At 42.6% G+C, this 59330-nt stretch overlaps 5 protein-coding genes across 11 annotated transcripts; 3 read left to right on the plus strand and 2 right to left on the minus strand.

Annotated features, from left to right (window-relative positions):
* Positions 1-4185: 4185 nt before the first annotated feature.
* steap3 (STEAP family member 3, metalloreductase) lies at positions 4186-18953 on the plus strand. Of its 2 annotated transcripts, none has more exons than XM_014174020.3 (5): positions 4186-4311; positions 9967-10473; positions 12208-12735; positions 15066-15230; positions 15322-18953. In XM_014174020.3, the coding sequence occupies exons 2-5, from the start codon at positions 9982-9984 to the stop codon at positions 15613-15615; spliced, it is 1479 nt and encodes a 492-aa protein (XP_014029495.1). In that variant the 5' UTR covers positions 4186-4311; positions 9967-9981; the 3' UTR covers positions 15616-18953. The 2 variants fall into 2 exon arrangements, with proteins under 2 accessions (XP_014029495.1, XP_014029496.1); XM_014174021.3 differs by having other exon boundaries at positions 15378-18953.
* Positions 18954-21837: 2884 nt separating this feature from the next.
* On the minus strand, positions 21838-25856 carry c25h2orf76 (chromosome 25 C2orf76 homolog). 2 transcript variants are annotated; one of them, XM_082969101.1, is made up of 5 exons: positions 25478-25856; positions 24633-24778; positions 23749-23786; positions 23541-23622; positions 21838-22252 (listed from the first exon to the last, which is right to left on the minus strand). In XM_082969101.1, exons 2-5 carry the CDS (start codon positions 24754-24756, stop codon positions 22173-22175), a joined length of 324 nt encoding a protein of 107 aa, XP_082825227.1. In that variant the 5' UTR covers positions 24757-24778; positions 25478-25856; the 3' UTR covers positions 21838-22172. The 2 variants fall into 2 exon arrangements, with proteins under 2 accessions (XP_082825227.1, XP_014029498.1); XM_014174023.3 differs by having other exon boundaries at positions 24633-24683; positions 25478-25854.
* A 7878-nt stretch (positions 25857-33734) lies between these two features.
* On the plus strand, positions 33735-39799 carry LOC106586586 (acyl-CoA-binding protein). Its single transcript, XM_014174024.3, has 4 exons — positions 33735-34402; positions 37544-37661; positions 37764-37826; positions 39266-39799. The coding sequence occupies exons 1-4, from the start codon at positions 34394-34396 to the stop codon at positions 39337-39339; spliced, it is 264 nt and encodes an 87-aa protein (XP_014029499.1). The 5' UTR covers positions 33735-34393; the 3' UTR covers positions 39340-39799.
* Positions 39800-43356: 3557 nt separating this feature from the next.
* tmem37 (transmembrane protein 37) lies at positions 43357-46387 on the plus strand. 4 transcript variants are annotated; one of them, XM_014174030.3, is made up of 3 exons: positions 43357-43508; positions 44176-44228; positions 45015-46387. In XM_014174030.3, exons 2-3 carry the CDS (start codon positions 44208-44210, stop codon positions 45603-45605), a joined length of 612 nt encoding a protein of 203 aa, XP_014029505.1. In that variant the 5' UTR covers positions 43357-43508; positions 44176-44207; the 3' UTR covers positions 45606-46387. The 4 variants fall into 4 exon arrangements, with proteins under 4 accessions (XP_014029505.1, XP_014029503.1, XP_014029502.3 ...); XM_014174028.3 differs by having other exon boundaries at positions 43408-43508; positions 44119-44228; XM_014174027.3 differs by having other exon boundaries at positions 43430-43563.
* sctr (secretin receptor) lies at positions 46122-53747 on the minus strand. 2 transcript variants are annotated; one of them, XM_014174025.3, is made up of 13 exons: positions 52640-53747; positions 51323-52346; positions 51031-51126; positions 50657-50760; positions 49099-49208; positions 48718-48850; positions 48241-48394; positions 47995-48055; positions 47829-47898; positions 47649-47740; positions 47414-47540; positions 47023-47064; positions 46122-46919 (listed from the first exon to the last, which is right to left on the minus strand). In XM_014174025.3, exons 2-13 carry the CDS (start codon positions 51357-51359, stop codon positions 46755-46757), a joined length of 1191 nt encoding a protein of 396 aa, XP_014029500.1. In that variant the 5' UTR covers positions 51360-52346; positions 52640-53747; the 3' UTR covers positions 46122-46754. The 2 variants fall into 2 exon arrangements, with proteins under 2 accessions (XP_014029500.1, XP_045563529.1); XM_045707573.2 differs by lacking the exon at positions 52640-53747 and having other exon boundaries at positions 51323-52620.
* Positions 53748-59330: the final 5583 nt, after the last annotated feature.

Below are 59330 nucleotides of genomic sequence, written 5' to 3' on the forward strand. Positions count from 1 at the left end.
AGCTCATCCAGGATGGCACATCAATGCGAGCTGTGGCAAGAATGTTTGCTGTGTCTGTCAGCGTAGTGTCCAGAGCATGGAGGTGCTACCAGGAGACAGGCCAGTACATCAGGAGACGTGGAGGAGGCCGTAGGAGGGCAACAACCCAGCAGCAGGACCGCTACCTCCGCCTTTGTGCAAGGAGGAGCAGGAGAAGCACTGCCAGAGCCATGCAAAATGACCTCCAGCAGGCCACAAATGTGCATGTGTCTGCTCAAACGGTCAGAAACAGACTCCATGAGGGTGGTATGAGGGCCCGACGTCCACAGGTGGGGGTTGTGCTGACAGCCTAACACCGTGCAGGACGTTTGGCATTTGCCAGAGAACACCAAGATTGGCAAATTCGCCACTGGCGCCCTGTGCTCTTCACAGATGAAAGCAGGTTCACACTGAGCACGTGACAGACGTGACAGAGTCTGGAGACGCCGTGGAGAACGTTCTGCTGCCTGCAACATCCTCCAGCATGACCGATTTGGCGGTGGGTCAGTCATGGTGTGGGGTGGCATTTCTTTGGGGGGGCCGCACAGCCCTCCATGTGCTCGCCAGAGGTAGCCTGACTGCCATTAGGTACCGAGATGAGATCCTCAGACCCCTTGTGAGACCATATGCTGGTGCGGTTGGCCCTGGGTTCCTCCTAATGCAAGACAATGCTAGACCTCATGTGGCTGGAGTGTGTCAGCAGTTCCTGCAAGAGGAAGGCATTGATGCTATGGACTGGCTCGCCCGTTCCCCAGACCTGAATCCAATTGAGCACATCTGGGACATCATGTCTCGCTTCATCCACCAACGCCACGTTGCACCACAGCCTGTCCAGGAGTTGGCGGATGCTTTAGTCCAGGTCTGGGAGGAGATCCTTCAGGAGACCATCCACCACCTCATCAGGAGCATGCCCAGGCATTGTAGGGAGGTCATACAGGCACGTGGAGGCCACACACACTACTGAGCCTCATTTTGACTTGTTTTAAGGACATTACATCAAAGTTGGATCAGCCTGTAGTGTGGTTTTCGACTTTAATTTTCAGTGTGACTCCAAATCCAGAAATCCATGGGTTGATAAATTGGATTTCCATTGATTATTTTTGTGTGATTTTGTTGTCAGCACATTCAACTATGAACCAAGAGAATGGCAAGCATCCAATCAGTATTTGCCATGGTACAAGGCCTATTGTAATTTTTAGAAGACAAAATAACATAACATACACTATACATACAAAAGTATGTGGACAACCCTTCAAATTGGTGGATTCGGCTATTTCGGCCACACCCGTTGCTGACAGGTGTATAAAATCGAGCACACAGCCATGCAATCTCCATAGATAAACATTGGCAGTAGAATGGCCTTACTTAAGGGCTCAATGACTTTCAATGTGGCACTCCCTACCGAGTTCCAAACTGGAGCATCATTAAATGGGTTTCCATGGCCGAGCAGCCGCACACAACACTAAGTTCATCATGGGCAATGCCAAGCGTCGGCTGGAGTGATGTAAAGTTTGCCACCATTGGACTCTGGACCAATGGAAGAGCGTTCTCTGGAGTGATACATCACACTTCACCATCTAAAAGTCTATCGGACTAATCTTGGTTTGGCGGATTCCAGGAGAACGCTACCTGCCGAATGCATAGTGTCAACTGTAAAGTTTGGTGGAGGTGGAATAATGGTCTGGGACTGTTTTTCATGGTTCGGGCTAGGCCCCTTACTTCCAGGGAAGGGAAATCCTAACACTACAGCATACAATGACAATGACAATTCTGTGCTTACAACTTTGTGGCAACAGTTTGGGGAAAGCCCTTTCCTGTTTCAGCATGACAATGCCCTCGTGCACAAAGCAAGGTATTTACAGAAATGGTTTGTTGAGATCGGTGTGGAAAAACTTGACTGGCCTGCACAGAGCCCTGACCTCAACCCCATTAAACACCTTTGGGTTGAATTGAAACGCTGACTGCAAGCCAGGCCTAATCGTCCAACATCAGTGTCCAACCTCACTAATGCTCATGGCTGAATGGAAGCCAGTCCCCGCAGCAATGTTCCAACGTCTAGTGGAAAGCCTTCCCAGAAGGGAAGGCTTTCATATAAGCATCTTATAGCGATGACTATCTCAGATGACCATGAAAGTCAGAAAGCTCCAATACATGTATGTAGGTCAAAATCAAATCAAATCAAATGTATTTGTCACATACACATGGTTAGCAGGTGTTAATGCAAGTGTAGCGAAATGCTTGTGCTTCTAGTTCCGACCATGCAGTAATATCTAACAAGTAATCTAACAATTCCACAACAACTACCTTGTACACACAAGTGTAAGGAATGAATACGAATATGTACATAAAAATATATAAATGAGTGATGGCCGAACGGCGTAGGCAAGATGTAATAGATGGTATGGAGTACAGTATATACATATGAGATGAGTATTGTAGGGTATGAAAACATATAAAGCAGCATTGTTTAAGGTGGCTAGTGATACATTACATCAGGATGGCAAGATGCAGTAGATGGTATAGAGTACAGTATATACATATGAGATGAATAATGTAGGTTCTGTAAACATGACCTAATATAAATAATATAAAGTGGCAAGTGATAAATTGATTACATCAATTTTCCCATTATTAAAGTGGCTTGATGTGTGTTGGCAGCAGCCACTCGATGTTAGTGATGGCTGTTTAACATTCTGATGGCCTTGAGATAGAAGCTGTTTTTCAGTCTCTCGGTTCCAGCTTTGATGCACCTGTACTGACCTCACCTTCTGGATGATAGCGGGGTGAACAGGCAGTGGCTTGGGTGGTTGCTGTCCATGATGATCTTTTTGGCCTTCCTGTGACATCAGGTGGTGTAGATGTCCTGGAGGGCAGGTACTTTTCCCCCGGTGATGCGTTGTGCAGACCTCACTACCCTCTAGAGAGCCTTACGGTTGTGGGCGGAGCAGCTGCCGTACCAGGCGGTGATACAGCCCGACAGGATGCTCTCAATTGTGCATCTGTAAAAGTTTGTGAGTGTTTTTGGTGACAAGCCGAATTTCTTCAGCCTCCTGAGGTTGAAGAGGTGCTGCTGCGCCTTCTTCACCACGCTGTCTGTGTGGGTGGACCATTTCAGTTTGTCCGTGATGTGTACGCCGAGGAACTTAAAACTCTCCACCCTCTCCACTACTGTCCCGTCAATGTAGATAGGTGTGTGTGTGTGTGTGTGTGTGTGTGTGTGTGTGTGTGTGTGTGTGTGTGTGTGTGTGTGTGTGTGTGTGTGTGTGTGTGTGTGTGTGTGTGTGTGTGTGTGTGTGTGTGTATTGGCATGCTTAAACTGCAAAGTGATATTGTAGATGATGCCTAATTAGATAGTTAGGTGTCAGAGCTGTGACCTGAGTTCTGAGAGGGAGTCTTCTCTGCCCTCCTCGGGGTGACTTTGGCACCTCTACTCCACAGAGCCCACAATGCTCAGCAGAGTGACAGGTGACCCGCCTGACCCCAACACACACACCCCAACACGTTTTCTTTCTGACCTTAAAGTTATCTTATGTCGTGATGAATTCACATCCCATGTCATTGGTATGGTATGTCTGCCTAAACCTCAAATGAATAGAAAAGATAAGCGCTGAATAAAATCCTGAATTTGCACTGCTTATCTTTACCATTCTCTTTGGATTGAATCATATGGATCTACATAACAGGTTGCCTGGGACATGGACTTATTTCATAAGTACACTCCAGTTTTGAGGTTGAAAACATCTCAAAGTGAGCAGCACCTCCAACGTGTTTGGTAAGACACCTCAGTCACCTCTCTGACTCTGTCCAAGCACAGTACAACAGTGACACCTGTCGGGAAAAGTCTGTAATCTGTTGCCCAGAAATAGTGTTTTTTCTTTCCTGCGTTAGTAAGTGCGCACAATTGTACAAACCGCATATGTAACAACTTCATGACAAAATATTATTACATCTAAATCTAATATAATATATATTTGTAAAAAATAATGAATTATGCGACTGAAAGTCCAATAAAGCTACAGCAACCTTCATATCATATACCAGTGTGTTTTTACATGGCACATTTTACACAACAGCTAATTTCATAATATACTATGAAACCACTTAGCTATTATTATCATCTGTGTATATTATATGTCTAATCGGATCAGAAGGAACTGTAAGATTGCCCGGGTGTTCTGCACGGCCATAGTTATCTTCCGTACACAGACGAGCCGAGCGATGTGGGCAGTCTTGTTGTAACGCAGTTCGGCATCTGCAAGGCATATGACGGATTCTGCTTCATAAACAACACACGTAAGTGCAATGAATATGCGCCTCGAATAACAAACTAGTGGCATAAAATACATATGATATTATTCCCTTGTCGTCAGTGGCGATTTTAGCATGGAAATCTTGTTGGGGCAAAAAAACATGTGGGATGCATGCCAGCAAAGCCACTACACAACCCAAAACAACACTAAACAATACATGAATTGCACTATAATGGTGACAAATGTTGCCCACAAACTGTTAGGGCCTACATAAAGCTGTCCCAACATCTTACCACTGCTCCACCTGGCTATCAGCGGAGCCTTGTCTGGCAGCGAAACAGTTCATTCTGTCTCATTTACGGTCTTTAAAAAAAACATAGCTGATATGGCTGACTTCCCTTAACCCTCCTGTTGTGTTCGTTTCATGTTAATTAATTCTGTGTTCCCGGTCCAAAATGCCGCCCCATTGTAGCTGATAATAAATCCATAATAATACATATATGATCACCTAATGTTGTGTTAGATATTTTTATCAACTTAAGTTCTTGTGAAAATGTCAAGTTTACAAGAACATTACAACTTGTATTTGCTATTTATGGCCCGTAGGTACAACTCAGATGAAACATATTGTGCTATTTATCACAGACTACTTTGTGTCCAAGTTTATCAAGGACTCTCTCCTCCTCACCAGTGTCATGATCAAAGATATGATCAAGAGCCTCACATACAGTGTATCGTTTGGTCATTGTGCTGCCACAGAATGAATTGTGAGCAAGACCTCAAAAAAAACTTTATATACCAGAGCTGCAAGAAAAGTTCTATATATTATTGAAACAATGTTGCGATTGTTTGTGAGAATGCCACAGGTGTGATTCCAGTGGGGGGGAAAGATTCTATTGGGGAAAGGTTCCCGTGGGGGTTGCCATGGAAGCCAAGAAGGGGTGTGTGTGTGTGTGTGTGTGTGTGTGTGTGTGTGTGTGTGTGTGTGTGTGTGTGTGTGTGTGTGTGTGTGTGTGTGTGTGTGTGTGTGCGCTCAAACACATGCATGTGGGGGTCTGGGAGGAGAAGTGTGTCCATCTGATGAATGGGCATGTGCCTGAACTCAATTTTATACACTAATTGTAGTCTCACCCATCTAATGACTGGGAACATCACAGGTGTACAAAAGTTAAATAAAACACCCCAAATTTAATGAAAATCATAAAAATGTGTTTTGTGTGTTTAGATGCCCTGTGTGGACAAAGTCATGGAACCTTATGACAATCAGATTAAATGAACTACATTTTTCAGAGAGAAAACTTGTAAATCGGTCTAATTCGACCGGAACACAGCAGGAGGGTTAAACAAATGTGGTTTCTACTGACAATTGATGTACAAACTATGGCATAAGGGGACGACAAGTGGATAAGAGGCAATCTGTAATTTCGATTAAGACATTAATGAGCGAGCTAGGATGGACATAGTCATTACAACTATTTGTTTAGCACTTTTGAAATGTACAGCAACAGAATTCAGAACATGGGCCGTTCTTACAGTGTTCTCCCTGTACACCAAGTCAGAACCATAGAATAAATAAAGGGGGCATATAAACAATGAAAGCTCTTACAATATTCAATGATTACATTTCTCAAAAACAGTTTATAGGCTACATGTGCACCACCAAGTCAGAACAGTAGGCGAAATTAAGAGGTGAAAAGACCAAATTATTAGGGTGAGGCACATGGGCTACTAACAGCTTACTACAAAACATACACTTAGTATTACTTTCTTAGCTACAGTATACATATCTCCCTGGCATATTACATCATTTATGCAGCAGCATACAATACATTAGACTCACCTTGTTGTGCTGTGCCATTTGAAAAGGAAGGTGGCGTGGCAGTCCTTCGTGGGCAAATTTTATCATCAATGTCAGGCATTCTCTGGATTTATGCTGCTTTCAAGACAACTGGGAACTCGGGGGGGGGGGTAGAATCATAATGACGGCAGTGATCTTCAGGTCGTAGCTCTAGAAAGAGGCCCGAGTTCCAAATGTACAATACCGAGTTGGATGAAAGTTCAAAAAGTATTTACCCAATTTTCCAGTTGTCTTGAACTCACTAAAGTCAGATTTTGCAGTTCAGAGTTAACAGTTGTTTTGAGTGCGGCACAAATCATGCTTCATTGACAGCATAGCCAATGTTGAATGTTTATCATTTTAAACTAGGAAGAGAGCCACTCCACCACACAGCCACTCCACTGAATAGCAGGCTAATGATTGCTTTGCAATAATTGCAGTTAGCCACTGATTCCTTCCAAACCACTCATTGTTGAATTTGCGATTTCCAACGTTTCCAATGTTTATGTCCAATGGTCAATGAGCACTGATACGTTTTATCTATAATTTCTCTTCATTATTTCTCTTCATATGACAAGGTTTAAAACGGATTTGCCAGTAGATTGTCGACTTGATTCATGATGATGACTGCTAGCTAAGACTTTTAAAGTATGACGTTGACATGATCAGTCCAATCAAAGCTACTGTACATATAACGTGATTTGACATAATTTTATTTGTGGCCAATGACATTGAGCCTTCTTGGATGAGCACTTCTAATGTAACTCTATGCCATCACCCAAGGGGCTAGAATTTGAGGTGTCCCCTTAGACTTGGCGGTGATGTAGTGTCCCCATGAGTGACAGAACACTGAGCCAATGACTTCGCAAACGCTCCGTATTTTCTGCTGGCTCGCCCCACCACCACAAAAAGAACTGAGCTAGGCTGAAACACCTGCATTTTGGAGCTGCCTTACTCAATAAAACAAAAAAAATACCATGTTTATATGCTGCGTTATTAACTCAATGATGTATACATCTTTTTTTACATTGTTTGCAAACTGATATGTGACACGTTTAATGACAAAATAGCATGCAAAACAGGAAGGGCCCCCTCAATCATAAAACATGCTAAAAATGTCGGGCTCAAAACAGGTGCGGCTCTGCCCCACCTGCCCTGAATGACGAATCGCCACTGCTTGTCGTGCTGTTTGGCAGTGTTAAGTAAATGCATTTCTTACACTACATGGACATAAGTATGTGGACACCTTCAAATAAGTGGATTCGGCTATTTCAGCCACACCTGTTGCTGACAGGCATATAAAATCAAGCACATAGCCATGCAATCTCTATCGACAAACATTGGCAGTAGAATGGCCTTACTGAAGAGCTCCATGACTTTCAACGTGGCACCGTCGATGCCACCTTTCCAACAGGTCAGTTCGTTGAATTTCTGCCCCGCAAGAGCTGCCCTCAACTGTCAACTGTAAGTGCTGTTATTGTGAAGTAGAAAAGTCTAGGAACAACAACGGCTCAGCCGTGAAGTGGTAGGCCACACAAGCTTGGTGGAGGAGGAATAATGGTCTGAGGCTGATTTTCATGGTTCGGGCGAAGCCCCTTATTTCCTGTGAAGGAAAATTGTAACGCTACAGCACACAATGACAGTTTGGCGAAGGCCCTTTCCTGTTTCAGCATGACAATGCACCCGTGCACAAAGCGAGGTCCATACAGAAATGTTTTGTCTAGATCGGTGTGGAAGGACTTGACTGGCCTGCACAGAGCCCTGACCTCAACCCCATCAAACACCTTTGAGATGAATTGGAACGCCGACTGAGCCAGGCCTAATCGCCCAACATCAGTGCCCAACCTCACGAATGCTCTTGTGGCTGAATGGAAGCAAGTCCCTGCAGCAATGTTCCAACATCTAGTGGAAAGCCTTCCCAGAAGAGTGGAGACTGTTATCAGGGGCGAAAATCTGATATCAACTTTGGAGGGGACAATTACATTACATTTTCTCAAGAGCAATTCCTGAGGTGGACACCAAAAGTAGTGCTGTAACACACAGCCTACGTTTAATATGGTAAATGTATATGCCGTACTCCTAACTACCGGTACCCAAAACTACACAACTAATCACAACAGCAATACCATTGCCTTTAACAAATCTTAGTTCAGTCACCAGTTTAAGTTGAGAGTGGGGGTATCCATGGCATTTTCCAATTATGTTCCTATTTTACAAGTAAAAAAAATTGAGAACCTTTCATAATGTTACCAAACAAAGACTCAACAAACTTACCTGAGACTCCCTGTCTCTGCCAGTCTGTCCCTGCATATCTGTCCCCAACTCTGCTGTCTGTGTGCCATCTGTTTGCTGCTCTGCCTAATGACATCATTGTGAAACATTTCCATTAGAATTTCATTTCTTTCTTATGAACATTTTATCAACTAGTCTTTGAGATATTAGGCTACTAGGGTTCTTACTTTGCGTTTTGGTGTACTGAAAAATACTCTGATGTCCGTCTTTTTTCTGCCATTTTTCTACCTGGTTGGCTACACACACAGTATGTAGGTTATTTACAGTAGGAGATGGGCTTCTATCATCTTATCTTCTATCATTCTATATGGGCTTCGATCTAAAAGGTAGCTAGCAAATGTGAAACGGATTGCAGTGACAAGAGTTGACAGCTGTATGAGTTCACCATTTACACAACATATGCTGCAACCTTTTGTAATTTTAATCGTTTGTTTCATATTGGCTGGCTTCTAACAATAGCTGAATTTGCAAAGCTAGCGAGCACCAATTCAGTGGTGTTTGCTATAATCTTTGCTACCCGGGTTAAATAAAGGTGAAATAAAATATATAAATAAAAGTTCCCTTGCGACAATTTAGCTTTTGCAACGAGACCATTAAATATATTTAAAACAATGGTAGAAGAGAGTGTAGTTCTGTTCAGTTTATCGCTAACCTTATCACAGGGACTTTGAAGCACTAACTTACATGCATGCTGATCTTGGAATAAATTGACGATAGCAAAGATTCCATCTTTGACGACGCCACATAAATGGAATAGGTACTAGCTAGCTTAATAGTTAATATTTGCGCGCTAGCTCTGCATATTCAGCTAGTGTGTGTGCGCGATTGACTGGATTAACCTCACGTCAGTTACGTGCATTGAGTGCCTTTCAGACAGTAGATACGACCTCTACGTTACCTAGCAAGCTAAGGAACTGGCAGTGGATCAAACCATTGTGAGGCAAAGGGTGGGGGGGTTGCAATCTTTTGAAACTTAAAAACGCGCTATTAAGTGTCTATAATCAGCACAATTGCTTTCATTGCGTATTATTAATATTATTTAAATTACATAGTTATGTTTCAGTGATATATTGGAGGGGACAAATCATATTTTTCCCAGGATGGGGGGGTCGTGTCCCCCCCATCCCCCCCGGGATTTCCGCCCCTGACTGTTATAGCAGCAAAGGGGGGACCAACTCCATATTAATGGCCATGATTTTAGAATGAGATGTTCGACAAGTGCCATGTTGTGTAGTTGGCACACTACATCATTTTATATTTGGACAGGAAAAAGGACATGTGATATTTGAATGGTTTCATGGCGAAAATGTAAGGCCATTTCAGAATTTAGTGGCAGTATAACAGCAGAGATGTAGGCTACAAGTAGTACTCATATTTTTCAATTTGTCCAAGAATGATATGGCTATTTCATGTGGATAGGGCTCTTGTTTGCATTATAGTGCCATAGTTGAACTTAATATAGTTACTATGAATATATGAAAATACTATGAATATATGAATATATGAAAAAACTATGTAATTACAATGTGTAGTATTAGTATGTAATAACAGCCTCAACGCCTCTTCCAGCTCTAAAGGTCTAGCATGCCTCTGGGCGACATGAGGACACCCCTGCTGTCCAACTCATTTGACGTCCCAGAGGAACCCCTGCCCTGTGACCCGGGAAACCCCACAGTGGGCATCCTAGGCTCAGGTGATTACTCCCGCTCCCTGGCTGTGCGATTAGTTGCCTGTGGTTATAGGGTAGTGGTCGGCAGCCGTAACCCAAAGCATATAGCCATCGGACAGTTTCCTGATGGGGTTCAGCTTCTCACACAGCGGGAGGCGATGGTTGGCACAGAGAAGGTTGTCTTTGCTGCTCTCTACCCTGAACACTACCACACCCTGGTGGGGTTGAGGGATGTGCTGGCTGGGAAGGTGCTGGTGGATGTGAGCAACGCCACCAAGCTTAACAGTGGAGAGCCGTCTAACGCTGAGAGGCTGGCAGAGCTGTTCCCAGAGAGCAGAGTGGTGAAGGGCTTCAATGTGGTCTCGGCCTGGGCCCTGCAGACTGGAGCTCATGACGGCAGCAGGCAGGTAAGAGAGTAATCATGTATATACTGTACATACAACTCCACACATTGTATACAGTGGCAAGAAAAAGTATGTGAACCCTTTGGAAATACGTGGATTTCTGCATAAATTAGTAATAAAATTTGATCTGAACTTCCATCTAGGTAACAATAATAGACAAACACGGTCTGCTTAAACTAATAACACACAAACAATTATACATGTTCATGTCTTTATTGAACCCGCCGTGTAAACATTCACAGTGCAGGGTGGGGAAAGTATTTGAACCCTTAATAACTGTTTGACCCTCCTTTGGCAGCAATAACCTCAACCAAATGTTTTCTGTAGTTGCGGATCAGATCTGCACGGTCAGGAGAAATTTTGGACCGTTCCTCTTTACAAAACTATTTCAGTTCAGCAATATTCTTGGGATGTCTGGTGTGAACTGTTCTCTTTAGGTCATGCCACAGCATCTCAATCGGGTTGAGGTCAGGACTGACTGGGCCACTCCAGAAGCGTATTTTCTTCTGTTGAAGCCATTCTGTTGATTTACTTCTGTGTTTTGGGTCGTTGTCCTGTTGCATCACCCAACTTCTGTTGAGCTTCAATTGGCAGACAGATAGCCTAACATTCTCCTGCAAAATGTCTTGATAAACTTGGGAATCAATTTTTCTGTCGAAGATATCAAGCTCTCCAGGGCCTCAGGCAGCAAAGCAGGCCCAAACCGTGATGCTCCATCCACCATACTTTACAGTTGGGATGAGATTTTGATGTTGGTGTGCTGTGCCTTTTTTTCTCCACACATAGTATTGTGTGTTCCTTCCAAACAACTCAACTGTAGTTTCATCTGTCCACAGAATATTTTGCCAGTAGCGCTGTGGAACATCCAGGTGCTCTTTTGCAAACTTCAGACGTGCAGCAATGGGTTTTTTTGGACAGCAGTGGCTTCTTCCGTAGTGTCCTCCCATGAACACCATTCTTGTTTAGTGTTTTACGTATTGTAGACTCGTCAACAGAAATGTTAGCATGTTCCAGTCTTTAGCTGACACTCTAGGATTCTTCTTAACCTCATTGAGCATTCTGCGCTGTGCTCTTGCAGTCATCTTTGCAGGACGGCCACTCCTAGGGAGAGTAGCTACAGAGCTGAACTTTCTCCATTTATAGACAATTTGTCTTATCGTGGACTGATGAACATCAAGGCTTTTAGAAATACTTTTGTAACCCTTTCCAGCTTTATGCAAGTCAACAATTCTTAATCTTAGGTCTTCTGAGATCTGTTTTGTTCGAGACATGGTTCACATCAGGCAATGCTTCTTGGGAATAGCAAACTCAAATTTTGTGAGTGTTTTTTTTTATAGGGCAAGGCAGCTCTAACAACATTTCCAATCTCATCTCATTGATTGGACTCCAGGTTAGCTGACTCCTAGCTTTTGGAGAAGTCATTAGCCTAGGGGTTCAAATACTTTTTCCAACCTACACTGTGAATGTTTAAATTATGTATTCAATATAGACAAGAAAAATACAATAATTTGTGTGTTATTCGTTTGAGCACACTGTTTGTCAATTGTTGTGACTTAGATGAAGATCAGATCAAATTTGATGACCAATTTATGCAGAAATCCAGGTCATTCAAAAGGGTTCACATACTTTTTATTGCCACTGTATGTAGTTATAGATGTTGCACACCGACAGGCACTCACCCACACAATGTGAGCCTCAATTTCTCCTAATCAGTTCTCTTCCCTTTGCCCCTCCCAGGTCCTGATCAGCAGTGACTATCCTGAGGCCAAGAGAACTGTGATCCAGCTGGCTCGCTGCATGAGTTTCCTGGCCGTGGACATGGGAGGCCTTGCTAGCTCTAGGCACATTGAGGACGCCCCCCTGCGCCTCTTCCCATCCTGGGGCGGCCCCCTAATGGTCACTTTCCTCCTCATCCTCTTCTTCTACGGCTACAACTTCCTGCGTGGCGTTCTCATGCCCTACCTGTCCCGGGGGCAAAACAACTTCTACCAGCTGCCCCTGGAGACGGTGAACGAGACGCTGCCAGCAGTGGCCCTGGTGATCCTGGCGCTGGTCTACCTCCCGGGACTGTGGGCTGCCGCACTGCAGCTGGTCCGGGGAACCAAGTACAGCCGCTTTCCCGGCTGGTTGGACCACTGGATGGGGAGACGCAAACAGCTAGGCCTGCTGAGCTTCCTGTGTGCCGGGCTGCATGCGGTCTACAGTATGTGTCTGACCCTGCGCAAGGCTTCTCAATACAGGCTGCTGGATGCAGCGTACAGACAGGTGAGTGGTTGGAGTCAGTTGAACAGGTTGAACTCATAGCAGGTTGAACAGGTTGAACTCATAGCAGGTTGAACAGGTTGAACTCATAGCTAGTTGAACAGGTTGAACTCATAGTCAGTTGAACAGGTTGAACTCATAGTCAGTTGAACAGGTTGAACTCATAGTCAGTTGAACAGGTTGAACTCATAGCTAGTTGAACAGGTTGAACTCATAGCTAGTTGAACAGGTTGAACTCATAGCTAGTTGAACAGGTTGAACTCATAGCTAGTTGAACAGGTTGAACTCATAGCTAGTTGAACAGGTTGAACTCATAGCTAGTTGAACAGGTTGAACTCATAGCTAGTTGAACAGGTTGAACTCATAGCTAGTTGAACAGGTTGAACTCATAGCAGGTTGAACAGGTTGAACTCATAGCTAGTTGAACAGGTTGAACTCATAGCTAGTTGAACAGGTTGAACTCATAGCAGGTTGAACAGGTTGAACTCACAGCTAGTTGAACAGGTTGAACTCACAGCTAGTTGAACAGGTTGAACTCACAGCTAGTTGAACAGGTTGAACTCATAGCTAGTTGAACAGGTTGAACTCATAGCTAGTTGAACAGGTTGAACTCATAGCAGGTTGAACAGGTTGAACTCATAGCAGGTTGAACAGGTTGAACTCATAGCAGGTTGAACAGGTTGAACTCACAGCTAGTTGAACAGGTTGAACTCATAGCTAGTTGAACAGGTTGAACTCATAGCAGGTTGAACAGGTTGAACTCATAGCAGGTTGAACAGGTTGAACTCATAGCAGGTTGAACATGTTGAACTCATAGCAGGTTGAACAGGTTGAACTCATAGCTAGTTGAACAGGTTGAACTCATAGCAGGTTGAACAGGTTGAACTCATAGCAGGTTGAACAGGTTGAACTCATAGCTAGTTGAACAGGTTGAACTCATAGCTGGTTGAACAGGTTGAACTCATAATCAGTTGAACAAGTTGAACTCATAGCTAGTTGAACAGGTTGAACTCATAGTCAGTTGAACAGGTTGAACTCATAGTCAGTTGAACAGGTTGAACTCATAGTCAGTTGAACAGGTTGAACTCATAGTCAGTTGAACAAGTTGAACTCATAGCTAGTTGAACAGGTTGAACTCATAGCAGGTTGAACAGGTTGAACTCATAGCAGGTTGAACAGGTTGAACTCATAGCTAGTTGAACAGGTTGAACTCATAGTCAGTTGAACAGGTTGAACTCATAGTCAGTTGAACAGGTTGAACTCATAGCTAGTTGAACAGGTTGAATCATAGTCAGTTGAACAGGTTGAACTCATAGCTAGTTGAACAGGTTGAACTCATAGCTAGTTGAACAGGTTGAACTCATAGCTAGTTGAACAGGTTGAACTCATAGTTGAACAGGTTGAACTCATAGTTGAACAGGTTGAACTCATAGCCAGTTGAACAGGTTGAACTCATAGCTAGTTGAACAGGTTGAACTCATAGCTAGTTGAACAGGTTGAACTCATAGCTAGTTGAACAGGTTGAACTCATAGCTAGTTGAACAGGTTGAACTCATAGTCAGTTGAACAGGTTGAACTCATAGTCAGTTGAACATGTTGAACTCATAGCTAGTTGAACAAGTTGAACTCATAGCTAGTTGAACGGGTTGAACTCATAGCTAGTTGAACATGTTGAACTCATAGCTAGTTGAACAGGTTGAACTCATAGCTAGTTGAACAGGTTGAACTCATAGCTAGTTGAACAGGTTGAACTCATAGCTAGTTGAACAGGTTGAACTCATAGCTAGTTGAACAGGTTGAACTCATAGCTAGTTGAACAGGTTGAACTCATAGCTAGTTGAACAGGTTGAACTCATAGCTAGTTGAACAGGTTGAACTCATAGCTAGTTGAACAGGTTGAACTCATAGCTAGTTGAACAGGTTGAACAGGTTGAACTCATAGCTAGCTGAACATCTATAATCCATCAGTAGGGGACTATCCAAATAAAATGTTAGCAGCCGTGGTTGGTGATGTCACTGCTGTGGAGCAGTAGGCTGGGGCTGCATTTTGAACTCTCTATGAGTGTGAACATGACGTGACAGAGTGTGGCTGAGGCCTAATTAACAGACTGACTCCGTTAAGAGCTGCTTCTTGGGGGCAGGATGCTCTCACGCATCCAGCTCTCCGATGGAGTGTTGTTCACAAGTGGGAGAAGGCAGTGTGTGATCATTAGTTGATCCACAGATTAAGTGTTCCTCCCACACTTATCTCCCAGTCTCCCAGTGTTTTAATGCTTTTAACTGCATCAGTGAATCATTTGGTTTTCCACTAACCGGTCTTTGTGCCCCTTCAGGTGAAGGCGGGAGTGGAGCATTCCTGGGAGGAGACTCAGGTGTGGAGATCGGACCTTTATCTGTCCTCTGGCATTCTGGGACTTGGTGTTCTGACTCTTCTGGCCATCACATCTCTACCCTCGGTGGGTAACGCTCTCAGTTGGAGAGAGTTCACTTTTGTACAGGTGAGTAGCTAACAGCACGATACTTCACACTTTTGTATGCACCCGTAGTTTATTGCAACATTTTGAGCGGTTTTCTATCATCTGTCTCCAGTCAGGGTTGGGATACGTTGCCTTGACTCTCTCCATCATGCACACCCTCTTCTTCAGCTGGGACTTTGCTTTCTTCTCATTTGCTTACCCTTACTACATGCCCCCCACATACCTGCTGGCACTGATCCTGCCCTGTCTGGTCCTGGTGGGTCGGCTCTTCCTGGCGCTGCCCTGCCTGGCGTTCAGACTGGCAAAGATACGTCGAGGCTGGGAGAGTCCATGCCACCACCCTCCTCAGACCCAAGAGGACACAGCCAATGGCGTGCTGCCCAGGGACTTGAGTGGTGATGTGTGATGATCCAATCAAGTAGAGACTCAGTGCAAATCCATTTTCTAGCTCTGATGAAAGGGATGGTTCATTGTACATATTTTGTCTGACACACACTATGGCACTTTTTAATGCCACTTCATTTTTTCATCCAAATAAGAAACAAACTCAAGAAAATTGTTACTATTTTTCTAGAAACTGAAATACTGAAAGGTTACCTCACAAGTCCAATATACAACTACCTTCTGTTATGATAAATTACAGTGGGGGAAAAAAGTATTTGATCCCCTGCTGATTTTGTACGTTTGCCCACTTAAAGAAATGATCAGTCTATAATTTTAATAGTAGGTTTATTTGAACAGTGAGATACAGAATAACAACAAAGAAATCCAGAAAAATGCAAAAATGTTATCAAATGATTTGCATTTTAATGAGGGAAATAAGTATTTGACCCCTCTGCAAAACATGACTTAGTACTTGGTGGCAAAACCCTTGTTGGCAATCACAGAGGTCAGACGTTTCTTGTAGTTGTCCACCAGGTTTGCACACATCTCAGGAGGGATTTTGTCCCACTGCTCTTTGCAGATCTTCTCCAAGTCATTAAGGTTGAGGCTGACGTTTGGCAACTCGAACCTTCAGCTCCCTCCACAGATTTTCTATGGGGTTAAGGTCTGGAGACTGGCTAGGCCACTCCAGGACCTTAATGTGCTTCTTCTTGAGCCACTGCTTTGTTGCCTTGGCCGTGTGTTTTGGGTCATTGTCATGCTGGAATACCCATCCACGACCCATTTTCAATGCCCTGGCTGAGGGAAGGAGGTTGTCACCCAAGATTTGACGGTACATGGCCCCGTCCATCGTCCCTTTGATGCGGTGAAGTTGTCCTGTCCCCTTAGCAGAAAAACACCCCCAAAGCATAATGTTTCCACCTCCATGTTTGACGGTGGAGATGGTGTTCTTGGGGTCATAGGCAGCATTCCTCCTCCTCCAAACACGGCGAGTTGAGTTGATGTCAAAGAGCTCCATTTTGGTCTCATCTGACCACAACACTTTCACCAGTTGTCCTCTGAATCATTCAGATGTTCATTGGCAAACCTCAGACGTACATGTATATGTATTCTTGAGCAGGGGGACCTTGCGGGCGCTGCAGGATTTCAGTCCTTCACGGCGTTGTGTGTTACCAATTGTTTTCTTGGTGACTATGGTCCCAGCTGCCTTGAGATCATTGACAGATCCTCCCGTGTAGTTCTGGGCTGATTCCTCACCGTTCTCATGATCATTGCAACTCCACGTGGTGAGATCTTGTATGGAGCCCCAGGCCGAGGGAGATTGACAGTTATTTTTTGTTTCTTCCATTTGCAAATAATCGCACCAAATGTTGTCACCTTCTCACCAAGCTGCTTGGCGATGGTCTTGTAGCCCATTCCAGCCTTGTGTAGGTCTACAATCTTGTACCTGACATCCTTGGAGAGCTCTTTGGTCTTGGCCATGGTGGAGAGTTTGGAATCTGATTGATTGATTGCTTCTGTGGACAGGTGTCTTTTTTACAGGTAACAAGCTGCAGTTAGGAGCACTCCCTTTAAGAGTGTGTTCCTAATCTCAGCTCGTTACCTGTATAAAAGACACCTGGGAGCCAGAAATCTTTCTGATTGAGAGGGGGTCAAATACTTATTTCCCTCATTAAAATGCAAATCAATTTATAACATTTTTGACATGCGTTTTTCTGGATACTTTTGTTGTTATTCTGTCTCTCACTGTTCAAATAAACCTACCATTAAAATTATAGACTGATCCTTTCTTTGTCAGTGGGCAAACGTACAAAATCAGCAGGGGATCAAATACTTTTTCCCCCCACTGTATGTATGCTCTTTGTTTAAATGGGTTAAGAAACATGAACAGAAATGTATCACTTTCACTAAGTATCATAGCAAGACATTTCATATTTGACTAGACCTCTAAGCTTCTCTTGGGTAAAGTGAAGAAGGATGTGACCACTTTCTGGTCAATTTCAGCATGTTCAAATCTCCAAACTCACTATTCGACAAGATTTACCAACCAGAAGTGCCTGAATTGAGCCTCGACTGAGAAGCTGCACTTGACCCTGAAATAGGAACATTATTTCTAGACAGAAGTCTGTATAAGGACATTGGATTAGTGTTAGAGACCTAGTCAATACAGTCCGTCTTTGCTGTTCAGCTGTGTGTTACTGCGTTGTCGCTTCCAGACAGACAGTCTGTGTGCAGTGTTGTGGAACATCTTGAGTCAAATATTTGCACAGATACCGGAACTTGTGAATTCAATTTAGACTTTATTACAAACGTAACAGAGCCGAGCCTTTCCATGGAAAATACTAAATTCTCTAATCACAGAGTTCTGACTTTATAGTTTTTCCTGTCTTTACATAGCACATATAGTCACTCCTTGTATGTACATGAACAACTCCTATTGGCCTTAGTTCTCCCATCTTTGCATTACGTATAGAATCCCCTCCCTCTATACGAAAATATAACTCCTCTTGACCTTTCTCCACCACCATCTTTCTTTCTCAGTTCTTGTTTGTTAACGTCCACATCTGACAGCTGTGTAGGTTATAATGGTAGCAGGCCCTGTTCATATATCTTCCATTCCTTATATAGCCACTCTGTCTTAGCACTTCAAAGTGGACAGCCTAAACACTGCCTGCTAATATTGGATTCATGAGTTTTGCATGAGTTTCGCTACCACAGCAGCTCCAGTCCTACCAGCATCATTATGTAAGGAGACTGGACACAGTCACAAAACACACAACTACTGTCAACCTGGGAAATTAACAATTACAGTTTTTCTCAATTGCTAAAACACAATTTCTGAAACCTTGCTCCATTTCCTGAAAACATTAAACCTCGTCTTCAAGCACTATTTACATAACCTCTGACTCCTCTCGCAAAATAAAACATTCGCCTCAAAACAGTTTTACCTGTGTTCAAAATCAAACACTGCTCTCAAATCATAAACAAAGTGATCAAAATGATATACACTCTCAAGCAGTCAGTAAACAATACACCGAAAAATAGAAAACACATTGTTCAAAACATACAATTCTTGAGGGAGAAAATATTCATATTTTTCCGTCATTGTCTTTTGATGAACGAAAACATGTTCTATCATAGTAAAATTGATCAGAAATTATTACTCTGCTTTGCTCTTTTGTTTTTTGTTCTTCCTCCTCCTTGTACCCCTATTTTTACACTACTGTACCCTGCATCTCACAAACTTGTCCTTTGTCTCTGTGATACTGTAATTCTTGTTCTTTGTTGATATGAACCTACAACCAGTCAAAATCTTTTGAGCAGTCAGTACTGTTAATAATAAATGGAAAGCACAATGTTCAGGGCCATACAATTTGTCCATTGTACAGTATACAGCCTACAATGCACTGTACTACAGTATACAATACTAAAAGGGACAAAAATCAAAGGAGTAAACATGTGCTTCTTCTTGTCTTTGGGCTGGGTCAGGCCAGAGCACTTCGTCGACATCACAAGCAATATTGTCCCTCCTGAGGCAACGGGGGAAGAAGCCTCTTGTGTGCCGTATCCAGCCCTGACATGATTCCTCACCTATATCACCACAGGCTAAATCCATGGCTTGCAGCAGATTTACTCTGGTGTAGGGTTGTCTATCATAAACTTTCCATCTCCAAGAGGAGAAAAACTCCTCAATCGGATTCAGGAAAGGCGAGTATGGAGGGAGGTACAAGTTCATAAACTGCCCATTGATGTTAAACCATTCCCTTACCTGAGCAGCTCGGTGGAAACTGACATTGTCCCACACTATCACATAGGTGGGAATGGGATTCTCATTTAGCTCTTGACCCTGCTGCTCTTGAACCTGCTGCTCAAATAAAATATCTCTTAGATTGGCAATAAATGTTAGAAGGTGCTGGGTGTTATATGGCCCAAGTGTAACATGGTGATGTAGAACACCATGGTTGCTGATAGCAGAGCAGATTGTGACATTGCCACCTCGTTGACCAGGGACTTCAACAATGACCCGCTGTCCAATCATGTTTCGGCCTCTCCTTCTCCTCTTTGTTAGATTGAAGCCTGCTTCATCGACAAAGATGAACTCATGGGGTCTGTCCAAGGATTCCAAGTCAAATATTGTATGTGTAGAAATACAATATACTGTATGTAGGATTTTGTAAGTTGTACAGAGACAGTGCTAAACTGTAGAGTACAATTAGGCCTACTGTATGCACTTCTGATTCACATACATTGTATGTACTGAAGAGTAATGTCATTCACATAGTATGTGTTAGTACTGTAGACAATCTGGATTACAGTAAATGTTTCTGAATGTACACTTACTGAAAACATACTGAGCTTGCAGTTCTTTCACCCTTGCGCTCAAAAGGTACTCTGTGTACTTATTTCATTCGCATCCTGTTACGATGGAGGACAAGGTCAATTGTGGAAATGCTCACACTGTCGATTCCCTGGAAGTGTGTGTTGTCTTGTATCACTCGTTCCTGGATTTCTCTTGAGTCGTATTGCATTATCTTGAAGGACCATGCCAACTATAACGGCCTCTTGCTCCCGAGTGAATATAGCTGTCCTTCCACCTGCATGTGGCAGCCTTGCAATTCTACAAAACGTAGTTGTGCAGTTACAAAACATATTCATGCAGTACAATACATAGTGATTAACTTTACAAATGTCTATTGAAACAGCTGCATATTGTGTAGTACAGTAAATTTGCAATTACAAAAATACAGTAGTATACTGTACCTGTTCTCTTCTCTGAATGTCCTTACTATGGTGGACACAGGAAATCGGCTCAAATTGGGTTGCACTCTCAGTCCTGCTTCCCTCATTGTCAGTCCATGTACAAGAACATGGTCTATAACTGTTGCTCGAATTTCATCAGATATTTCCACTCTTTGTCTTCCTCTTCCTTGCCCTCCTCTTCGTCGCCCACCTCGCATACGTCCTCTCACATTGTTTCTTCTATCCATTCTCAGACTTTCTCCTTCCCACCTTCAACAACCTGTTTGCTCTCTGAACTGGCTTATATTGGTTGTGTCGCATCATTTGAAACAGGTTAAATGAATTTTGAGTGGTTGTGTTCAATCAATGACATGTGTTCTCTATTTGTATTTGATTGTTGCCACTTGTGTTTACCAGTATGGATGACATGTGCATTAGAGTGCAGAATGTGTTTTGAGAATGAGAATGTGTTTAGAGTTTTGCTGAAAAGTCTAAGTGAGATCTGCAAATTGTGTTTTACCATGCGAAATGGTTTAAGGTATTGACAACAGACTGCATAATTAGCTAAATGAGTCCAGGCAACTGAGAACTTTGTTCAGCCAATGGGTTTTAGTGTTTTAGCAATTGAGAAAAACGAACTTAAGTGTCTTCAGAGCACACATAAGGTGCCATATACTGTTTATTAGGTACACCACCCAGTTTATGAAAATGGAGACGGTATTGAGGCAGTCAGTTACAGTTCGATTGAATGTTAAAATGGGCAAAACGAGTAACCAAAGCAACTGAGTGTGATCGTCTGGGTCAGGCGCGCCAGATCCAATATCTCAAAAACGGCCTCACTCCTGGGATTTTCACATACGACAATGTCTAGGGTTTACCGAGGATGATGCGACAAACCAAAAATATCCAGTCAGCGGCATTCCTGTGGGTGAAAACAGCTCATTGATGAGAGGTCGAAGGAAAATGTCAAGAATCATGCACACTAACAGGCGGGACAAACACAGACAACGGCGCAGTACAACAGTGGTGTGCAGAAAGGTATCTCGGAAGGCACAACTCATCGATCCTTGGCCATACTGGGTTCCACTACTATCAGCTAAAAATAAGAGGCTCCATTGGGCATGCAATCACCAACACTGGACAATTCAGGAGTGGAAAAACATCACCTGACAAATCACGCTTCCCGTTGAGTCATGCTTCCCGTTGAGTCATGCTGATGGCAGAGTTTGGCATAAAGCAGCATGAGTCTATGGACCCATCTTGCCTGGTACAGTGTATAGCTGTGATAAAGGGCCTTTTTGTGATTAATTTGTGTGTGTGTGTGTAATGCAGTACCTTATTTACTTGTAAAAACTAGAATGAGCAAAGCCAGTGGTTTCTCCTGGGGTAAGAGTACATTTCTTTTTTCTATTCAATATTAAAGCTTATGTGCCATATTTGGACCCATCTCAGCAACAGGGGAAAATATTTCACTGTACTTATGCAATAAAGCTTTTTAGATGCATCTTTTTAAACCAGTGATTTAATTTGGAATCATGTTTACAGTAATAAAACAGGTCTTACCGGAAACTAATAAGTACAAAGAAAATCAATGCATAATCATATTCAACACCACCAGATAAACAAAAAGTGCATTTCAGTGGAGATGTGTAAAATAGAGGCAAAAACATGTTTTATATATATATATGGCATGTCAAATTAAAATACTTGAATTTAGGTCTGAAGGCACATGTCACCCCCTCAATCTTCCATCCATCCATCCATCCATGTGTATCCTCCATGTCAGATCAGAATCCCCTCTTCCGTGGTGAAGTGGGGGATGAAGGCCAGTAAACACCCTTACCACCAGGCCGGTTGGGGGTTGGCTTTAAAGAGCTTATAATCCTCTTTCCTGAAGAAGGCCAATTCTGTTTCATTTGCTGAAACAAAAAAACAGGAACAAAATAAGGCCCTTCACTTTGACAATATTTCATTACCAGGATGTTGCCCGAATGCACAGTTCCAACTCATAAAATACATGTAGTACACACAAACGGTCTGAATACTTATGTAAATAAGGTATCTTTTTTATTTTTAAAACACTTGCAAAAAAAATAAGTCAAGGGATCTGAATACTTTCCAAATGCACATACAGTACCAGTCAAACGTTTGGACACCAACTCATTCCAGGGTTTTTCTTTATTTTTACTATTTTCTACATTTTAGAATAATAGTGAAGACATCAAAACTATGAGATAACACATGGAATCATGTAGTAACCAAAAAAAGTGTTAAAATCAAAATATATTTTATATTTGAGATTCTTCAACGTAGCCACCCTTTGCCTTGATGACAGCTTTGCATTCTCTCAACCAGCTTCATGAGGGAAGGGGAAGGGTACAAAAATATTTCTGCAGCAGTTTGGAACCAAGACTATTCCTAGAGCTCGCCGCCCGGCCAAACTGAGCAATCGGGGGAGAAGGGCCTTGGTTAGAGAGGTGACCAATAACCCGATGGTCACTGACAGAGCTATAGAGTTCCTCTGTGGAGAATCTTGTTTCTCATGGTCTAAGAGTCCTTTAGGTGCCTTTTGGCAAACTCCCAAGCAGGCTGTCATGTGCCTTTTACTGAGGAGTGGCTTCCGTCTTGCCACTACCATAAAATGTCTGATTGGTGGAGTGCTGCAGAGATGGTTGTCTTTCTGGAAGGTTCTTATATCTCCACAGAGGAACTCTGGAGCTCTGTCAATGACCATCGGGTTCTTGGTCACCTCTCTAACCAAGGCCCTTCTCCCCCGATTGCTCAGTTTGGCCGGGCGGCGAGCTCCAGGAATAGTCTTGGTGGTTCCAAACTACTGCAGAAATATTTTTGTACCCTTCCCCTTCCCTCATAAAGCTGGTTGAGAGAATACAAAGCTGTCATCAAGGCAAAGGGTGGCTACGTCCTCAGTTCTGTGACTCGACACAAATTTGTCTCAGAGCAGGACAATTCCTTCAACCTCATGGCTCAGATTTGTTAAAAAAATGTTTTTATTCCATTTTAGAATAAGGCTGTAATATAACAAAACGTGGAAAAAGTCGAGGGGTCTGAATAATTTCCAACGGCAATGTATAGTCTTTATATAATGTAGATGTATAGCTGTATGCCCCAGGAAGACCCAATCCACCACTAACACCCCCCGTAACTCTTCCCGTGTACAGTATGTGTACAAAAACAAGATGACTATACCAATGCCCGCAGCTCTTAGGGTTAGTCCATCTTGCAGAATAAGCTTGTCATCATCCTCCAAACTCATCACCAACTCATTTGTCTGCAAACAGGACATTTATCGTTTTGATTGGCTTTATAAAACACTATTTAGAATAAACAATGGGAGAGATTTAACAGGCTTATTGATATAACTACTTAGTGTATATGTAAGGTTCAAGGAGGATACCTTTGCTCCATGTGCCTGGTGGATGATCTTCATTGTGTCTTCAAATGATACATTATGTAGAAGTTAAGACATATCAATATTACATTTACGTCATTTAGCAGACGCTCTTATCCAGAGCGACTTACAGTAGTGAATGCATACATTTCATACATTATTTTTTTTCTGTGCTGACCCCCCGTGGGAATCGAACCCACAACCCTGGTGTTGCAAACACCATACTCTACCAACTGAGCTACAGGGAAGGCAATATACTGCATGTATCAAGAATGCATGCCAAATGGGTCCAACAACGTTTAGTGAAGGATAACCTTGAAATGTTGCGGGCATCATTCTCATTACATAATTGACTCCTAAACCCTACCATCAATATGAAATGTCTAGGGCACAGGTGTCAAACTCATTCCACAGAGAGCCGAGTGTCTGCAGGTTTTCACTCCTCCCTTGATTGATGAATTAAGGTCACTGATTAGTAAGGAACTCCCCACACCTGGTTGTCTCTGGCTTAATTGAAAGGAAAAACCTGCAGACACCAGACCCTCCATGGAATGAGTTTGAAACCCCTGGTCTAGGGGCAGTACCATACGGGGCAATGCCAATGGTAGGGTAGCCGATTAAACTCAAATCCATGACTGGACTGGAGCCCCGAACTCACATGAAATTAAGTTTCTATTAAAAAATTATTTCAGCACCCAAAGAATAGCAAGCAATTACAAATGACATTGTTCTTTGTAATTGCGTGTTATTCTTTTGAAGCTGAAATAAGTCTTTTTTATTTTATTAAAACGTAATTGTATGCAATGTCGGAGCTCCAGTCTGCCCACACTAATCATAGCTATTTGGAAGTGGGCAGCAGAAGCCACTACTAAAATGCAGCCATAACTTACCATAGCCAAAATTCTTGAAGGGGGGTGGTAGACCGGCTCTCATGCTAACTTCTAAAAGGGACAAGTCAACATGTATGGAACCCCAAAGGCAGATGATGGAATGTTGTGGAGTAATATTTTTCATGATGTAGGGCGTTCACTCACGGCTGTACAATGTAGAGAAAAATGGCACAATTCAAGAGGGTCTTAGACCGGCTCTCGAAATGAATGTAAAAACGTAGTTCTCTTTGCCCTATGTCATTATAAATGACAACTAATCAGACTTTTCTACAATATTATAACTTTAATATACTTGTACTTGATAGTGTTGAAATAAGAACGTTAATTTGCTGTAACCATTGCTAGTTTAGACTGCACCGCTCTTGGATGCATCTCTCATATTTGGTGTTGTGAGGTGATCCTTGGCTTTCATTGCCTGTAACCGCAATCAATCTACGTTGAGAGGGCGCTTCCATGGCGTTTTAATTGGAAATATTAATAACCGCACAATACTGTATATATATTTAATTTTAATAGCGGATTTCATTTAGAAAAAGGCCATGTTTTCAGCCACTAGCCGGTCAGTTGAGGTTCGAAGTTAGCCGCGGGGCAGCGCCACAGAGGTATATTGAGCAGTTACCACTTTTTGATCATGCCTCTAATGACATTCCATTCACTATTCTCTGAGTAAATCGTCGGTAACTTTTGAACCATATATGGTAGAGACATGGGGTTTGGCCTATTGTTTTTCTGACTGAATATTCTATTGCATTCACATATTTATATAAACCTTGAAATAATTAATGTTATGGGTGAACACCCTACATAATGTTTAGCTAGCTACCAAAAAAATTTATCATACTTACCATTTTTCACAAACTGGATAAATTCCTGGACCGTTTGATCTAAATTCACGCCACTAAATACAACTGGCTTGAAATTTCGGTGCTCAAAAGACCTTACCAACCGTACAGTTAGGACTGCCTCGCTGGACATACTGTAGCAGGCAAGCTAACGTTAGGTGACTGTTTACTTCTAGCAAGCAAAGCAAATGTTTCTTTACAGTGAAATGTCGACACTGCAGCCCTTTAAGCATATATTGACGCTCATACTAATTTAGAACCCGAGCTGAACCTTTGTTGCTAGATACTGGTAAAGATTTGTCTGTTTCTAATAACGTTCCAACAAATAAACACGCGTGCTTCCGGGATGACGGCCCTTCCACAAGACAAGAGCAAACGAATTTGTGGTCAAAATGCTCAGACTCGATGTGTTGATATGTCTATAATTTCAAATAAATATATTTGTTCACATAACCTCTGATTAAAGCTACGGTTTTGTAAAATATTTAAATATGTTCTTGATAAATATGAATACATATTTTACTTGCCAGTAAATAGTTTTTGTCTATGTTTTGTGTCATACTATTCAAATAGTTAAAAGATCTGAATATACTTAGTTTTCTTTATGTCCACTCTATTATAGGGACCCGAAGGACTACTTAAAACGTCTGTAAATTGGATACAATGCTTTTCCGTTAATGCAGTTCATTGTATTTTACATCCTGTGAAAACTTTATACAAAAAGTACATCATCTTCTGGTACTTATTAAGAGCTGTCCACATGGTGTGTATGATATCATCCTAAACCTGCAGCTGCTATGTTACCTTCCTGGCCAACCTGACAACAACAATTCATCCCTGGTCTATCTAACATTCCCTTGTGGCTGTTATGAGACTCAATAGACAAGAAATGTTCAAAGGCTATGGCAGCACCTGCTTGCCAAAAGCACATGCTATGGCATATGATATAAGACTGCCTGAGGGGGAAAGGGAAAAAAGGGGAGGAGTAGAACCAAAAATATATCTGATTGGCTATGGTAGTGGGTAATACAGGGACAAAAGGCATACCAGTTTGTAATATAGGCCAACGTGGCAGACACCATAGTAGAGATAAATATTTAATTCTGTGGCAGACACACACATCCCCATGCCCTACTTTAGTGGGACCACTCGTAACAATGAATTGAGAGCTTTGATTGGTTACCTTTACTCACCCCAACCAACGGAGATGTTGCGTGAAGTGCCACTCCTTGAATCTACCAATGGAATTGAGGGGGCGGTATCGCCTCAAGCAGTAACGAAAAGCGAGCATGAACAGTCTACCACAGAGTTTCTAAATCCAGAGGACCAACATCAGGATACTTCCGGGAACACTTCGCGAAGCAAACAAGAAAGACCAGACCGGGTTTTGTAAGGTCAATGAGATAAGTGAAACATTCTTCCTTAGTTGTTCATTTTCTTGATTTCTAAAAGGCACAACCTAGATTCCAGCCAATATCTTAAGTAGCTGAACATGTTATTACTCCAACCTCGTGAATGTGACAAATTGACACTTTTTCTTTTTATATACAAACAACAAAGTCAAAATTAAACACAAATAAACAGAAACGCAACACAACCACCATATTTGATACACAACACAATATGGCCACACCTGTCCACGAACACACAAAAATACACAGTAGCTTCCCCTTACAATACACAAACATACTGTACATTAAATCCCCCTCACATAGAAATGTCAGACTCCTCAAGATGGTCAAAATAAGGCTTCCAGACTTTATCAAACACATCCATTCTCTGCACAACCTTATAAAACACGGAATCTAGTGGGATGTAACTACAACTCAGGAGGCTGCTGAGGGGAGGACATCTCATAATAATGTCTGGAAGGGAGCGAATAGAATTGCATCAAACACATGAAAACCATGTTTTGGATGTATTTGATACCCTTTCACCGATTCCACTCCAGCCATTACCACAAGCCCGTCCTCCCCAATTAAGGCGCCACCAACCCCATGTGAACTACATAGTTCAGCCCTCCAGTTTGTTATTGAAAGTGAGTATGATGCTTTCCAATTGATAGCTATACATTTTGTTGCAGCAATTAGACCTAGGTTACAAAACTTTCTTTGATATTGGTCACCAATATTTACCTTTCCCAACAGACATAGTCGTGGAGATGGATGGATATACATTCCTAAACACAATGATATGATAGCACAGACATTATCCCAAAATGTTGTCAGTTTGTCACAGGGCCACAGCATATGTAATAGGGTTCCTTTTTGTATCTCCAACAGAGATATGACATTTCTGGGTACATTACATGCATTGTGTCAGTAATGTAGTAAATCCTAAGGATTATCTTTAGTTGCAATCATTTATGTCTAAATGTAACAGTGTTACATCTGTCCCTCTCCTCGCCCAACCTGGGCTTGAACCAGGGACCCTCTGAACACATCAACAACTGCCTCCCACGAAACATCATTACCTATCGCTCCACAAAAGCGGCGGCTCTTGCAAAGCAAAAGAAACGGAAGTTACGAATGTAACTATGGTTCTACGAATACCTGGAGGTCATCACTACATCCCGCCTTGCCAGAATTCATCCGAGAGGGACATCTGTAGTCAGGTAGGTTCTCTTCCTCTACGGCTGCAGAGTAGAGTAGCACACACTTGTCACCCAGATTTTGGTGTTTCTGTCCCGCTTGGACTCCAAGCAGTGGTCGTTGAACCACACTTGGTGGTCTTAAAGACAGCAGGCCTAACAGTGTCACCATGGAGACCGCCGCGTGCATACCCATCAATTGTTGGAACGTTCGTACCTTCACCAACGCGTTCAACTGGAATTGTTGCAGAAGAAAAATAATGATGTCCACTCACATGCTCTCATAGTGCGGGAGTTCAGAGCCATGCCAATAAAGGTGACCTTTTGGCTTGGTGTGAAGTTACTCTTCGTTGTTCACGGTAAGACCCAGTGCGGTCAGCGCTGTGCTCTCGGCTGCACACTCACGAGAGAGGGCGCAGATAAGCCAGTCGTCAAGGAAGGAAGGATCTTGATCCCCTGTAAGTAGAGGGAGCTCAGGGCTGCGCTCACAAATCTTGTGAAGACACGAGGAGCCAGGGAGAGGCTGAAGGGTAATACCGTGAACTGGTATGCCTGGCTTTGGAAGGCAAAGTGCAGAAAATGCTGCATCCCTGTCTGGTGCTGGCAAGCACCTGAGTTAGGCTGGTGTTAGGGCCAAGGGCGTGTGTAGGGCTGGGCCGAATGAGAGCGGCGAGGTTCACCTGTGTTAAGCCTCCCTTTGACACGACTCTGTGATGCCTGGTTTTTGGGCTGTGGGATCCATAGCAGCGTAGCCTGACTCAGCTGTGTTCGATGGCCCGCTCATCCGCAGGGCCAAAGATGGTAGCTTGGTAGCTTTCTCAGCATCCGTCTGGAGTCACCAGACATTGGGACTTTGGCGAGCCAGACCTGATGACGAGTCACAACTACGGTGGACATCCGTCTGCCTAGCTCTCTGGTTATAACGCAAACGCTTGAAGAGATGCGTCTTTCAGGTTTCAGAGGTCGAGGTCTGCATGCCGGCTGGAGCATTCTGTTCTGAGGGTCATCAAGCTCTAGCCTAGCTAAGGTCGCACACAGGACAGCACATAGTGAGGCAGAGCTTTCTTCTGACTCTATGTGATCAGAGACTCAGAATGACTCCTCTGACCCATCTTTAGTGTTGAAACTGAATGGGTCCACAAAACTGGTTGGCACCTCCTTCGCCATGATGGGTGTATAATCATCTTGGTCACTAAAGTGCCGGTTGGATGCCGGAGTGGAGAGCAGGTCATCATCACGGCTATCTGAGTCCTATGTCGCGTCCCATATGCTGGAGGAAGTGCTAGAGGGCCCTGACTAGGGGGTTTGAAGGAACGCAAAATAGTTTTTTGCTGCTCTATCTCAGAGGATAAGGAATCAACCTTTCTAGTGAGGCTCTCAACTTTTTCACCAGGGGGGCGCCATGGGTTTTGTGGGCTTTCCCTCTTTTGGTGGCCCTAGATGGATCCTGGTGAACAACGCCGGACGCTGGTAAATTATCTGTGAAAACCAGGCCCTCAACTCTGGCTAGCCGTGCTTCCCTCACTTTCATAAGGCAGGATGGCGCAGTTAATGCAAGTCTCAGAAAGGGCCTCACCCAGGTGGCCAATGCCTAGGCAAGCGGGGCACAGGTCATGACCATCTTCTACTTGTAATTCAGCTCCACAAGAGGAGCAGCCATGCATGGCAGGATCATGGAGATACGGTGTTCTCTCAGCTCAGAATGTAAAAGAAAAACAATTTTACAAATAAATATTTCTTATGCAATATACAAATTAATCAAATTAACTAATCTAATAGTAACCAGTGACTGTATTACAACAGCTACCACAATACACAGTAAAGGTAGAGAGCTACAATAATCTGGCGGGAGTTGTACAGCCCCGCAAAATAATTTTGGGTGAGCCTAGCTCCGACCACAGGGCTGGAGCAGGAAAGATATAATGTTTAAACGTAGGCTTATTTATGAGAAACACGCACATATGGCCGTTGATTCATAAGCCAAGCTGACAACACACAGTGGCAGCTAGGTTGAGTTGGTAAACTAGCTACAGTTGAAGTCGGAAGTTTACATACACTTAGGTTGGAGTCATTAAAACTCGTTTTTCAACCACTCCACAAATTTCTTGTTAACAAACTATAGTTTTGGCAAGGCGGTTAGGTCATCTACTTTGTGCATCACACAAGTAATTTTTCCAACAATTGTTTACAGACAGATTATTTCACAGATAATTCACTGTATCACAATTCCAGTGGGTCAAAAGTTTACATACGCTAAATTGACTGTGCCTTTAAACAGCTTGGAAAATTCCAGAAAATGATGTCATGGCTTTAGAAGCTTCTGATAAGCTAATTGACATCATTTGAGTCAATTGGAGGTGTACCTGTGGATGTATTTCAAGGCCTACCTTCAAACTCAGTGCCTCTTTGCTTGACATCATCGGAAAATCAAAAGATATCAGCCAAGACCTCAGAAAAAGAATTGTAGACATCCACAAGTCTGGTTCATCCTTGGGAGTAATTTCCAAACGCCTGAAGGTACCACGTTCATCTGTACAAACAATAGTACGCAAGTATAAACACCATGGGACCACGCAGCCGTCATATCTCTCAGGAAGGAGACGTGTTCTGTCTCCTAGAGATGAACGTACTTTGGTGCGGAAAGTGTGAATCAATCCCAGAACAACAACAAAGGACCTTGTGAAGATGCTGGAGGAAACCGGTACAAAAGTATCTATATCCACAGTAAAATGAGTCCTATATCAACATAACCTGAAAGGCCGCTCAGCAAGGAAAAAGCCACTGCTCCAAAACCGCCATTAAAAAGCCAGACTACGGTTTGCAACTGCACATGGGGACAAAGATTGTACTTTTTGGAGAAATGTCCTCTTGTCTGATGAAACAAAAATAGATATGTTTGGCCATAATGACCGTCGTTACGTTTGGAGGAAAAAGGGGGAGGCTTGCAAGCCGAAGAACACCATCCCAACCATGAAGCATGGGGGTGGCAGCATCATGTTGTGGGGGTGATTTGCTGCAGGAGGGACTGGTGCATTTCACAAAATAGATGGCATCATGTGATGGAAAATGATGTGGATATATTGAAGCAATATCTCAAGACATCAGTCAGGGAGTTAAAGCTTGGTTGCAAATGGGTCTTCCAAATGTACAATGACCCCAAGCATACTTCCAAAGTTGTGGCAAAATGGCTTAAGGACAACAAAGTCAGGTATTGGAGTGGCCATCACAAAGCCCTGACCTCAATCCTATAGAAAATCTGTGGGCAGAACTGAAAAAGCGTGTGTGAGCAAGGAGGCCTACAAATCTGACTCAGTTACACCAGCTCTGTCAGGAGGAATGGGCCAAAATTCACCCAACGTATTGTGGGAAGTTTGTGGAAGGCTACCTGAAAAATTTGACCCAAGTTAAACAATTTAAAGGCAATGCTACCAAATACTAATTGAGTGTATGTAAACTTCTGACCCACTGGGAATGTGGTGAAAGAAATAAAAGCAGAAATAAATAATTATCTTCACTATTATTCTGACATTTCACATTCTTAAAATAAAGTGGTGATCCTGACTGACCTAAGGCAGGGAATTTTTACTGGGATTAAATGTTAGGAATTGTGAAAAACTGAGTTTAAATGTAAGGTGTATGTAAACTTCCGACTTCAACTGTAGCTAGCTTGTAGCGTGCTAGTAATACCTGGGGAGAGGGATGCCTCAGGGAGGCAGTCCGAATCTCACATCATATAGCTGGCTAGGCTAACAGCCTTCCTAGACACGGTTATCTAGGGAAAGTGACCTGTTCATGCTCTGACCCACAGGTCACAGGCTGTTGGTGACAGACTGACAGTACACAGAGCTTAGTTTACGCTACCGGGACCTGGGAAGATGAGATGCGAAAAATGGGAGCAATATGGCTAAACTAACTTTGCGAGAATAAGACACAGCGCGTGGTCTGGCGTATGGTTTTATATGAACCACAGGGGCACATCCTCCCACGCTGTCACATCACTGGCGTGACTTTGTTGTTATTATTACTCAACCTGCGTGGAGCGCGAGGGATATAATCCTTGCTTTCAACCGTGCTGATGGTCAGAAAGGTATGAGTCAGAACTACTTAAAGGTCTCAGAGCTAGTGACGTCACTGATTGAAACATCACTAGCACCATTTCACACTGGCTACATATGGATGTATGAGCAAATATGAACATTTTCACATATGTGACATAGCTCTCATCAATTTCTTCCTTGAGATCAGTTTCCCATTCTTGATAGCTTCTGAGCTATCAGGTGGAGATTCAATCAACTTCTTTGGTGTTGCAGCTTCTTTCAGTAGTTTTTCAATGTTACATGCTTTAGGTTCCTCCAGATTCTGTTGAAGCGATTGAATAAGATTTTTTAGTCGTAAGAAATTAAGGAAATTGATATTGGATGAACCACATTTTTCTTGTTAATGATTGAATGACAGAGCCATCATAGTACATATGCTCAACATTAAAATCAAATCAAATTGTATTGGTCACATACACATGGTTAGCAGATGTTAATGCGAGTGTAGCTAAATGCTTGTGCTTCTAGTTCCGACCATGCAGTAATATCTAACAAGTAATCTAACAATATCACAACAACTACCTTATACACAAAAGTGTAAAGGAATATATAAGAATGTGTACATATAAATATATGGAGGAGCGATGGTCGTGCAGCATAGGCAAGATGCAGTAGATGCCAGTTTGGAACCAGGGCGCGGTTGCATAAAACATCATACATTAAAATTTCCTTAACCTTAAGTCAGTTTTTTAAAGCAAATTCCCCATTAAATATGGAAGGTGCACAATCCATGGCTACAAAGCAAGCTTGCTGTTTTTAACCAGGCAAGTCAGTTAATTCTTATTTACAATGACTGCCTACCCCAGCCAAACGACACTGGGCCAATTGTGTGAGCCATATAGGACTACCATCGACGGTTGGTTGGAATCGAACCAGGGTCTGTTGTGACACCTCCTGCATTGAGATGCAGTGCCTTAGACCGCTGCACCACTCGGGAGCACTAGCTACCTACTCTGTAAAGGCTTGACGTGCTAGAAAGTAATAGCAACGAGTTGCGAGAAAAAAAGTAACTAAAATAAACGTGTTTTATTAACTGGGTTGTAAACTCTGTTGTGTTACTCATCACCTAGTAGACTGTCGTGTGTCCACCAATCGCGTTAATGTGGTCATGCTGCAGCACGCGGTTGATAAAATAATCGTCACACAATACCTTCTTTCAAAGTCAGGGCATGATCACAGAGTTTCTAAAAGCAGAGACTCAACATTGCGAGACTTCCGGGAACGCTTGTGAAGCAGACCAGGTTTGGGGTTTGAGAAGTCAAATGGAGACGTGAAAAAGTATTCCTTAGTTGTTAGTTTTCTCGAAATCTAAAGGCACAACCTATATTCGAGACAGTTTCTTACGTATTTGAACATGTTAGTACTCCAACCTCGTGAAAGTGACAAACGTTTTTATTTTCTTCCAAAACGACTTAATATCGAAGGAGTGCCTTTTGATTTGACGGCTTGCACATGCGCAATTCGTCGCAAGACGACCGTTAGACCTGGAGACGTTTTTCTGCGCATGAGCTTAGCTAGCCAACGTAGCCATGGCATGACCTACAACCGTGATCGGGGAGTTCTATTGGAGAAGCCGTCTCTACCTGTCTGCGGCATGACGGTGCTTTCAAGACAACCGGGAACTCTGGGAAAAAAAGTCAAATCATGCAATCAGGTCGGAAAGTCGGAGCTCTAGAAAGATGCCCTAGTTTCCGACTTGGAATTCCGAGTTGGATGACCGTTCAAAACGATTTTTCCCAGTCGGAGCTCGTTTTTTCCCGAATTCCCAGTTGTTTTGAACGCGGCATTAGTCAAGAAACCTGCCCATTTTCCTCGAAAATACGAAATGTAATGATTCCAAAGCTATACAATTATTACAGAGAACAAGTTAATGATCTCACATCTCGGAAAAGATTCGGAATGTTTCTTGTTGCCAAAATTCATGCTAATGTTTTTTTTTTAGCTAGCGCCCAATTGACTCCCATTCACTCCTTGAAGGACGCGCGTTTCCCAAAATCGCCCAAAATGCACCGCGCGTCCCATTGACAACGCATGGGCAACGTACGCAATGGGCGTTGGAGTTTCCCATCTCCTCAAAAGTATCTCTGGCCCGATCGGGGATTTCTATTGGAGAAGCAGTTTAGACGTCTTCATACTAAAGCATATTTGTGTCTACTCTCCGTTATTTCTGGTCTGTGGACTCCAGTTGTGTTCTAGGACTGTACGAAGGGCCTTCAAAAGGAATTTTAAATCATGTCTGAGGTATGTATCGAATTTGTATTGTTTTGGGTATTATATTGTAGTTACCATATTTTTTTAAACATTTTTTATTTCACCTTTATTTAACCAGGTACGCAAGTTGAGAACAAGTTCTCATTTACAATTGCGACCTGGCCAAGATAAAGCAAAGCAGTTCGACACATACAACAACACAGAGTTACACATGGAATAAAACACACATACAGTCAATAATACAGTAGAAAAATAGGTCTATATACAATGTGAGCAAATGAGGTGAGATAAGGGAGGTAAAGGCAAAAAGGCCATGGTGGCAAAGTAAATACAATATAGCAAGTAAAACACTGGAATTATAGATTTGTAGTGGAATAAAGTGCAAAGTAGAAATATAAATAATGGGGTGCAAATGAGCAAAATAAATAAATACAGTAGGGGAAGAGTAGTTGTTTGGGCTAAATTATAGATGGGCTATGTACAGGTGCAGTGATCTGTGAGCTGCTCTGACAGCTGGTGCTAGTGAGGGAGATAAGTGTTTCCAGTTTCAGTGATTTTTGTAGTTCGTTCCAGTCATTGGCAGCAGAGAACTGGAAGGAGAGATGACCATAGGAGGAATTGGCTTTGGGGGTGACCAGTGAGATATACTTGCTGGAGCAATGATGACATGCATAGCTATATTATTATGTTGATTTTCAGGTTCAAGTGCAGGTTCACTAACATGTGTCAACTTGGCTTTGTCAGCTAACATTGCCGTTAGCACTGTTAACGTAAATGTGTTTAGCTATCTAATTAATAAGCTATAACAAAATAGTATTATTGTTTTAGCCAACCTGCTTTGAATTTAGCATAACTAATTCTAAGGAGTTGGCACTTGACTTGGCACCACTAGTTGTCCCTGTCAGTCTTGTATCAAGTTTGAATTAAACTCCGCTAACTCGGTTATTGCCTTTTTTAAACGGAGCCACCCGATGAAACGACCCCATTTAATTTGTTTGCCAGCTCAATGTCTGATTTCACTCCCAAACCAGAGGATTGCGTTTGCCTCAACTGTCACCCTGCTTTAAGGGTGTGGTGCGGCTTTCGACATAGCCCAAGGCGCTGATTGTGTGTGTACTAAAAACACGCTCCTGGGTTGTAAATCATTGCTTGCCTATATATTATCCTGGTGAGAAGAAGCATGTTAAAGTTATTATAGCAAACGTTGACTAGCGTATAGCTTGTTGTTTGGAGTTATAGGATGAAGGAAGAAGTGTTGGCGTTTTGCTCAATTATTTCATCATAACAGGACAACTCTAGGCAAGAAGCGCCCTGAACGAAGGTTTTGAGGCCAGTTCCTATGTTCTGCCATTCTGGGCTCAAGTTGCTCAATATACAGTATAATGTCATCATGACTTTGATGCGGTTTTACTGCATGTAGGCTAAGAAAAATGGACCCAGATGAGATCAAAGTTCAATTTACGCCAGCACTGACTCTGTCAATTGCTCCAGGGATTATCTAGCTCCAGGATGGGCAACTGGCGGCCCACGGACCGCCCCTCGGATCGATCCCCCCTCCTCTCCTCAGTCGGGGTCTTAACTTACTGTTGCGAGTTAGAATAGTACACTAAACAAAAATATAAACGCAACATGTGAAATAAAACATCCCATAAATTGTTCATATGCACAAAAAACGTATTTATCTCAAATTTTGTGAACAAATTTGTTTACATCCCTGTTAGTGAGCATTTCGGCTTTGCCCTGGTAGTCCATCCACCTGACAGGTCTGGCATATCAAGAAGCTGATTAAACAGCATGATCATTACACAGGTGCACCTTCTTCTGGGGACAATAAAAGGCCACTCTAAAATGTGCAGTTTTGTCACACAACACAATGCCACAGATGTCTGAAGTTTTGAGGGAGCGTGCAATTGGCATGCTGACTTGGCATGCTGACTGCAGGAATGTCCACCAGAGCTGTTGCCAGATAATTTAATGTTAGTTTCTCTAATCATTAGCCACCTCCAATGTTGTTTTAGAGAACTTGGCAGTACGTCCAACTGGCCTCACAACTTCAGACCGCGTGTAACCACACCATCCCAGGATCTCCACAAACCATCTTCTTCACCTACGAGATGGTCTGAGACGAGCCACTCGGAGAGCTGATGAAACTGTGGGTTTGTACAAACAAACAATGTCTGCACAAACTGTAGGAAACAGTCTCAGGGAAGCTCATCTGCATGCTCGTCGTCCTCACCAGGGTCTTGACCTGACTGCATTTCGGCATCGTAACCGACTTCATTGGGCAAATGCTCACCTTCGATGGCCACTGGCATGCTGGAGAAGCGTTCTCTTCACAGATTAATCCTGGTTTCAACTTTACTGGGCAGATGGCAGACAGCGTGTATGGTGTCGTGTGGGTGATAGGTTTGCATCGTTGTGAACAGAGTGCCCAATGGTGGCGGTGCGGTTATAGTTTAGGCAGGCATAAGCTACGGACAACAAACACAACTGCATTTTATTGATAGCAATTTGAATGCACAGAGATACCATGATGAGATCTTGAGGCCCATTGTCGTGTCATTCATCCGCCGCCATCACCTCATGTTTCAGCATGATAATGCACGGCCCCATGTCGCAAGGATTTGTGCACAATTCCTGGAATCGGAAAATGACCTAGTTCTTCCATGGCCTGCATACTCACCAGACATGTCACCCATTGAGCATGTTTGGGATGCTCTGGGTTGATGTGTACAACAGCGTGTTCCAGTTCTAGCCAATATCCAGTAACTTCACACAGCCATTAAAGAGGAGTGGGACACAATTCCATAGGCCACAATCAACAGTCTGATCAACTCTATGCAAAGGAGATGTGCCGCGCTGCATGAAGCAAATGGTCGTCACACCAGATACTGACTGGTTTTCTGATCAATGCCCTTACCCATGAGCAACTGCGGACCCTCATGAGTTCAGATTTTTTGTGGCCCAACACCCATCAAAGTTGCTTATCCCTGATCTAGATCAACCCTTTTCAGACATAGATCTGCTCATTCTACTGTAAGGTTGCTGCCATTTTCTAATGACACTGTATAGGAACCTGTCCATCATATAACTGATTTAACTTGGGAGCAGCAATTTTCATGTACATGTTTAGCTGACTTTAACTGCATATTTTGCTTCCCCTCCATCCAGGCGGATTTTGATAAGGCTGCAGAGGAGGTGAAGCAGCTGAAGGCTAAGCCAGCAGATGCAGAGATGCTCAGGGTCTATGCTCTGTTCAAACAGGCCAAAGTGGGCGACGTCAACACCGGTAAATCAGTCGGCGTCCTTCCAGTGCTTTGTGATACCCCTCCATTCTAGAAGTCTTATTGTATAGTCTGTTGATTGTGTGTGTTTTTCTTTATATCTGAAGCTCGCCCTGGGATGCTGGATTTCACTGGGAAAGCCAAGTGGGACGCCTGGGAGAAGGAGAAAGGTGTGTTTCCTGTAGTCCTTCCTCATTTAGCCTGTAGAGGGCACTGCTCAAATCAAATCAAACTTGAATTGCCACATGCCTTGAATACAACAAGTGTAGACTTTACTGTGAAATGCTTACTTACAAGCCCTTAACCAACAGTGCAGTTCAAGAAAAATAAAATATTTACCAAGTAGGCTAAAATAAAAAGTAATAATACAAAGTAACACAATAAGAATAAGAATAACAAGGCTATATACAGGGGGCACCGGTACCGAGTCAGTGCGCAGGGGTACAGGCTAGTTGAGGTAATCTGTACATGTAGGTGGGGGTGAATTGACTATGCATAGGTAACAAACAAACAGCGAGTAGCAGCAGTGTACAAAAGGGGGGTCAATGTAAATTGTTCGGTGGCAATTTTTATGAATAACTTGGGGGTAGAAGCTGTTGAGGAGCCTTTTGGTCCTAGACTTGGCGCTCTGGTACCGCTTGCCGTGCAGTAGCAGAGAAAACAGTCTATAACTTGGGGGACTGGAGTCTCTGACAATTTTATGGGCTTTCCTCTGACACCGCCTATTATATAGGTCCTGGATGGCAGGAAGCTTGGCCCCAGTGATGTACTGGGCCGTTCGCACTACCCTCTGTAGCGCCTTACGGTCAGATGCCGAGTAGTTTTCATACCAGGCGGTGATTCAACCGGTCAGGATGCTCTCGATGGTTTAGCTGTAGAACCTTTTGAGGATATGGGGGACCATGACAAATCTTTTCAGTCTCCTGAGGGGGGAAAAGGTTTTGTCGTGCCCTCTTCACGACTCTCTTGCTATGTTTGGACCATGATAGTTCGTTGGTGATATGGACACCAAGGAACTTGAAACTCTCGACCCGCTCCAATACAGCCCCGTCGATGTTAATGGTGGCCTGTTCGGCCCGCCTTTTCCTGTAGTCCACGATGAGCTCCTTTGTCTTGCTCACATTGAGGGAGAGGTTGTTGTCCTGGCACCACACTGCCAGTTCTCAGACCTCCTCCTATAGGCCGTCTCATCGTTGTCAGTGATCAGGCACTGTTGTGTCATCTGCAAACTTAATAATGGTGTTGGAGTCGTGTTTGGCCACGCAGTCGTGGGTGAACAGGGAATACAGGAGGGGACTAAGTACACACCCCTGAGGGGCCCCAGTGTTAAGGATCAGCGTGGCAGACATGTTGTTGCCTACTCTTACCACCTGGGGGCGGCCCGTCAGGAAGTCCAGGATTCAGTTGCAGAGGGAAGTGTTTAGTCCCAGAGTCCTTAGTTTAGTGATGAGCTTCACCTAAATTAGGGGATCAGTTTTGCACAGTTGTGGATCTCCTCAGCTCAATGCATTTACACTGTCATAAAGTATACTGGTTGAGACAGACAGTTCTTAAACAGTAACTCATTGTTAACTAAATGTGTTTTCCTTTTCTTACTTGACTCCCATAGGAAAGAGCAAAGAGGATGCCAGGAAGGAGTACATTGCCTTCATAGAGGTTCTGAAAGGGAAGTACGGAGTCTAACAAATGACTGACTGACCGGGCCAACCGCTGGCAGTGTAGAACCTTGACCTCTGTGGTCAGCCCACACCTCATCCCTGTGAGGATCCTTAATCTCAACGAGTATGCCCTTTTCTACAAGACCTGGTGAAAATGCATATGTCAAATCCTTTGTAATTCTAGCGGTGCACTTGGTTTAGCTGAGGTAACTTGGTTTAGCTGAGGTATGTGCAGGGTGGTTGGAGTTTGCATTTTTTGGACTATTCAAATGGTTCCATTGTACAGAACTACCTAAATCAAGCACACCTCAAATGACATATGCGTTTTACCCAGGAATGTTTTCTACTGTGCATTGCACTAAGAATACAGGACCAACAAGCCGCCGCTACGTACAGAGACACCGTCCTCCACCATCAACTTCCTAGTGAATGTTCTCAACTGGTTGTTCAGCCCACATCCTCCATAAAGTTTTCATTTGTTTTAACTTTTCTGTTGTCAAGCTTGGTTATTTTATGAGAGGATATTATATAATTTGCCTTGCATCACATACTCAGTAAACCACAAAATGTACACTTTGTCACTCACAACTGTGCCCCTTGTATCTCACAACTGTGCCCCTTGTCACTCACAACTGTGCCCATTGTCACTCACAACTGTGCCCCTTGTCACTCACAACTGTGCCCCTTGTCACTCACAACTGCTCCCCTTGTCACTCACAACTGTGCCCTTTGCACATTCAAAACATTTGTATATTCAGAAAATGTATAAGGGTCAAAGACGTATAAGGTTTTCAAAGTAGCAAAAAAATAAAACAGCAAGTACAATTCCTTAAAAGGCTTTTTTTATGTTCAGTGGAGTGTCACCTATGCCGTTATATTCAAGAATAAAGCCAATAATTCATTTTTATTGCGCTTCATATGAATGTAATTCAGTAAAACCCTGTTTAAAAAAATAAAAAAAAATCTTCATAATCAAAAGGTTATATAGCCATGCTTAGACTGGCAGGAATATAACTACCCAGAAAAAATGACACTTTATTTTGAATACCACATATTTGATGTGTCACGGGTACAAGTCAATTTGTTGAAGGTTCTTTACAAAAACTTCCTGCCTTACACTGAACAAAAATTCAAAAATCTATGAAAATATCTTTCACTTCATCCTATGAGATTTGTTTTGTGTCTGAGTCAACAAAGTTACTGTATTTTAATATAAAATACTGGTGTTATAATGTATGACACTTTTGTTACACTGAATGACACTCAGCAACACTTTGCACAAACACGGTACATGCATTGCTTGTTCTTGAGATCACATAATGGAAGACATTAACTCAGAAACGCTTGAGGTTTTCAGCAACCCGCTTTGGCTCAACCTGTCAACTAGTAGTTTCACGTTCTCGTGATCGAGACACGCACAGGTGTTGTGGTCATGTGCCTTCGGCTTTGTAATGTAAAATGGCCGCAGTTGTAAAAACTGTCTGTATGACAGCGAGTGTCCCATCCACCTCTGAATTGTACTCTGCATGGAGTTCTTTTAGAGATTTCATGAGTATGCGCCTCTGAACCTTCTTCTTCGTTTGCGTGACCGTGTCTTTCTTCCCTGAGAGAAGGCAACTATTTTCATCTCCACTGTGAAATGCAATGACCTGTGTTTTCCTCACTAAAGATATTTTATTTTTCCCTCGTGGCCTATATTTTTTTACTTAGATTGTGTTTTAATTTATTTGACCATTGCATGCCCTTTCGTAATTTGTTGCTTTTTTGTTGTGATTGTTTTAGTTGCATTTCCAGTTGAAGAATTTTCTTCTTTAGTTTTAGTTTTTCCTTTTGCAGCCGCTTACAACGCTTTGATACCTTTTTCACTTTTTCTTGAGTGGAGGAAGCAAGTGGTTGCTCCAGTTTTTGAGATTGAGGCTCAAGGGATTGCTCTAGTTCTGGAGTTAAGGACTCAGATGGTTGTTCTAGCTCTGGAGGTGCAAATTCATGTTGTACTTTTTCAAGTTGTTCAGGGGGCTGCTCAAAAGAGTTTCCGTCAGTGGATACTGGAGTTAAGTTCATCACCACATTAATTTCTTCGATTTTTTTTCACTGCGACTCCTCTGATTTAATCTAAATTTTTCCCTCTTTTTTTCAGCATCAGATTGTGTCATTGTATGGATTGGTGGATGATCAGGCTTGACATCCTTCTTTCTTCTCTGATAGCTAAAAAACGAAAATGTAATAGTTATGACACTGGCACAGAATAGGATTCGCATCCATTAAATGTTATTAGTAGTATATTAGTAGGCTATACAATGATAACGCTTAATCAAAGTTTAAAAGTAAAATCAACTCCCTCTACCTTTCTCAAACATGTTTTGTTACTATTTCATTGCTAATGTTAATAATAATCACTTTACTATAATTTGAGCCTGCGGCAGCACTTTACGTTGCATTAAGTTTGCATTAAGTTGCATTATTACACGATTATTACATGATAGTTAATATTGTAATTATGCATTGTTACACTGTAACTGGTCAATTTCTATTCAATGCAGGTACACAAATGCAATTTCAAGATACCTACACAAAATAGCTACATCAAATGCCCATCAAACTACTTCAACTCAAACATGTACAGTCTTGATTTTTCATAAAGTGCCAAAATGTGAAGCAGCTATTAACTAATATAATTAATAATCACATTTTAATTCATAATTGTGTGTGTGTGTAATATTAAATTAACTAATATAATCCATCAGTTATATCTTAACTGCAGTGCAATAAAAAATGAACTACAGTGTAATAGTGCAACTTAATGTTAAGCGTTAACCACCCAGCTTTATATTCTATTATATCCTATTCTGTTGCTGACAGTAGCGTGAAACCATGAAAACAGTACCTTGCTTTTCTTCTGGCTAGTCTTTCCTCCCAAGCAACTGGATCTGCGTTAATGTTTTGTCTGTGCCATGCAGCCCACTCCTTATTAGACAACGGCATCTACAGCATAAAGATAATGTGCCTTGAAATACCTTAAAATGCCATAAAATAGTTTAAAATAATAATATTCAGTATTCATACAATAAGTAAATATGAATTGCATGATTAAATGTTGTAAACTAGTGAAAACATGGGATAGCAAAGCTACTGTCATTCAGCATAACAGGTGACATTGTGGTATAAACATGAAACTTTTGGACAAACGCATGATACTGAAGGATGAATTTCATACATAAACATATTTAACAGGCAGTTCCTTGGCCACCTATATAAAGTAATGACATTGACCTATAAAGATTATTCTTACTGTTCATGTTGAATATAGCTTTTTATAAAATAATAACTTTAAAATGATGTTTTCTGTGTTGTACTGAAGGACATGTGTTTTTGTTACAAAGGTTATCATCAAATATTTCAGAGACATTTACTCACCTCATCACATTGATAGATGGTCTTTAATGGGTATTTTTTGTGATGTCACACACTGTCACATGATTACCAGCATGTGAAATGCTTTAAAATGGCTTTTTACCTTTGTTATAGTGAATGACATTGATGAAGCACAAAAGTCCGGACAAAAGTTATTCAAGTTTTTAAATATTTTTTAGATACAGTATGTTGCCCATTATTCTATATATTGTTGCAAACACTAACACAATTATCCCATGGGTGTTCATTTATATTTTTAGGATGAAGTTCTACATTTTAAAAACACTTTTGTCATTAGAATTTTAACGTGGTCAGTTACACTGAAGGACATTTTGACACTTAGAAGCTCAATAACTCACTTAATTTAATAGTTTGCAACACAAATATTTCTGGGTCAAAAGAAGGGTAAGAGTTGAGTGATTTAATATTATATTTATACATATTTATCTTTTTATGTTAAATGAATAGCCTTCGGACACCAAATGTACACGTCTTGTCTTTGACCCATAAACTCAGAAATCAAGAATACTTTGGCAATTTTCCAGGTTGTTTTTTTCCACCTCGTACCATGTCCCGGGGCCAATGGTCACTGAGAAACAACACTTGGCACTTGTAGCTTATCGTTTCTTGCATAATTCATCTGGCAGTTTCACAAGATCATTATACTTTTTGTAGTAATGATTAGCTCTTATTAGTTCAGGAGGCATGTTGAGCTTTGCACTGCTTTCTCACAGTTTGAGACAACATTTCTCAGTAGAGAAGAGTTGTTCATGCAATAATTGGGTAAGCCTACATGTATATATTAGTAATGGTGTGGGATTTGGAATCTCAACAATGGGTAAGCCTACATGTATATATTAATAATGGTGTGGGATTGGGAATCTCAACAATGGCTAGGTTTACATGTATATATTAGTAATGGTGTGGGATTGGGAATCTCAACAATGGGTAGGCCTACATGTATATATTAGTAATGGTGTGGGATTGGGAATCTCAACAATGGGTAAGCCTACATGTATATATTAGTAATGGTGTGGGATTGGGAATCTCAACAATCTGTAGGTTTACATGTATATATTAGTAATGGTGTGGGATTGGGAATTTCAACAATGGGTAGGTTTACATGTATGTATTAGTAATGGTGTGGGATTGGGAATCTCAACAATGGCCATACTCGCACCGTATAAATCTCTGTGCTGTCATGGAAGAAACATTCTTCCTTCCTGTCTGCTTCTCCTGGCGATAGCAGAGTATCCCGTAACCAGACTTCTAATAACTACGGGGGGAGAAGTCAATCAATTCTGTCTGAATAGCTAGAGGGAGGGGACGGTTGAGATCATTCTTAAAGGAGACTTGCATTGTTTTACGAATGATGGTTGTTAATCATACACAGGTATAAACTCCCACTGAACTTTTGATATTTGAAGTGAACACATCTTTCCGCTGACAGTTTTGCCTCTCGGTCAAGTGGAGTACAACACCATGACCGTTATTCAGATAAAGGTAACTAGTCATGTTTTTTATTAGAATGACTGTTGTTAGATTTGCTTGTAAATCATATAGTACACATGCTTCTAAATAACTAGGATACATCTGTTTTTGCCAGATTGTCAATGGTATCATGTCCATGATGTTTATTTCTTCAGTGATATTCAGTGTTCTGTCATTACTGATGTGGTTGCTTGTGTTAGTGCATTAGCATTGAAACAACAGAGACTTTCTCTCATACATTCATTTTATGATCCCCTTTTATGATCACCTCATTCCAACTCTCTCACATAACCCACATAATCCTCTCAGGACCTCCCTGCTCTCTGTTTTGATGTTCCAAACTTTTACTCTTTGTGTAATGTGTGACAGACTTATTTGAGTGAATAATCAATTAAGAAAAACTCAGTAGACAAATATGTCAATGAAATATAGGCAGATAGGCTATGAAGGAGCTGACGCAAGTCACACTAAACCAATAGCCTATTATTTGTTCCCTTATATGCTTACAGTCTTAATTTACATGAATGAATGCACCCAATTTATTCTACACAGCTGGATCTGCAACTCAAACCCAAGTTTCACCTTAATCTACTGATTCAAACTCTGCTGGAGAGCAGCTTTACCAAGGTTACTGGGTTCGGGACTCCAGATAGATTTACTTACAGTGGAGTTTAAGGCATGTCCCTGTGGTCACATGTTGCCCTGTATCTTTGTCTCTGTCCAAGTCACACAGGTCGGTACTGTACTCTGTACCTGCATAATTTTAAACCCTAAATTCACTCAATCCCCTTTCTGTAGGTCCCAGTTGGAGCACCCAGACAGAAGAAGGCCCGGCCTCTCTTCCTGGAGGTGTTGTCCCGCAGCCTGATCATCCTCTGCACGGCCCTGGCCATTGTCCTCTCCTCCATAGCTGTGTGCGATGGACACTGGTTGCTGGCAGGCGGCGGGAGGATGTTTGGTCTATGGCACTTCTGCACCCTGGAGGCAGTGGTGGAACGAACAGTCTCACCTAACTGCACCACCCACCTAGGTGTATCTGGGGTGGCGGTGGGCCTGGGCCTGTGTCGCTCCATGGTCTCCCTGGCTGTGGTGGGAGCCATCTTTGGCCTGGAGTTGCTGGTCATATCGCAGGTCAGTGAGGACCGGGACTCGGGCCGGCGGTGGGGCCTGGGGTCAGCTCTGGTGCTTGTGGCGGCAGCACTGTCGGCAGGGGGAGTGGTGGTGTTTGTGTCTCTGCTCCGGCAGCAGGCCTCTCCTTTGGGCTTCACCCTAACCTTCTGGTGCCAGTTTACCGCAGTCTTCCTGCTCTTCCTCAACGGCATGGCAGCGCGCCACATCCATCACATGGCCCTGCAGGCACCACCTAGAGGCCGCCTGGGGAAATGCTAGAGGGGAAAGAGCACAAGGAGTCCAGCAGTGTCCAGCTACAGCAGTACGGCAGAAGGCATTTTCATGTTCCAAACACGCAGACGTCCCAGGAACAGTGATTTCCTGTTGGGATTAGGTTTAGGGTTACGCCCAGGGTTGAGGACTGTGGAGTATAGTGGACATCAGGACATCCATGGGTGTCACAGTGCCTGAGATGTAACAGGGTCTTTTTGAATGGATCAGCTGTATGTAGGATTCCTCAAGGCCTTGTGCATGTGCAGCTTGTTAATAGTACATACTGGGAACAGTAAACAACGACTGCTGCCTGTCTATATGCAGTCAAATCATCTTCATTGTTTTGTGGAAATACAGCTCTGGATTGTGTAGAATATTTTTTTTTTACAACATATGTTTTTCTTAGTTACACTGAGCGCAGTAACTAATGTGTAACTTCCTTTTAACCCCTTGGCCTCATAACTACAGGATGTATGCCAGTGGTAACAGATTAAACAGCCCAGTAAGAGATAGGAAGAATAATGACTTTTAAAATACATTTATGACATTTATTGTGAACGTTGATCTTCTCATTGCCATCAAGTCGTACCATCATTGATTCTGTGTGAAGCACACGTAATATAACTAACATAGCATGGTTAAATTGATTCTAGGAACTGTCACCAACACATTCACACAAATTCCTTTAAACTTTACAACAGCTCTTGTTTTCATGGTTAAACATACACATATCGTATGTAACACTTGGAATATACATGTTAGAAAGCCAATAAATAAAATGAAGCATGTCCACATGGTTCTTTAGAATACCTGGTCATATTTACAATTGTACAATAGGCAGGTGCAGGCACAGGTCTCTTTCATTCCTGATAGTCATGCAGTGTGTGTGCCGTGCGTGCCTGCAGGTGAGGATGAGGAAAGGTCAGAATAGCAAACCCATGCACAGAAAGGTTGTCAGCGTTTTGACCCCACAACCAAAGGTCCAGTCCTGTCACTAAATGCCATGCCGGTCAAAGATCACAAAGGAGGCCTCATCCTTCAAGAGTCAAACAGGAATGTCAGAATGTCACAGATAGACTGTGGAACACACATGGCACCTATCCATTGATAAAGCCTCGTAGGTACAGTATAGGTAGTGAGGAGTGACTGGATGTGCTACACCAGACTAGAATGGTGTGTGGAGGGTCCCCGGGTCAGGAAGGAGACCTGGGTATGGGCCCCTACACTCTGACTCATGGAGCCATGTTGGCGCCTGGCCTCCCCAGGTAGATGCTGCTTCAGCCTCCATCGCCTCCACCTCCTCTGAACCTCATACTGAACCTGGGGATAGGGTGTCAAAGGTCAACAGCCAGGGTCAGCCAATCCCCTCTCTCTATCCTCAATAATCTACTACTGGACACTGACTGTGTGGTTGTCAACTTACCTCTCCATTCAGAAAACAGTATAGAACTGCTACTACAAACCCCTATAATAGGACAGAGCACAGACAAAGGGTTAGGTAAACTAAACTAAATGGACGGAAAATAGCATAGCGGTTAAAGTGTTGAGCCAGTAACCGAAAGGTCCCTGGTTCGCACACCCTAGCTGACAAGGTGAAAAATCTGTTGATATAACCCAAATTCTCTCCAGGGGTGCCGTACTACTATGACTGACCCTATAAAACAACACATTTCACTGCACCTATCCGGTGTGTGACAATAAAACATATTTTTTTACTCACTGTATACCAAAAAGTAGATACACTGAAAGTTTGTAGCAGGGATGTACTGTATGCACAGTACACCCACAGAGGTGGGATAAAGGTACTACAGTACCTGAGTGGAAGCAAAAGCCAGCTCGATAAAGTTCCATATTTCACTGACTTTATGTGGGAGGAATGCAAAGAGGACGTAGTGCAAACCAAAGAGAGATACCAGGAGAAGGGTGGACTTAGCAAGCCTCCTGAAAATAAACATTTACAAGTACATAAGATATCATCAACATGACAAAAGTGTTTTGTTCTGTAGGTATTAAATAGCTTTTGGTCAAAAAGAATAATATGTAACTCACCTATACTGGTTCAACTCATTTCTATGCATTTCCTGTGTCCTCAACTTGGCCACCAGGATTCTTATGATACTTAGAAAAAACAGCAAGTTAACCTGCGTAAGAGACAGATTTTGAGTGAGGTGCTGACTAACAGAAAATCACAAATTAGCTTATGGGGTCAAAGGTTATGGCAGAACTCACAACGATGAAGAGGAGAACAGGAACTCTGAGAATCCACCAGATCCCCTCGTGTCCCCTCCTCTCCCAGCACCTTTAAAACCAGGGGGAGAGAGAATACACACACACTCTATATGTGGGGAGCATGTAAGCATTATTACACAGATACTTGAATACAGACATAACCTACCCTTCATTCTCCTGGGTATATTTTGCCAAACTCCAGGCTACTATAATGACCATTGGGGAACCTGTAGAGGCAAACAGTCAGACAATGGAATAGGAAAAGACAGAAAATAGATGATGTCAGAGCTCCCAGACAGTCCAATTGAGTAGACAGATATACATAGCCAAAATCAATGGTATAATCTTTTACTTTAGCAAACTTGTCCTTCAGTCTTGTTAATTTAAGTTTGCTAAAGTAAAACAGGCTTACCCCAGCCCAGGACAATGTACCACCTGAGGTGCCTCTTCTGGGAGAAGAGGGAGACACTGACCAGGCTGTACAGGTAGTGTCCCTCGGCCAGCAGCCAGCTGTAGTTGGCCATGATGCAGTAGTTGGAGAACGTTGTTGCAATCTTACAGCTGACCTGTGGAGGGCGACAGAGGACCGAGACAGACAGGAGGATAAGTCAACTCAACCGGAAGGAAGGGGAGGACTTGAGCCTTGTCTTCTTCTTCTAAGGGATTTCTATATATAGATGAATGTTATATGATTAATGCATGTACGTAATAAAATCGAGATTGCAAGCGTGATTTGAAGTTTTTGCATTGATTGACTGGCTGATTGAACATAATTATGGTCTGATTGTCTGGTTTAGTAATTGGGTGATTGACTGGCTGGCAGTCAGTGATTAGGAGTCACTGTGTAATAAATGTTATGAAGGGATTAATAGTGATTGGTTGTAGGCACCGGATAGGAGTCACAGTGGAAGTGGTCATCAGAGGAGAAGAGCACAGCATCTCTGATGAAGATGAAGGTGGCTCGGAGGATGAAGGAGAGGAACAGTTGGATGTGGACGTAGTTACGGGTGCAGTGGAGCCTCCTTGGGGGAAGACCAAGGACACAGAGAGATAGAATAAAATACATACATTCATCATTTCATCCATTGACCCTTGTACATACAGTGGACATAGTGAAGACAGCAGATTAAGATAAACAGTTGACATAGACAAGCATTTTAGACAAATGGAGAAGTGGTAAAAGTCATTCCTAATGGTAAGGGATGAGCAGAACAATTTATGATCTACTACAAGTATAAATCACTTGGACGGCCCCCCCAACTATACTCACCTAAACAGACAGAGTGTGGCAGTGGCGATGGTAAGAGACGCTGTAGAGATAGCATAGCCCACCGAGTACATGACTTGCACATAGAGGAAGTAGCCATGGGACCTGGGTGCCTGGGGAAGCAGAAACAACACTGTTCATCCAAAAGGGCATGTTATAAGCACTCTGAGTTTATGAATGTATGAGTTAGGACTTTTTCAGTCACAGAGAGCGATTGAAATAGATAAAGAGAATCAGAGAGAGAGAGAGAGAGAGAGAGAGAGAGAGAGAGAGAGAGAGAGAGAGAGAGAGAGAGAGAGAGAGAAAGGGAAAGGGGATACCTAGTCAGAGCAAAAGAAAGAGCAAAAGAAAGAAAGAAAGAAAGAAAGAAAGAAAGAAAGAAAGAAAGAAAGAAAGAAAGAAAGAAAGAAAGAAAGAAAGAAAGAAAGAAAGAAAGAAAGAAAGAAAGAAAGAAAGAAAAAGAAAGAAAGAGAGAGATGTGTAAGGGTGGACGGAGTGTCCTGGCATAACAGAAAAAGAGAGAGCGGGGGTTTGGACCGTGTCGTTACTATCTGTCTCTTAAATCACTGTAGTTAAGCACTGCTGTCCTCCCAGCAGGAAGACCAGTTGGAACAGACTGGGAAGAGGAGTTCTGAGCAGAACCAGAACATTTCCCACTGTGATTTACTCTTTAATTCTGAATACAACACTGGGTCAGAATCTGTCCCTAAATGACATCAAATAATAATAGGTTTACTTCACCCCAGGACACTGAAATGTTATAAATCAAATCAAATCATAGGTTTTATTGTGCACCCATATCCACTGACTCTCGCCCAGGCTGATGATATTGCCAAAAAGACATGCACCACTGTAGAAGAACTGAGTGCCAGCCTATCTAAATGCTTAACCTATACAGTATTTTCAGTGAACAGATCCTAAGGGAGGACAAAAATGATATGAGGTCATTAAAGAGTATTGGGACTTAGCACACCTGTGAATTCACATCATTCCTGAGGAGCATATCCCACAGAATTCTGCTTATATCACGCTATACCACAATAAACATAAAGTTCAAATGCAGAGACTCCGAGATTGTTGAGCGCTTTTGAAGTGACAGGTTGGCTCGAAATCCGTAGCTTATGTCCTCTGCACTGTATCAGCATAAAATAATGGCCTTCTAGCAGTCAGTAGGACAAAGATTCAGCAGGAGGCAGGCAGGTAGAGGTGCAAATGAGTGTTAGATTTATTTACACAGCGCTGGTATTTCAAAGATGAAAGTGAAATTTACAAATAGGCTAGGCTATACAAAGTTCTGACTTCAAAATGGCAGCATTCTAAAGAAAAAGCCTCTCATCAGGCAAAACCTGTCTTAACCAATAAAGCACAGGTGGGGTCTACCAGGCTCAGATACAGCCTCCCCTTGACTTACCCAACATTTAACTAACTAGAACATGCCCAACCTGTCACTCAATAATTTAAACTGATATTTTTATATAGAGACATAAAACTAAAACTGAACTGAGGGGCTAAGCCGCCTTTAGCCCCCCCGTGGAACCAGGTACGAATCACATCATCCTACCTCAAAAGGGAAGGTGAGGGTCTCAAAGGCATACTCGCAGGCTATCTCATGTGGAGGAAACGACTCAGTCCAGCCGTGCTCTGTGCAGTTCCTGTATACTCTGCCTGTGATTGGAGAGAACACTGGTTTGCTAAAGAATAGATCTAAATAACGTTATTTTACAATCTTGACCATTACCCATCATTGCAACCGCTTTTTCCTGCTGGGATACTGTTTATCCTGTAATAATGCCTAAAGTACACAGGCATTACATAATACCTGACATACAAAACCCATTTACAATCATCAACCTTGAACATGGATATGTCTGATGATGTTCTAGTGTGTAACTGTTAAGGTGTCCTTGGAATGCTTAGTCATGTATGTGGGCATACCTGTGGTGCGGAGGAATCTGGGACATGGCTGTGACACAGTCTCTCCCACATCAGCATGAGGCCAGCAGTTCAGGTGGTCCCACAAACCTCGGCACTCTACAGGAGACATAATGGGTGTCATCCACAGGTATTCTAAAGGTTCTCTTCATTCATTCCACAAGGGAGGCTGAACAATTCCATTGCTCTCACAGTATACCACAAATCCTGACACATTTGGCTGCCAGCACAATATGTGTCTTGTTACTGTTATAGGAAGCCCCTTTCTAAAATCACTATCCATTTGCCAAATCACCTTGGCTTGTCTGGCAGCCCTTAGGCCCAGGTACCATATGGGCTGTGGAACAGTGGAAGAGATAGAAAAGGACAGGTGCTCTATCTGTCTCTCGGGACGGCAGGTAGCCTGGCGGGTGGGAGCGTTGGACCAGTAAACCGAAAGGTTGCTGGATCGAATCTCTGAGCTGACAAGGCCGTTCTGCCCTGAGCAAGGAAGTTAACCCACTGTTCCCCGGACGCCAAAGACGTGGCTGTCGATTAAGGCAGCCGTCTGCACCTCTCTGACTCTGAGGGGTTGGATTAAACACAGAAGACACAATTCAATTGAATGTATTCAGTTGTACAACTGACTAGGTATCGCTCTCTTAGTCTGTCTGTCCAATGTTTTATCTAATTGTTTTCTTCCTAAAGCCAATCTGAGGGCAAATGGAATATCAGAAATATCAATTGCGTGATAGTGCTAACCACTTCAATCAACCACTTGCATTATATTTCTCACAGCCTTCTCTCCTTCTCACCAGCAGGAAACCATGGTAACATGAGGTTTTCAGCATCCTAAATCCAATAAGCCAATGTGTTATGCTAATAACCTTATAATAAAGGGTAAAAGAACATTGCTTCGCCTCCCATATTAATGACCCCGGGGCTCCCAGCACAGATATGTGTTTACCAGGGCACAAAGACCACCAGATTCCACATATAGCAGAGCAGAGAAGCGTTTGGCTGATCTGGTTACCAGAGTGGACTCGCTGCTGCCTTCAAAACTCTCCATCACTCTCCATCACCGCTCCCTCGTCATTGGACGTGATTTGTGGTGTACGGATGTGCTGTTATCTAAGTTGTTTTCCTGGCCCCTCTTTGAACTGTTCTTCCTCTGTGTAGATTACATTAATGGCAAAACATGATGCCCATAGAATGACTGACTTGCCTGGTTGTTGAGAGTCAGCCTGGCTGATGTTGATCTTGAGCAGATCCTTGAAGCAGCTCTCCTCATCTTGGAGTAAGATGTAGTCCGGGTCACATTCTGGAGGAATGGCCTTCACCTTCAAACATGATTTTAAACGGCATCGCATTCTGTGTTGTAGTATATTTCTTTAGATTAGAAAGGGTATAGCCATATGCCTTTATCAAAATGTGCTGCATGCCATTCTCTCGCCCTAAACTAAACTTTTAAAAATACAAGAAATAATATTTTGCAATTTCAGAGGAATTTATGTTGAGACAGCGACAAATATAGTTTAGGCTACTATCATTTTCCATTTCATGATCATGATATATACACACATCCATTATCAAATAATTAGGAGGAATTGGAGCACATTTGAATATCACTCACATTGGAAGAGAAGTCGAGAAGAGCTGCTATAAGCACAATCCTACGCAATTGTCTGTTTATCCTCATTGCAGCTATGGTATTACCAAGACAAACTGTGAAATAAAAATAAATAAATAAAAAATATATATACGGTATCCGCTAGGAGGGACAATTCAGGTGCGCAATGGTAACCTGGACAAAAATATATCAATAGAAAATTCCAGGAATATTACTTGACCGAAGCAGAGAGTTAGTTGGTGCCTAAGTCCTGAAAACAGGTGACAGTGTCTTGTCCTTGTTATCTCAACCCTGATTTACACAAAACTGTAAACTTCAGATGCAGCGTAAAATAGATCATCCCTTTTCTGTCGACCCCGCCTTCTGCTCACCGCGCGCGGCTGTCACTGTCTGGTCCCACCCATTTAGGATACAGGTTTTATCTTACCTGGAAATTGCTTAGTTCTAAGTAATTTAATTTCCAAATTGTATAATTCGTTTTATTCTACCAAAGTTGTAGTTTATATAAATCCTAAAGAACTATTTCTGTCTCTGGCATATTAATTTCATCTCATGTGAACGTTCAAATAAATCCTGAAAATAAACTCTCAGTTGACTCTCAGCGCCTGTCCACCGCACTCGAACTCGCTCAAACACACCTTATAGTACCCATACGACACCTCTGAGTGGTGTTTACAAAACACAACAGTGCAGTGTACGGGTAGTAAAAGTGTCACCTGGTATCACATCTCGGCAGTGTTTGCTGTTTTACATGTATGATAAGCAGCACAAGGCTTGCCAGGGGGATAAACAAGCAGGCCAGTGTTATCTAGACTCACTGGGTCAATTAAGATCAAATCGATTTTTTTCTGGCCAAATACTGGGGATGGACAGAAGGAACATGGTGCTGGGTGTTTGGTAAAGTTGTGGACCGGTATAAATCAGATCCTTTCAGGGTCTGCCTCCACTCTTAAAGACAGGTTTAGGGTTGTTATATCTCTGGAGACAATTAACTGAAGGGCTTTGGTTTGATTTACAGATGTATGATCTTAATTTGAGCCAGTCTGCTACAGCAAGAAAATAATCCTGCAGCAACAGGAAAAGTAAATTATTGTGTGGATTATAATTAATGGACATTTTTGTAGCAATTGATACAGTTTTTGATAGGGCAAATCAAATCTGACATTTCAAAGTGGAAATGACAAACTTTAGAAGCCTTTTAAAAACTCAGAATCACTACAAGTTTATATTTCCGGTTATGCAAGAACATTCCCAGCAACAAGAGTGATTAAATTAAGATCCTACATCTGTAAAAGCTGTTTGGTATGTGTGAGGTGCTGAACCCTGGATCTAAAGAAGATCAGAATACTGAAACTTTGTGTGGTTTAGATTTAGAGGAAGAAGAAACATGGGAATATGGGAATATGTGTTTTAAAAAACACAAAGTCACTTGCCCCTTTCTTCTACAGCCATATTGTGGACTTTTCCATTGTACAATATATAGATAATTTGCAGATCAGCTTTAAATCCATCTAGAGGGAGAGTACTGCTGGTATGAGGAAGTGGCTGCTTGGGTCTTCTGCACCTCCAAGTGGAGTATAGCCTGAGAATTGGCATTTGCTCGAAACCACTGATATTATATAGGGTCAGATATTTTTTCCAACATTTAATGTTTAATTAACCTGATCCTATATCTGTGGTTAGGGTCAACAACTTTTAGCGTAGTGTATGAGGAAGTGTCAAAGCCTAATGACCAGTGTAAACAGAAGACAATTGCACTGTAACCATACCTGCCCAACTAAATGATACATTACCTGTTGTTTTAATATATATATATATATATATATATATATATGTATGTGTTTATTTGAATGAGAGTGTGTGTATATGCATGTGTACAAACACCTGCACGGCATCAGCCTCAGGCAAACCGGCATTAGTTGTAAAAACACTGCCACTTAGTGTCATTCAAATGTACTTTTATTATGTTTTATTTTGACTTTTTCCTTTATCTTTTGACCATCATTCTCTCTCTCTCTCTCTCTCACACACACACAGCAACTCCACTCCCACTTGTCTCCAATTCCACATACCAACCCTCAGCTTCCCTCAGCCCATCCCATCTATCTCTGCTGGCCACCCACTTCGTGTTTCCACGCAACACATATCTTTCAAATATGCTATGATGTTTAACGTTCAATTTCAATCTATCTAATCGAATAGAATCTACAGATTGCGTGTTGAAGATAAATACTTTTACTAAGAGTGTTAGTATATTAGTAATTGACTGACCCCGTCTCTCCAGATCTCCTAACAGTACTATTTCTAGGGTCAATTTTAGATAAATTCTATGCATTTTCAGCCATTCCTGAACCTGAGACCAGAAACAGGCTGCCTGAGGGCAATACCAAAACAAATGGTCTATTGATTCTGTATCCTCACAACAAAATCTGCACAGCTTCGATGATTTTCTGCCCCAAATATTCAACATTTTGTTGGTGGCAAGAATTCTATATAATAATTTTAGCTGAAAAGCACGAAGTCTTGAATCTTGCGTTGTTTTATATATCAACTCCTACACCCTGTACCATGGAATCGGTACATCAAAAATCTCTTCCCAACTATTTTGCAATCTGTATGGCACAGTTGTCAACATCCTGGTCCTCAAATGAAACTGGTATACTTTCCTATTTATGCTATTTTTATTCCTCCGCCAGTTTTGATCCTTTATATTGGGCAGACAGACCAGTTCCCTACATCCTCCCGCCTCCTCCATTTTTGGTGCAATGCTGTAATCAATTGGTTGTAGTCTTGGATGGAGCAGACCTTCCCGTACAATTCTGATAACTCCATGAAGGACATAACTCTACCATTACAATATAATTTAAGAACAGAATACCCTTTTTAAACATCTTTCCCATAAATACAGGTATTTTATCAACCAGCACATTTGAGTTCAGCCATAATATTTGTTGTAATATTTGTTCTATCTTTTCAAGGTGATGAAATTGAAATTACCTGTTGTTACTTACAATGCTCAGAGTCCATAGCCCACTGGCCATCCGATCATAACATCATTTGATTGTGATCTGTGTGTTGGTTCAGTGTCCGGATGATAATCTTGAATGTTTGAGGACACGTAACAAACTTCCTGAGTGATTTCCTACAGTTGGTATAATTCACTTTATTAAACAGGTTGTTGTTTTGCTTCTGACATTTTAGTCCAGCTGAGACCAGTTATGGGTGACTTATAGGTGACCTGTAGATGACCTGCACCAGCCTGACTGGTGAGATGAATGATAGAGGGTGAGGAAGTTGTGTAAACCTGCTACTGACTGCTGGTACCATTGGTACTGGCAAATAATCTGCCATTAAAAAGGCCTATGGCTTTTAAAAAGTATGACCGTATATTCATAAAGAATAGAAATGTAAAGGGCAAATTTAGGTCTGGTAGGCCTAGTCTGTTGGCCAGTGTAATTAAGATGCAGGTGTATTGTCAGTGGCTCGTGAAGGCAGTGTGGACCCATAAACACATCATGGGGTGTGTAATGCTGCGTTCAAGTGCTATCGGAGTTATCGGAAGTTCAGTGGGAAATTTCACTTGAAAGACCGTCCAAGTTGGAGTTACAAGCGGGAAACTGTGAGAAAATGTTGTTGCCCGAGTTGCCGAGTTGTGACGTTTCAGCACCGACCTTTTACCTTTTCAACCAAAAGATGACAACAAATCCGTTTTGGACAACTACAATATTGTTTGGCTAATGTAGCTTGTTTGAACATATATTGTACATTTTAAGCAAGTTAGCTAACTTTACTAAAAATAATTTTAGCTAGCTTATTAAGCTAGCTAAAATCTTATTGGTTGAAGAATTGGTCTGACCAAAAATCACATGAACAAAATTAAGTTGTATTTCCGACATCACTAGGAAATAGGAAGCTCAGATGAGCATGTGAATGCAGCATAAAAAAAGACCAAAGGAAAATCTCAATTGCATACTCCTTGCGTCCTCTCCTCGCACTTCGTCTCCTTCTCAAAACTTATTGGATGAGAAAGCCAGAGGTCCCTCCCCTCTGACCTTCTCCTCCAATGAGTTTTGAGAAGGGAAGGAGAATAGAGGATGTGAGGACTATACAATTGAGATCTTCCCCATGTTGAAGTTGCAGGTTAGGAGAGCATTTTAGCTAACCCTAACCCTTTTCGGGACATCAAATCAAAGTTTATTTGTCACGTGCGCTGAATACAACAGGTGTAGACCTTACAGTGAAATGCTTACTAACCAACAGTGCAAAAAAGGTACATAGTGAACAATAGGTAAGTAAAGAAATAAAAACAACAGTAAAAAGACAGTGAAAAATAACAGTAGCGAGGCTATATACAGTAGCGAGGCTATAACAGTAGCGAGGCTACATACAGGCACCGGTTAGTCGGGCTGATTGAGGTAGTATGTACATGTAGATATGGTTAAAGTGACTATGCATATATGATAAACAGAGGGTAGCAGTAGCGTAAAAGAGGGGTTGGCGGGTGGTGGGTGGCAGGACACAATGCGGATAGCCCGGTTAGCCAATGGGCACTGGTTGGTCGGGCCAATTGAGGTAGTATGTACATGAATGTATATTTAAAGTGACTATGCATATATGATAAACAGAGAGTAGCAGCAGCGTAAAAGGGGGGTTGGGGGGGCACACAATGCAAATAGTCCGGGTAGTCATTTGATTACCTGTTCAGGAGTCTTATGGCTTAGGGGTAAAAACTGTTGAGAAGCATTTTTGTCCTAGACTTGGCACTCCGGTACCGCTTGCCATGCGGTAGTAGAGAGAATAGTCTGTGACTGGGGTGGCTGGGGTCTTTGACAATTTTTAGGGCCTTCCTCTGACACCGCCTGGTGTAGAGGTCCTGGATGGCAGGCAGCTTATCCCCAGTGATGTACTGGGCCGTACGCACTACCCTCTGTAGTGCCTTGCGGTCGAAGGCCGAGCAATTGCCGAACCAGGCAGTGATGCAACCAGTCAGGATGCTCTCGATGTTGCAGCTGTAGAACCTTTGAGGATCTGAGAACCCATGCCAAATCTTTTTAGTTTCCTGAGGGGGAAAAGGTGTTGTCATTCCCTCTTCACAACTGTCTTGGTGTGTTTGGACCATGGTAGTTCGTTGGTGATGTGGACACCAAGGAACTTGAAACTCTCGACCTGCTCCACTACAGCCCCCGTTGATGTTAACGGGGGCCTGTTCGGCCCGTCTTTTCCTGTAGTCCATGATGAACTCCTTTGTCTTGCTCACATTGAGGGAGAGGTTGTTGTCCTGGCATCACACTGCCAGGTCTCTGAACTCCTCCCTATAGGCTGTCTCATCGTTGTCGGTGATCAAGCCTACCACTATTGTGTCATCAGCAAACTTATTGATGGTGTTGGAGTGGTGCCTGGTCACGCAGTCGTGGGTGAACAGGGAGTAAAGGATGGGACTAAGCAAGCACCCCTGAAGGGCCCCGGTATTGAGGTTCAGTGTGGCAGATGTGTTGTTGCCTACCCTTACCACCTGGGGGCAGCCTGTCAGGAAGTTCAGGATCCAGTTGCAGAGGGAGGTGTTTAGTCCCAGGATCCTTAGCTTAGTGATGAGCTTTGTGGGCACTATGGTGTTGAACGCTGAGCTGTAGTCAGTGAACAGCATTCTCACATGGGAAAGGGCAGTGTGGAGTGCGATTGAGATTGCGTCATTTGTGGATCTGTTGGGGCGGTATGCGTATTGGAGTGGGTCTAGGGTTTCTGGGATGATGGTGTTGATGTAAGCCATGACCAGCCTTTCAAAGTAGTAGTAGTCATTTGGGCAGGTTACCTTCGCATTCTTGGGCACAGGGACTAGGCCTACATCAAGATAACAAGCTAATATGAAGTTAGTTAGTTAGCTGATGATATTTCACTTAGCTTTACAGTATGTAAAGTTGGCTAGCTAGCTAGCTAGCAACTCATTAGCATACTCACAGTGGCCTGCTTTAGCTAGCGGGCAATCTTTGGGGCGAAGCGTTGTCCAGTGGGCCGTAATGATCAGCCAGTCATATAAAATATTTTTCTTCCAGAAGAAAGCCTTTTACTTTAGAATACAACATCCTCATCAAATCAATTGATCATAATAAATATGGCCATAATAACGTAGGCCTATAGCTGCTGTCAGCTATCACAGAGTTTTGAAAGACCTAATGTATTCTCATGGTCAAATATTACAGTAAGGGTCAGATAACTGGTAAGAGTCAGAGACCTGGAAGTGTGGTGCCAGGACAACAACCTCTCCCTCAATGTGAGCAAGACAAAGGAGCTGATCGTGGACTACAGGAAAAGGCGGGCCGAACAGGCCCCCATTAACATAGACAGGGCTGTAGTGGAGCGGGTCGAGAGTTTCAAGTTCCTTGGTGTCCACATCACCAACGAACTATCATGGTCCAAACACACCAAGACAGTTGTGAAGATGGCACGACAAAACCTTTTCCCCCTCAGGAAACGGAAAAGATTTGGCATGGTGCATCCTATATAATAGGCGGTGTCAGAGGAAAGCCCAGAACATTGTCATAGATTCCAGTCACCCAAGTCATAGACTGTTTTCTCTGCTACCGCATGGCAAGCAGTACTGGTGCGCCAAGTCTAGGACCAAAAGGCTCCTTAACAGCTTCTACCTCCAAGCCATAAGACTGCTGAACAACTCTTCTTGAACTGCACTGTTGGTTAA

This window comes from Salmo salar, chromosome 25, assembly GCF_965601325.2.
Source record: "Salmo salar chromosome 25, fSalSal1, whole genome shotgun sequence".
Taxonomy (NCBI): Eukaryota; Metazoa; Chordata; class Actinopteri; order Salmoniformes; family Salmonidae; genus Salmo; species Salmo salar.

What these genes read in the sequence shown, in the direction of transcription:
- steap3 (XM_014174020.3), top strand. Translation starts at nt 9,982, where the DNA reads ATGCCTCTGGGCGACATGAGGACACCCCTGCTGTCCAACTCATTTGAC. An exon ending in CTCATGACGGCAGCAGGCAG is followed by an intron (nt 10,474 to 12,207) that starts GTAAGAGAGTAA and finishes TGCCCCTCCCAG; the next exon opens with GTCCTGATCAGCAGTGACTA. An exon ending in GAGAGTTCACTTTTGTACAG is followed by an intron (nt 15,231 to 15,321) that starts GTGAGTAGCTAA and finishes ATCTGTCTCCAG; the next exon opens with TCAGGGTTGGGATACGTTGC.
- c25h2orf76 (XM_014174023.3), bottom strand. Translation starts at nt 25,607, where the DNA reads ATGTCCAGCGAGGCAGTCCTAACTGTACGGTTGGTAAGGTCTTTTGAG. An exon ending in TATCCAGTTTGTGAAAAATG is followed by an intron (nt 24,684 to 25,477) that starts GTAAGTATGATA and finishes TGTCCCTTTTAG; the next exon opens with AAGTTAGCATGAGAGCCGGT. An exon ending in CCTAAGAGCTGCGGGCATTG is followed by an intron (nt 22,253 to 23,540) that starts GTATAGTCATCT and finishes TTTTTGTTTCAG; the next exon opens with CAAATGAAACAGAATTGGCC.
- LOC106586586 (XM_014174024.3), top strand. An exon ending in AGTGGGCGACGTCAACACCG is followed by an intron (nt 37,662 to 37,763) that starts GTAAATCAGTCG and finishes TTATATCTGAAG; the next exon opens with CTCGCCCTGGGATGCTGGAT. An exon ending in CGCCTGGGAGAAGGAGAAAG is followed by an intron (nt 37,827 to 39,265) that starts GTGTGTTTCCTG and finishes TGACTCCCATAG; the next exon opens with GAAAGAGCAAAGAGGATGCC.
- tmem37 (XM_014174027.3), top strand. Translation starts at nt 43,431, where the DNA reads ATGTTGAGCTTTGCACTGCTTTCTCACAGTTTGAGACAACATTTCTCA. An exon ending in ATTTGGAATCTCAACAATGG is followed by an intron (nt 43,564 to 44,175) that starts GTAAGCCTACAT and finishes TTCCGCTGACAG; the next exon opens with TTTTGCCTCTCGGTCAAGTG. An exon ending in TGACCGTTATTCAGATAAAG is followed by an intron (nt 44,229 to 45,014) that starts GTAACTAGTCAT and finishes CCCTTTCTGTAG; the next exon opens with GTCCCAGTTGGAGCACCCAG.
- sctr (XM_014174025.3), bottom strand. Translation starts at nt 51,359, where the DNA reads ATGGTACCTGGGCCTAAGGGCTGCCAGACAAGCCAAG. An exon ending in CAGATTCCTCCGCACCACAG is followed by an intron (nt 50,761 to 51,030) that starts GTATGCCCACAT and finishes CTCCAATCACAG; the next exon opens with GCAGAGTATACAGGAACTGC. An exon ending in GTACATTGTCCTGGGCTGGG is followed by an intron (nt 48,056 to 48,240) that starts GTAAGCCTGTTT and finishes TTGCCTCTACAG; the next exon opens with GTTCCCCAATGGTCATTATA.